Source organism: Callithrix jacchus, chromosome 8, assembly GCF_049354715.1.
Source record: "Callithrix jacchus isolate 240 chromosome 8, calJac240_pri, whole genome shotgun sequence".
Lineage (NCBI taxonomy): Eukaryota > Metazoa > Chordata > Mammalia > Primates > Cebidae > Callithrix > Callithrix jacchus.
In genome coordinates, this window is record NC_133509.1 from 82815500 (window position 1) to 82887588 (window position 72089).

Sequence of the window (72089 nt, forward strand, 5' to 3'; positions counted from 1 at the left end):
CTTTTTGTAGCAATTGTGAATGGCAGTTCGTTCTTGATTTGGCTTTCTTTAAGTCTGTTATTGGTGTAGACGAATGCTTGTGATTTTTGCACATTGATTTTATATCCTGAGACTTTGCTGAAGTTGCTTATCAGTTTCAGTAGTTTTTGGGCTGAGGTGATGGGGTCTTCTAGGTATACTATCATGTCGTCTGCAAATAGAGACAATTTGGCTTCCACCTTTCCTATTTGAATACCCTTTATTTCTTTTTCTTGCCTGATTGCTCTGGCTAGAACTTCCGGAACTATATTGAATAGGAGTGGTGAAAGAGGGCATCCTTGTCTAGTGCCAGATTTCAAAGGGAATGCTTCCAGTTTTTGCCCATTCAGTATGATATTGGCTGTTGGTTTGTCATAAATAGCTTTTATTACTTTGAGATATGTTCCATCGATACCGAGTTTATTGAGGGTTTTTAGCATAAAGGGCTGTTGAATTTTGTCAAATGCCTTCTCTGTGTCAATTGAGATAATCATGTGGTTTTTGTTTTTGGTTCTGTTTATGTGGTGAATTACGTTGATAGACTTGCATATGTTGAACCAGCCTTGCATCCCCGGGATGAATCCTACTTGATCATGGTGAATAAGTTTTTTGATTTGCTGTTGCATTCGGCTTGCCAATATTTTATTGAAGATTTTTGCATCTATGTTCATCATGGATATTGGCCTGAAGTTTTCTTTTCTTGTTGGGTCTCTGCCGGGTTTTGGTATCAGGATGATGTTGGTCTCGTAAAATGATTTGGGAAGTATTCCCTCTTTTTGGATTGTTTGAAATAGTTTTAGAAGGAATGGTACCAGTTCCTCTTTGTGTGTCTGGTAGAATTTGACTGTGAACCCGTCTGAACCTGGGCTTTTTTTGTGTGGTAGGCTCTTAATTGCTGACTCGACTTCTGATCTTGTTATTGGTCTATTCATAGTTTCAGCTTCCTCCTGGTTTAGGCTTGGGAGGACACAGGAGTCCAGGAATTTATCCATTTCTTCCAGGTTTACTAGTTTATGTGCATAGAGTTGTTTGTAATATTCTCTGATGATGGTTTGAATTTCTGTGGAATCTGTGGTGATTTCCCCTTTATCATTTTTAATTGCATCTATTTGGTTGTTCTCTCTTTTCTTTTTAATCAATCTGGCTAGTGGTCTGTCTATTTTGTTGATCTTTTCAAAAAACCAGATCTTGGATTTATTGATTTTTTTGAAGGGTTTTTCATATCTCAATCTCCTTCAGTTCAGCTCTGATCTTAGTTATTTCTTGTCTTCTGCTGGGTTTTGAGTTTTTTGATCTTGCTCCTCTAGCTCTTTCAATTTTGATGATAGGGTGTCAATTTTGGATCTCTCCATTCTCCTCATATTGGCACTTATTGCTATATACTTTCCTCTAGAGACTGCTTTAAATGTGTCCCAGAGGTTCTGGCATGTTGTGTCTTCGTTCTCATTGGTTTCGAAGAACTTCTTTATTTCTGTCTTCATTTCATTGTTTACCCAGTCAACATTCAAGAGCCAGTTGTTCAGTTTCCATGAAGCTGTGCGGTTCTGGGTTGGTTTCTGTATTCTGAGTTCTAACTTGATTGCACTATGGTCTGAGAGACTGTTATGATTTCAGTTGTTTTGCATTTGTTGAGCAGTGCTTTACTTCCAATTATGTGGTCAATTTTAGAGTAGGTGTGATGTGGTGCTGAGAAGAATGTGTATTCTGTGGATTTGGGGTGGAGAGTTCTGTAAATGTCTATCAGGTTTGCTTGCTCCAGGTCTGAGTTCAAGTCCTGGATATCCTTGTTGGTTTTCTGTCTGGTTGATCTGTCTAATATCGACAGTGGAGTGTTAAAGTCTCCCACTATTATTGTGTGGGAGTCTAAGTCTCCCTCTTGTTTTATCGATCCTTTTACCAGTATGTAATGGCCGACTTTGTCTCTTTTGATCTTTGTTGCTTTAAAGTCTATTTTATCAGAGATGAGAATTGCAACTCCTGCTTTTTTTTTGCTGTCCATTTGCTTGGTAAATCTTCCTCCATCCCTTTATTTTGAGCCTTTGTGTATCCTTGCATGTGAGATGGGTTTCCTGGATACAGCACACTGATGGGTTTTGGATTTTTATCCAATTTGCCAGTCTGTGTCTTTTGATTGGTGCATTTAGTCCATTTACATTTAGGGTTAATATTGTTATGTGTGAATTTGATACTGCCATTTTTATGCTAAGTGGCTGTTTTGCCTGTTAGTTGTTGTAGAATCTTCATTATGTTGATGCTCTTTAACTTTTAGTGTGATTTTGGAATGGCTGGTACTGGTTGATCCTTTCTATGTGTAGTGCCTCTTTTAGGAGCTCTTGTAAAGCAGGCCTGGTGGTGACAAAATCTCTGAGTACTTGCTTGTTCGCAAAGGATTTTATTTTTCCTTCACTTCTGAAGCTCAGTTTGGCTGGATATGAAATTCTGGGTTGAAAGTTCTTTTCTTTAAGAATGTTGAATATTGGCCCCCACTCTCTTCTGGCTTGTAGTGTTTCTGCCGAGAGATCTGCTGTGAGTCTGATGGGCTTCCCTTTGTGGGTAACTTGACCTTTCTCTCTGGCCGCCCTTAGTATTTTCTCCTTTATTTCAACCTTGTTGAATCTGACGATTATGTGCCTTGGGGTTGCTCTTCTTGCAGAATATCTTTGTGGTGTTCTCTGTATTTCCTTCATTTGAGTGTTGGCCTGTCTTGCTAGGTGGGGGAAGTTTTCCTGGATGATGTCCTGAAGAGTATTTTCCAGCTTGGATTCATTCTCTTCGTCCCCTTCTGGTACACCTATCGAACGTAGATTAGGTCTTTTCACATAGTCCCACATTTCTTGGAGACTTTGTTCATTCCTTTTTGCGCTTTTTTCTCTAATCTTGGTTTCTCATTTTATTTCATTGAGTTGTTCTTCGACTTCAGATATTCTTTCTTCTGCTTGGTCAATTCGGCTATTGAAACTTGTGCATGCTTCGCGAAGTTCTCGTATTGTGTTTTTCAGCTCCTTTAATTCATTCATATTCCTCTCTAAGTTATCCATTCTTGTTATCATTTCCTCATATCTTTTTTTTAAGTTCCTTAGTTTCTTTGCATTGATTTAATACATGTTCTTTTAGCTCACAGAAGTTTCTCATTATCCACCTTCTGAAGTGTAATTCCGTCATTTCGTCACAGTCATTCTCCGTCCAGCTTTGCTCCCTTGCTGGTGAGGAGTTTTGGTCCTTTCTAGGAGGTGAGGTGTTCTGGTTTCGGGTGTTTTCCTCCTTTTTTCGCTGGTTTCTTCCCATCTTTGTGGGTTTATCCGCTTGTTGTCTGCGTAGTTGCTGACTTTTCGATTGGGTCTCTGAGTGGACACCCAGATTGTTGATGATGAAGTATTTCTGTTACTTGGTTTTCCTTCTACCAGCCTAGCCCCTTCGCTGTACAACTGCTGAGGTCCACTCCAGGCCCTGTTGTCTGGGGTGCACCTCTAGCAGCTGTGGCACAGTGAGGGATGCTACCCGTTTCTTTTTCTGCTATGTTTGTCCCAGGATGATGCCTGCCAAATGTCAGTCTTTTGGATATAGAGGGGTCAGGGAGCTGCTTGAGGAGACAGTCTGTACTTTTTTGGAGCTCAATTGCTGAGCTGTGAGCTCTGTTGTTCATTCAGGGCTGTTAGGCTGCTATGTTTGATTCCGCTGCAACCGAGCTCATTAAAAAAAAACCTTTTTTTCTCAAATGCTCTGTGTTGGGGGGTTCGGGCTTTATTTTTCGATGTCCGATGAGGTGTCCTGCCCAGCTAGAAGGCAGACTAGCCACTGTTTGGCTGCCGAGGCTCCGCCCTGCTGTTGTGTGATTCACCCTGTTCCTGCAGGCTCTGCTGTGGTCTCCGCCATGCCCTGCGGTGGAGTCTCTTCATTGTAGTGTGTTGCCTCAGCAACGGCAGGCTGCGTCAGCAGTGGGCGTGTATCTCAGTAGGGACGGGTTGCCTCGGCAACGGCAGGCTGCGTCCGCAGTGGGCGTGTATCTCAGTTGGGGCGGGTTGCCTCGGTAGTGGTGGACACCCCTCCCCCACAGAGCGTCTCGGACCGTCTGCTCGGGATAGCTTGAAATCGCGGTTTTGTTCGTCCCACTGGGTGTCCCAAACGATCTGTCCCTGCAATCCCCTGGGCTGGCCTACTGTCCAAGTCTCGTTCAGTCTCAAGTTCAGCCCTCTCAAGTCTCAGGTTGCCGGTTCAACAGGGCACCCGGACAAGCGCGCCCTGTGGGGATTGCTGGGTAGGGCCGGCCACCGCCGCCCCAGCTGCCGGCTTCGCCAGGCAGACCTACTGCCTGGCGTCCCGTGTCTTTTTTATACTTGGGAGTTTCCCCGTTCTGTGGGCAACAAAGATCAGTCTGGAAATGCAGCTCCAACTCACCGTTTGCGGATTCAACGAGAGCTCCAATCCTGGGTTGTTCTCACAGCGCCATCTTGAGTCCTCCTCCCCACTTTTGATTTTTTAAGAATAAAGTGATGGCCGGGCGCGGTGGCTCAAGCCTGTAATCCCAGCACTTTGGGAGGCTGAGGCGGGTAGATCACGAGGTCATGAGATTGAGACCATCCTGGTCAACGTGGTGAAACCCCGTCTCTACTAAAGATACAAAAAAAATTAGCTGGGCATGGTGGTGCGTGCCTATAATCCCAGCTACTCGGGAGGCTGAGGCAGGAGAATTGCCTGAACCCAGGAGGCGGAGGCTGCAGTGAGCCGAGATCGTGCCATTACACTCCAGCCTGGGTAACAAGAGTGAAACTCCGTCTCTAAAAAAAAAAAAAAAGAATAAAGTGATAACTTTGCATTTTTCTCTTGATTTGGAAAGGAAAATTTTGAACATGATATGGCAACCATTGTCCTTAGCTATCCAGAAGTATTGCTAAATTCAATTTTCTTGTATTCTGTTAAGTACTTGCATTTATACTCCTAGCAGATATTATCCTAAATTTCATTTTCTAATAATGTTTTCATTAGATTGTCATGTTAAATTCTTCCTGATTTTACAAAGTTAAGGCAAGGTAGGCACAACATCATCTTGAAAACTTTGTTATTCCCGAAAGTAAGAAAATTATGCTAAAATAATAATAATGATAAAAGACGTACGGGCTTATTACAAGGACATAGGAGGCAGTTATGAGTGACACTTAACAGGCAAATCTAGGACAACTTGAACAACAAAGTAGAAATCCAACAGCATATAACAAGCATGAATAAATAAGCAGGCCAATGAATGGGGGAGAAGTGCTTCTTAAAGTACCATGCCCACTGCCAGTTAGCAAATGTGAAGCAATTGCAGAAGATGGAAAAATATAATTTTGTAATAATTATAGTTAAGATTGGTTCAGGCAAGAGTGATGAATGGTTGCTATAGCTAGAAATATATTTTTAATAGATAGAAGATATTTGGATGGTGTCAAAGGTGCCTTTCTACAGATTCCTTATTAGTTGCAATGAAAAAAAAATAGTAATACTAAGAGGACAAATAACACAACAACTTGATTGAGTTAAAAAAATAACATCAACAGTGAGGGGCAGATTGACATAATATGCCCTTCAATGTGGTACCCTTTGAAGGACACAGCGTTATTTAGGGAATTTTTAAAACCTGGACTGAAACGCCTGAATCTAATCATGACAAACAGCAGACAAATCCAAAGTGAGGTAGATCCATTTACAAAAAAAAAAGCAGATAATTCCAGGTCTGGAGCTGCATATTTATAATATGGTTCTAAAACATCTTGTCATAAAAAAGATCAAGAAAGCTACACAAGACCACTTGGCTCTTGTGAAGTTTTCAGGAGTCAACATATCTCAGTCTAGCAAAGATGGAACAATTGTAGCAGGATTAAGGAAAATAATTGTAATGGGTTAAACAGATCAGATATGATTAAATCTATGAGCACTCAACAATTCAAAAGTAATTGCCATTATTGGTGAATACTAATAAAGCAATATGTTATTTTAAAACTAGGAAATTTAAAAGAAAAAAATCAAGAATTATTTTATTTTCCTATAAAGACTACCATTGTAAAACCCAAAAGTTAATTGAAAATATTTCTTCCTACAGGTATATTCTACAAAAAAATCAAGAAAGAATGTAAGCATTTGCATATTTTATATGTTTGGCAAAATTAATGGATACAGAAATTGGAAATCAAAGGCTGATAATAAAAAACATGAGACTATCAGGTATTTGTGTGCTTGTGTATGAAAGAAAACACACTCATCACCTATAAAGTAGTTTTGCCAAACATTTTAATCTGCTTATCATGCTTATAAATCTGACAGATAAATGTTTAAAAATACACCTATGGAACTCACAACCAAAATCAGATAGTGGGGAACTCTATGGAACACATAACTTGTTTTTTTCAATAAATAAACTGAAAGAGGGGAGAAAACAGGATGAAAGCAGACCCTATATATCTAGAAAGACTTAAAGGCCATATCAAACAGTAGCAGTGTGTGGATTATACTTGGGTTCTGTTCAAATAAACAATGTGTACAGAATATTCCTTTAGGTTTAGTTTTGTTACATTTAAAAGAAAATTGAGCCAGGCATGGGGAAGCGTGCCTCATCCCAGCTACTAGGAAAGCTGAGGATGGAGGTTCATTTGAGTCCAGGAGTTCTAGGCCAGCCTGGGCAACACAGTGAGACTCCATCTTTTGTAAAACAGAGTACTATTCATGATAAATGTATGGATATTTAGGATATTAAGCTAAGTGAAATAAGCCAGCCACAGAAGTACAAATACTACATGATTTTTATGTGAGGTATATAAAATAGTTAAAGTCATTGAAACAAAGAATACAATAGTGGTTGCCTGTAGTTGGGCGGAGTGGAAATGGAGGGTTGCTATTCAACTGGTATAATGTTTCAGTTATGCAAAATGACTATGTTTTGGAGATCTGCTATACAACACTGTGCCAACAGTTGAAAATAATGTGTTCTACACACAATACATTTGTAAAGAAGGTTAAAAAAAGTTGCCTGTAGAAACTTCGATCCTGTGTGTGTGTGTGTGTGTGTGTGTATGTGTACATATATACTTAACAGAAATATATAAATGTGTTTACATCAACACTATGTATAATTTCCAAACACTGTGTGCAGATGTCATGTTCATTTACAGTAGACTGAGTTGAGACTAGAGTGAAGTAAGTGAAGCACTTGTTTCAGGAGAATGAATTAAGTGGCTATTAAAATAACTAATAATCAAGATGTAGTATTTAATACAACATTTTAAAATCAAAATTAATGCAAAAAAAGGATCCATATCACTGTTTCCTTTAGCCTCAGATTCCAATATGGCTCCACATGAATCTTATAATAGAATTTACAAATTAATTGGGATACAAAATGGAATGCTATACAGCAATAAGAATGAACTATAACTACCCATGCACAATAATACAGAGAATCTCATATACAAAATGTTCAGTAAAATAAACCAAATGTGAAAGTGTATATACTGTTGATTTCATTGACATCAAATTAAAAAACAGGCATAGCTAATCTAGATGGAAGTCAGAATAATGGTTTCCCTTGAAAGGGGGCAGGAGAAAAATTCTGTGACTCTAGGAATATTGCGTTTCTTGATCTGTATGTTTCATCAGTTTTATGCTTTAGGAGAATTCACCAAACTGGTTAGTTATTATTTGTGTACTTTTTATATGTGCTATACTTTAGTTTTTTAAAAGAAAAAATGATAATTGGAAATTTGAACACTATGTATTTGATGATATTAAGAGATAGTCAAATTTTAGGTGATATATGGTAATGTGATTTTGTAAAAATATAACTATAAAACAAACCATACATTTTATAAATAATTACTAAAATACATATGGATAAAATGGTATTAAACATGGAATTGGCTTCAAAATAACATGGGAACTGGAAAAGTAGGAGAAGGAATAAATGAAGTAAGATTGACCATGGGTTCTTATTTCTTGAAGTTTACTTTTATGTGCATGGGGATTCTTCTTTGTACATTTCCATATGCTTTGGATGCCTACAGTTTGTATAATAAAACAATTAGAAAAAAAAAAGCTCCTATGATCGTGACCAATACAATATTTTGTTAGACTATAGAAAGAAGAAGTATGTTCGAACCTAGGTTTGCACCTTGCTCACAGAAGGTGATCAATGGATATATATTGAAAGAAAGAATACATTGATTTTAAAACTAGAGAAAATCAGAATTGAAAACTATGTGTAAACTATCTCCCTAAATCTCATTCCGTCGCCAATTCTAGCCATTATAAATCAGACTTTGTAAGATATCATTATAGTCTTAGGTTTGTTTAAATATGATATAACCAAAATATTAAACATAAAATTTGTTTCACTGAAAGGCAGCTTATTCTTGGCTAGTCACATATTTTTAACAGAATTTTTTATCATTTTTATAATTTTAACACAATTTATTGTCACCTTTTAACACAATCATAATCCTTAATAGAGAAAGTCACGTGATTTATACTTTCTAGCCTTGCCTTCCACAAATATTATTTTCACCATTGAAGAACTTTGAAAGAAAAGAGGACTGTTTACCATTTCCTTTATGATGTCATGTTAAAAATAGTATTTCGAAGTTAAACACTGCATTTGTCTCTCTACAAAATGCTTAAACAAAGGTCCATATTTTATGTCAACTGTTTACTATCTGTCAAAAAACAATTTTATGTCATTAATAGCAATCATGTTACAATAGGTAACATTCAGTTAGATGTGGAGTGTATCGAGAAATCTTAAAGAAAAAAAGTATCTTTAATACAGTGAAATGTGATTTCCTAAAAGTGAGTGAGGCTTATGTTCTTAAATCTAAGAGTTGTGCTTTATCACAAAAGTATGGGCTGGGTGCAATGGCTCATGCCTGAAATCCCAGCACTTTGGGAAGCCAAGACAGGCAGATCAACAAGGTAAGAGATAAAGACCATGCTGGCCAATATGGTAAAATCCTGTCTCTACTAAAAATACAAAAATTAGCTGGGCATGGTGGCATGTGCCTGTAGCCCTAGCTACTCAGGACGCTGAGGCAGGAGAATCGCTTGAACCTGGAAGGAAGAGGTTGCAATGAGCCGAGATTGCTCCACTGCACTCCAGCCTGGTGACAGAGCAAGACTAGATCTCAAAAAAAAAAAAAAAAACAAAAAGAAAAGAAAAGAAAAAAAAAATGGAGCCAGGAGTTTATAGATTTTATTTGGAAAGATATTATGCCTAATTGGGATGGATCAGTCACTGCTGGTTTGACTGTTGGTTCTATTCCATGCACTACTCATATAGTGACCATGATCACCCCCTACAGCTAGCATTATTTTGCAGGATTCATTTAGATTTTTTCTTTTTTTTGTCAAAAAAATATCACTTTGGAAATCTGCCTTTTCTGTTTCTTGACAAGAATAGAAAGGTTATAACCTCATCAGCACCTAATTCAAGTTCAATTTTTAATTCCTCAGTATTACTATCATTTTTAGTGATAGATATGGACATTTCACTAATTGCAACACAGAAATTTGAATCAGACTTTGTTTCCTACCATTGGTTTCATAGAAATTGCTTTAAGGTTTCTGGAATTCTTGGCTTTTCCATTTACAAGACTGATAGAGCAGACAAACATGATAGTACTATCCAAAAACTGTACATATATATAATGAAAAAGGGAATATACTTTAAGCCTCCTGATCAAGACAGTTAAATATTTTATTTCCTGGTATTTAGATAAGATTATCTACTTTTTAGATAAGATTTTATATATATATATATAACTGATATATAATATATATCCCTTATAATATATGTATAAGTTATATATATATATATATATATAAAATCTTATCTATCTGTCTATCGGCTGCTGGTCCACCTTCCTAGGCAACATCTCTTAGGAGGTTAGTAAGTCTTAGCTGTCAAGTACCAAAAAGAAAGCAAGAAAGCATGAAGCAAGCAAGCAAGAAAGAAAGAACAGCTTCATGTGTCATATGGAATTAGTGTGGTCCTCTCCTTAAGACATGTAAGAGTGAAAATTTTGAGCTCTTAAAATAAGTTTTACCATGACCTAGCAGTACACTTTTTCCTGAAATATTTCTCAGAGATGTTTAGGTTCTCCCATTGTGATTCTTATCAGTACAAAATGTGCCTGATTTTCCATCAAATCTCCAATCTCTGTTTCATGTGCATAACTCACTATCAGACTTGTGGACTCTTCTTTTAACTGAGTTATCTGTTTTTGTTCAAGGACCTCATTTTAGCTTTAAGTATGCCCCATCTACGCTTTGCTAACTGATCACTGTCCCTGTTGTATGGCCTCTATTCCACTGGTATGCTCTCTCCTGTGTGTCTCTTACCAAATCCACATTCTCCATTGTATGTGATCTGTATGTGTCCAGTGCACTCCCAGGGATGTAATTTTTTTTTTTTTTTTGAGACAGAGTCTAACTCTTTCACCAGGCTGGAGTGTATTGGCATCATCTCAGCTCATTGCAACCTCCACCTCCCAGATTCAAGCGATTCTTCTGCCTCAGCCTCCCGAGTAGCTGGGACGACAGGGGCCCTGCCATTACACCTGGCTAATTTATGTATTTTTAGTAGAGACGGGGTTTTACCAAGTTGGCCGGGCTGGTCTTGAACTCTTGACCTCGTGATCTGCCTGCCTCAGCCTCCCAAATTGCTGGGATTACAGGCATGAGCCACCGCTCCTGCCTGATTTTAATCCACATACAACTCCAGTGTTTTTTGTCTTTGTTATCACCTACATTTCAGAGTGATGACTGTACAGGAAGGGCAGCATAGATTATAAAAAGTATTTACCTAAATCTTCTAGCTAAATTTCAGATGCTTGGTTGAGTGATATATTTGTATCTTGATGTACATGTAGATAATATTGTTTATTGGAATATTTGTCACCTTATAATTGATAACATTGGTAATTTACAGAATCTTTACTTATCTCTCCTTGTACTATTTAAGTTGCACCTTTCATGGTTTGACATAAAATTACTCCAAGGCACTTCTACATACAATTAGGATATTTTGAGGAAAGAGACTGTGTGTTCTTTTCACATCTAGCTTCATTTATTAATTTAACAAATAGATAATGTGCCCTTATGATGGGACAGGCACTGTGCTAGATATTAAGAATCTCTATACTCAAAAAGGCAGCCTTCAGGAATTATGTTTTCAACAAACACAATAATTTTTGAGTACCGTGTTAACATGTATCAGATTCATTAAACATAAAGGGCTCTCTATGAAAGCTTTGGATTGAGAATAATGTCAATAATAAAATTGGAATATTTAAAAAGTATCTATGCCTATATAAATGTGGACTCCTGAAAATCTTCACATACTCTGCGGTGAAACAGTATATCCAAAATTTAAAAGTCTTTTTACCCTTCTTTTATTCTTTCAATGTTCTTAAATTATGCATTAATATTAAAAAGAAAATACAATTATTCCAAAGACTGTTGATTACATAGACACAGTAGGAGACTATGTTGTCCTCTGAGCCTTTTAGCTTACAAGAACAGATTCTAAGTACAAATGCTACAACAACAAATATAAATAGGCAAGTAATGACTTTCTTTTGTTTTCCTTTATGAAGGAACTGCACACTAAGTACATAAAATTTTTAAAATATGGAAAATAAAATTGTAGTTCATTTATTCCTATAATAATTTTTAACCTTATGCCTATTATATGCTACTCCTTTTGCTCAACTTGTTGGACTTGCAGAGGTGAGTAAGTCAGATAAGGTTCCTGTTTCCATGAAAATTACTTTGTATGTGGTTGGGAGATGAATAAGAAACAAGTAAACAATTAAGTCAGATTTGATGACTACTATTAATAAAATTTTAGAAGGATAAATAGTATCAATACTATTGCTAAGTTGCATGGTTTTAAATATATGAGTCTGGTCTCAGATGACTCTTTGGTCCACTCCTCCATATGAGAACTGTTAGTACAAGTGATAAACCCACTTGTTCTATAAAAATAAGTAAATAAATAAATAAACCCACTTGTTCTGAATACACAACCATTGTTTGGTTATGATCTCTCTAACATGGTTCACACATCAAAACAAAACGCATTTTAAAGCCTTTTTCAATTAAATTAAATATTTGAGGCACTTTGAAAAATTCGCTTCTAAAAATAATCTATGCTTACTGACTTCCTTTCATCAAATGCCATGTTCTGACAAAAAGGTAATCAAGGTTATTCTTGCATGACTTCTCCTTTTAATATTCATGCCATCTTATTGGCTATGGCTCTGCCAGACTCTGGCTGCTTCTCTTCTATCATTTTGCATTCTATTAGTTGAAACAGAATTTTATACAGGTAAACATTAACACTGATATATAAGATAAGCCAGATTTTAGAATAAAGCTACCATTAAATAATTTAATGAGTGTATATTTTTACACAAGACATCGCATTAGGTTACAAAGCAAAGAATGAAGGAAAATAATCATAAATTCATTTTAATATGGTTCCAAACAGATGTCATGCTATGTTCTAATAAATAATTTTGTTTTGTTTGCACAATCAAAACCCAAGTCCTTTGTTTCAGCTGTTGGATAATTTCCCTTACCTCAGTGTCATTTTTTTAATGATCAGGGACTATCCTATAAACTCCAGCAGTCTATAAAGGCTTACTATGAGTCAGAATCAAAGAACCTGTCAGATAAAATTTCCAGTTACTGACGGAAAACAACACCAATGGAAAAGATGTGTACCATTGTTTTCCATTAAACTTATACATTTTAGGAATTCAGAAGGATCATCACTATGAATACAGTAGTCCCCCCTTATCTGTAGGAAGAATGTTCCAAAACCCCCAGTGGATTCCTGAAACCATGGATGGTGCTGATATATACCGTATTTTTTCCTACACCTGCCCAGGATAAAGTTTAATTTATAAATTAGGCACAGCCACAACATATCTTTGGCAAATATTTGGATTCTCTTTGGTATATCTGAATTGGCAGCATCACTAGTCTTGTGCTTTGAGGCACAAGTAAGTAAAATAAGGATGACTTGAACGCAAGCACTGCCATACCATGACAATCAAACTGACAACCTAAATGCCTATTAAGTGACTCATAGGTAGGTGGCATCTTCATACAGCATGTATACACTGGACAAAGGGATGATTCATGTCACAGGCGGAACAAATTAAGATGGCACAAGATTATATCACACTACTCAGAATGGCTTCGAATTCGAAACTTACGACATTTCTGGAATTTTCCATTGAATATTTCAGATTGCAGATGATCATGGGTAAATGCACCTACTGAAAGTGAAACTGCAGATATGGGGGGGACTACTGTACTATTGTAAAAGAGCTTCTTTGGTACTATTAAAAAACTGTACATCAGAGATGGGGACACCATTCAGGACTACGAGGTACAGGAATTAAAGCCAGAAAATATTTGTCATTCTGAATAGTATGTGTATTATACTAAATCCACACATGTAAACATTCATAATATATAATGTGTATAAAATATAAAATATGTGTAGATATATACATGTGTGTATTTACATCTACAAAGTTGTTCATTTCTGCCTTTTTAACATGTTGATGATTTCAAAGGAAAGTTGATATATCATATTTTTATGTGAACAGATCTAAAAATCTGGTCAAGATAATGGTCATAGTTAGTTCTAAGCCAGCCATACAATGCTAACCTTATAAAACTTCTACTCTGTTAATTGTATATGTTATTGCACACAAACTGAGTCTTAATTCCAGAATATAGCTATGTCATTAATTTAAAATGTGTAACTACAGACAAGTAGCAAGTAATACAATAGTTCAATTATAATTATATTAAATGATGTCTCCAATTTGCCATTTATTCTTTAGACAGTTTGATAAATTCAGTAGTATCTAGTGGAATTTTCTTTTTTTGAAATGAAGTAAAAATATATCAGGAATATCAACATAGCCTATCAGGACTGTCAACATATTAATGGCCTGAAGGTTTTGAGTTGCATATGATTCTGGGGTAAATATTTACATTTTGGCCCTCAAAATTATTGACAAAAATTGCTTACAGATATTTAGATGAAACCTATGATAGGCTGGAAATTAAAAGGCATACTATGTTCTTGGTCCAAGGCAAATAAATCACGGCTTTACATTAACAAGTGTGTCAGCATGGACTGCATAGCTGTAAATTAAAGGTGACATACGATATGGACTTTGTGTGCAAAGTACCCTTCTGTCAATTAATACTTTACCTGTTAAGTGTCAGTAAATGCTAATTTTAAATGATTTTAGGGTCTTGTACATTTGTATTGACAAATATGTCAAAGGGATGCAAGTTCTGGATAACTGTACCAACTTCATTGCACTACAAACAAAAGCTGGTAAGGAAAATGTATAAAGCAGATAAAATACCAGCTTTGCCTCAGAACCCCATCAGGAATGGATCTCTGGTTTGACCATGATTTATCTAAGGGTTTGTGATCCATGCCACAGCCTTTACTCTTATTTATGTATTTGATATGTCTGGTACATTGTAAATTTTTGAAATTATAAAAAGGATCAATATGTGGAAAGCAAACAAACAAATATTTCTCCCTGGTTGCCGTTTTGTTGTTGCAGCCGTTCTTGTTGTTTATTTTTTTTGCTTATAGAATAAAGGGGAATTATTCATTTTTTTCTGCACTCTGCTGTCATTACTGGGAAGTTATCTGCAGATGATGATGCATAAAAATATTTTTCATAACATAATAGACAGCATAATTATAAATATGTACCCAACACTAGTGAAAAGTTTACCTTAATAAACAGAACTCTTTTTTGTTATGACTATCAATTATTATGTAAAACTATTAACTTACTATATGATATGATTTTACCCATAGACTTTTTTTTCTATTAAATATGAAGTATTTGGTGTAAATTTTTTAAAAACTCAAATAATGAATTTAATCGCTGAATATTTAAAATGTAAAACTAAATTAGAATTGGGCCATCAAAATGTATATTGCTTTTCTAAGTCACTACCTGAAAGTCTACATCTGTTTATAATATTTTTAACACAGAAATCTTCACTTGAATATGATCCATTCTTCATTTGCCTCCCTTTCCAAATTAAAGCCAAAGTGATAATTTATAAACTCAGAAATGATCATGGCACTCCCCTATTTAAAATCACTTAATGGCCTTGAAAGCTGTTAGGTCAAAAGTTTAGCCGAAAGGTCAAAAGTTTGGCTGTATAGACGAAGGTCCTCCAGGGTCTCTCTACTTTCATGATGTCTTACTCCACCAACTTTGTATTTCAGCGACATTGGCCTTTCAGTTGAATTGACAGTCTTTTCTCACTCAGAAAACCACTGGCACTGTTCTGTCTGTTTAGACTCTTCCATTGACTAGCCCCAGTGCCATCCTCTAGCAAATCATATCTCACTCCTTCTTCAGATTTTAGATGTTAGTTCCTAAAGAAGCTCTTGCACATTATACCATCTACACATCCCCTCTTCTATCTAGATTAAATTTCTCTGACATATGCTCTTGTAATTTTCTCTTGGCACACAGTATAACATTTTTATTAAATATTTATTTGTATTTTTACTTCCACTTCCACCTCCAGCATCTACTATAGTGTTATACATAATCAGTATTAAATAAATGTGTTGTTTACTTAAATAAGTGGATTGAAATTATTCAAAGTAATATCCTATAAGCTCCGTTAAAGTTGACAAAGTTGTTATAAGTAGTTGACTTTTTCTATTATATCTTATTTTTACTCATCTAACTTGCTTTTATAATTTCTTTTTTCCACTGAAAATTGCATTTGATATGTTTAATGAAGATTAGATGAAGTGCTTTGATTCAAAGTAGAAGCAATCATAGATTTTTATGTAAAAGATAAAAGAAGAAATGACTAGCTCTTCATCCTATGCCACCTCGATTTCTATATGTTGTCAATTAAATATTTTCAGTTAATGCATGTATGGTTGTATTGGTGCTCTAGACTGATAATTCTAAAGTTGAAATTGTGTTGCCTTAGGAATGCCTCTTCCCCACTCAGCCTATGGCTAACTTTGTTTATTGATGAAAATCACTATTATTATGGTGGTAATGTTACTTTCACCCTTGCTGCCACAGCTGCTGCCTGTTCTGTTGCCTTGAAGTTTTCAAAGCATAGCAAATGGTAGCTACCCAGAAATTTGACTGAACTATTTACGGGAGTGAGCATTTAATTGAGGTTTCTTCTTCACTGAAATACATAAATTAAAGCAACATTTTAAAAAAAGATAATTTCTAAAAAACATCAGACAACTGTCAAGGAAATTTTATGCCAAAGTATATTCTCAGTGATTTTTCCATTTGCAGGTATCACCATACCACTTTCCTCCAAAAGAAAGAGAGACTTGAATCTATTTCCATTCTCTAAAAGTTATCATTTTCTCTATGATACAGTAACAATTATTTCTTAACATGGTGAATATAATTTAGATGACCATGCTTTAATAAGGTTTCTATCCCTTGATACCATCCATTTTTGCTAATGTCCTTAGCACATGAGATTTTTAGAGTTTTCACCAAGCTCTCATCTGTCAGTGATACATGATGAGATTTATATGTAAAAATTCCATTAATATTAATGAGATTAGCTCTCATAAATCTGATGTTATTGCTGATAGAGTAGATTCTGGAAACAGTAAAATTCTTTACATTCATTAGAGAGCAAATCAGGTTACTTTGTCAAGTATATAAATACAGAAAATAGTTAAGTAATGAAGTAATTTAATATGATTAATTAGTCAAAGTCATGAAAATTCTAATTATGATAATAAAGAATTTCAAACAATTACCATTTTTGTTCTAACTACTCTCTTTTTCTTCCAAGCAAACTGCCATATAGCTCACTTTTCACTAGAGAATCAGTATGGCCTGCCTGGATGTTGGGCAGAGGAGGACTGATTATTGCTGAAGAGTCTATTTGCAGGTTACTGCAAATAGATAGAGATGTTATTGCAACTACCATCTCCTGCTCAATCCTACTCAACCTTGGAGATCATTTTTCTGAGACAACCCTTTGAATTTTAGGCACATTCTTCCTGAGAAAATTTGCTCTGGCTGCTTCCAGATGTCATGGGCTACTATAAGCCTAGCAGTCATGGGTATAACAATTTGCCTGCTGTTTTTTCTCTTCATATGACATCTTCCTTGGCTGCGTGGCAGCATCAGTTCTGAGTTTTACATCTATATGTATTCTTGTTTGATGTTGATTTTTTTTTCTCTCTACACAATTTAAATAATTTTCTCTGGGATGATAACGAATATTCATCTGACCAACAACTATAATAGTTGTCATCCATTTATCATTGCTTATTTACTATTTTCAACAAACATTTATTGAGCACCTATTATTTATCAGCAAATGCCAGAGATGTAAAGATAAATTTCTCTCTGCCTTAAAGGAATTACAACTAGCAAGAAACATAGACATGCAAAGTAGCAGTGCACATATACAGTATTGATTATGTGCAATACATTGTAGAAACACAGAAAAGAGTAATTCTCTAAACTTTTGATGCAGGCAACATAAGCAATCTGGAGAAAGTGGCAATAGCTGAAAAATGAATCCTTATGTATTCCTGTATTCTTATTAACTGGTTTTTAGGGGAAGTAAGGATTTCAATATCCAGCTATGGTAATTAAAGTGGGTAAGAAATTAAAAGTTGATGCTGTTCTTTTAACTATATAATGCAACATTTTAATCATTAACCTTTGCATCAATAAGAGAAGTTGGACAGATGGAACACAGTAAAGCGGTAGAAAATTACTGGGTCTTCTTAAGAAAATATTAAAGACTAAAGGATGAATCTGGTGAGTTAGGTAGAAACCATACTCTTTTATTAGTCCTTTAGATGGCCTTTAAATATTCAGGATTATCCCCACTCTAAATCTTCAAAGCTGTCTCTCGCACTGCCTTTCTGTTAGTATTTTGATAAATGTATCTCCAACTCTGATGTGCAAGCAACCTCCACCTCACCCCCTACAACAAAACTCAAGCCACTTGCAAGGCCTACCAGGTCTTGAAATTGCAATCTCTGCCAATGCCTTCAGGCTTCATCACCCTCTAATTCCAGCTCCCTTTGAACTTCATCCAAGCCAAATTACTTAGTTCTCTGAATCAGCAGTTCTTTTTCATACTGACATTTGTGCAATGACAGCTGCTTTCCCCAACTCAGTTCCTCGTTTTCCTTGTGAATGCTCATTCTGCCCATTTTGCCTTCTAAAGCAAAGTCAAAGCCCAGTTTGCGATGTGTTAGTTTCCTTTTGCTGACATAACAAAGTACAACAAACTTAGCAGCTTAAAATGACAAAAATTATTAACTTACACTTCTGGAAGTTACAACTCTGAAATGAGTCTTAGTCTAAATCAAGGTCTTGGCCAGCCTGCATTCCATCTGATGGCTCTGGGAAATAATCATTTCCTTGATTTTTCCATTTTCTCAGTGCCAAGTGCCTTCCCTGGGGCATGGTTCCTTCTTCCATTCAAATTGAGCTCACCAAGATAATCCAGGTTATTCATTGCATCTCTGAATCTGTAACTTAATCACATCTACATAGACCCATTTTGCCTTGTAAGGTAATGTATTTACAAGTTTCAATGGGAAGGAATATTATTTTACATACCATAGTCAGCTTCTCTGTAAAGATTTATATCATCCCTATCCCCCAACCAGGGTTAAATTTTCCACTTCATGTATATTAGCTTGTGTTACCCTAACAAAATACCATAGATTGGGAGGCTGAAACAACAGAAATTAATATTCTTACACTTCTGGAGGCTAGAAGTCTGAGATCATGGTGCTAGTGAAGTCAAGTTGTGGTGAGGGATTTCTTACTGGTTTGCAGACAGCCACCTTCTTGCTGTGTTCTGACGTGGTGGAGAGTGAGCTCTGTTATCTCTTTCTCTTCCTATTAGGTCAAGTTCTATTGAGTTCTACTGAGGCAGGGCTCAACCCTTTTGACCTCATTTAACCTTACTCATCTCCTTAAAGACACTATCTCCAACACAGTCACATGGAGGGTTACAGCTTCAACACAAAAAATTTAGGGGGACACAATTCAATCTATAAGCACTGTTTCCCCACAATTATGTACATATAAATCTTCCCTGAGCCCTTGTGAGTTGTTTTCCTGTCTCCTTTAATTAGATTCTGAGATTATAAAAAATAAGGTACATGCCTTTTCAATTCTGTAAGTCTAGTGCCTCAAAAATAGCAAATATTTGTTTACCAAAAATTTTTGGTCGGATGTACAAAAATCATCTCAGCTATCCTGTAAGAAGATAAAGTAGGGGCCGGGCGCAGTGGCTCACGCCTGTAATCCCAGGACTTTGGGAGGCCGAGGCGGGTGGATCACGAGGTCAAGAGAGCGAGACCATCCTGGTCAACATGGTGAAACCCCGTCTCTACTAAAAATACAAAAAACCAGCTGGGCACGGTGGCGCATGCCTGTAATCCCAGCTACTCAGGAAACTGAGGCAGGAGAATTGCCTGAACCCGGGAGGCGGAGGTTGTGGTGAGCCGAGATCGCGCCATTGCACTCCAGCCTGGGTATCAAGAGTGAAACTCCATCTCCAAAAAAAAAAGAAGATAAAGTAAACCATATGTGAAACTAATTGTAACAGGAGAAATTGCCAACAAAGACTGTATAGCAGGCTATGGTCTACAAGAGACATGGTAGTTGAAAGACCTCCAGTAGTCCACGTATTTGATTAAAAAATACTTAAGCCCACTGGCCTCACACATCTCTGCTATTTCTACAAATCTCTTTAATTTGCCAAAATATACCAATGACAAAATAATGGAGAACTCCGCCATCAAAGAGCAGGAGTAAAAGTCTTATAATCCAAAATGAATAACCTTTTAATTTCCCTTGCAAATTACAGTAATTGCATTTATCAGAAATCATTTAGAATTATATCTTCACATCTTGACCTCAATTATGCTTTCCCCTCTAAGTGCATTTAAACTTTAGGATGTATGACAAATTAAACATCAAATATATTTCAGTGCCTTAATAAACAATAATGTAGTGAGTACTTTCAAGAATACATTAAAGTATTTTTACTTGATTTTACTAACCAATGTATAAATAGAAATAAATTGATAGCAATAAATTTCTATTAGTAATAATTACTTCTTATGTATATCTGCTAGTAGCCAGAAGTGTTTTATATCTCTCACTAACCTCTCTTAAGGGACTAAATTTAAATCAGAATCAGAATTAGAAATAATATTTTCTTTTATTTTTGTTTTTGTCCTATTCAGAACAAGAACTAGAAATAGTCATATAATTGGATAGATTTCCCATAAGAGATTTATAGAATAATACCATAGTCTTTTTTATTTGTGGTGTTTGAGAAAATAAAGTCACAAATTTTATTCTCACAAGTCATTATACATTATCCTATTTTATACAAGTTAAAATTTACATTAATATGGACATTGACACAACACATTATAGCGGCAGTCATAAGTACATTTGGGATGTTGTATGTATGAAACATATATTGCTTGTCTTAATATGTTGAATTAAGTATTATTGTCGCATAGAAGCTATAATTTAATAAATGTTGAAGTTACCAAAATATTTTAATAAGAGATTTTGTTTGTTTGTATTATGGAACAGATATTCACTCAAAGAAGGACCAAAAAAAGTGTAATTGAACAGCATTTCATACAACACAACACAATAGGAAGATATTTGGCTAAGCTTTATGGAAACTGTGTTAACTGTAGAACAGAATCCTCTTTGATTTAGTTATCTGTATCTTTTAAAATTAGGAGTTTTGAAAGAATTGTTGACTCTAGGAAGGCTAGATATGGGTTTACTCTCTGGCTAGTCATCTGGAGAAAGGGCAATAGGTTGCCAATAAGGCTGCTTATGCTCAAACTGGCAGTAGACACCATGGGTAGGTCAGGGAATCCCAGGGGCAAGTCAGTAGGAAGGAGACATTGATAAAGTATGATGTACAGAACACTGGCCAGAAACTTACAATTCAGGAGAAGTAACTATAAATCCCCATTATTTCATCCTTTCTAAAGATGTACTTGTGGGTATTTATTGATTACATTATATCTAAATGTGGCTTTTTCAGATGATAGTACAATTTTTATAGATGAGGATATTATGACTTATGGATTGTGTTACAGAACTTAAGAAATGGCTTTTAAATGGTGAGTCCAATAATAGAGGACACCATCACTCCTGTTAAACGGGGTGTATTCAGTGCTTGGCAAGAGTCTGAGACTCAGGTCCTAGTGACAATTTAACTCGTCCCAGTTTCCCATTTCCCCATTCTAAAATATCCAACATTACATGATTTCTGTTCAGTTCATAACAAAATTACACGACTTCTGATCAGTTCACTAACTTTAAGTTGTGGAAGAAAACTTAACTTTCATTCTTCCTAAAGATGAATTACAATGAGATGATTAATTGTTTCAGGCTACTGAAAACAAACAGCAAGAATGCCTTTTGACAAAATTATAAAATAGTTCTGCCCTTCCTTATTTTCTTCCAGGTGGTTAATCTGAATTTGAAGTTGTCTGTCTTTTTTTTTTTTTTTTTTTTTTTTGAGACCCAGACCACTCTGTCACCCAGACCCAGGCTGGAGTACCTTGGCGCAATCTTGGCTCACTGCAACCTCTGGCTCCTGGGTTCAAGCAGTTCTCTTGCCTCAGCCTCTCAAGTAGCTGAGGCTACAGATATGTGCCACCATGCCTGGCTAATTTTTGTATTTTTAGTAGAGATGGGGTTTCATCATGTTGGCCAGGCTGGTCTTGAACTCCTGGGCTCAGGTGATCCACCCGCTTCAGCTTCCCAAAGTGCTGGGATTACAGGCATGAGCCACTGTGCCTGGCCTGTAATAAAAGTTCTTTTTCTTATAGCACATTAACAAAGAGCTTTAAGAAATGGAAAAAAAAAAAGAAAAATTAAAAAAGAGCTTTAAAGAAAAATTGAAAAAATTAAAAAGAGCTTTAAGAAATAGAAAAAAATGTGCAACATTCTAGCATTTTATACACATGACTTGGAAGACAGACCCTCATTGGACATGTGGTCAGAGCCAGCAAAATGTCAGAGACATGCTAACTGCTTCACTGTTGCGTAACAGGCTCTTAATAACTCCTGCCCTGAAGTGCAATTATTCTCAATTTCCTTACACTACCTAGGCTCAGAGATTTCCGTATTTTTATTTTCAACAATTGTGATGTCATGGTGCTGCTTATGTATTTCCGTATGTATTAAGACCTGCAGTCTTAGAGAAACCCAACCAGAAGTAAATTAAATGGAAAGTGAAACCCTATAGAAATTCATCTACAAAACCTCTGACAAACTTCCTGCTTTCTCACAAAACATTCGGACACATCAGGAAACTTATTTTATGTCTATACTGCATCCTAACCTGCTGCCTCTTTTACCTTGGAATTATCCCTCTGTTGCTCTAATCCAGTATGGTTTTATTGCTCCTAGGATTTCTGTATAGCTGTTATATTGAAATTTTTTTCCTCTTAATATTAGAAATGCCTTTCTTTTCTTTCCCATATAAAAGCCTGAAAGCCTGTGACTTTCCCTGAATTCCATGATTTTCCTCTTTCATATTTTACTATGCCTTTCAATGGTACACAAAGTGTAGCTTTTTGAGTCCTTTCATGTCTGAAAACGTAATCAACTCAGTCTTCACTTTTAGCTTGTTGATAGACAATAAGTGAGTTTGATATATTTTTTCCTATGATCTTAAAGACATTTCTACATTGCTTTCTAACTTCTTTTGCTGATAATGATAAATCTAGTCTCATTGTAGAATGAGACTTTCTGATATTTTTTTCCTTATTTGCAAGCTTTAAGAATCGTTTCTTTATTCTCTCTATGCTTCAGTGTCAGGACAAAAGGCTTGCATGAGTGTATGTGTGTACTTCATTTCTTGTGCAGGACATTTCAGGGATATTTCTGTGTGGAAACTCAAAAACTTCAGTGGTGAAAATATTTTTTATCAATTTTTTGATACAAGGAAGATTCCTACTTTTCATCTTCTTATTTTCCTAAAGCAACTCTGAATACTCTAGATTGATATAAACTGATTTGAATTTTTCCTAATTTTTGTCTTTGTCTATTTGTTTCAATTTTGTGAGATTTCTCTTAACTTTATTTTTATTTTTCAGAATATCCACTACCATCTTTTTTATTCATAAGAGCTTTCTGTTTATATGACTGTTTCTTTTTATTGCCTTCTGTTATTTCATGGATACAATCTCCTTTTTTTATAAGTACTAAATTCCTTCATTTCTGAGTTACTTCTGCTCCTTGAAATATCTGCATTTATTTTCCAGAGTCCATTTTTATAATTGTATGTTTTTAGTTTTTTTCTGTAAATTTTTATATTTTTCCCAAACATCTGTCAATCTTTTGCACTCATAAGCATAGAGGAACCTCTGTGTATGGGTATGGCTTGATAACACAACACTTTACTATAAAATCCCTGAATATCAGTTAATGTGTATACATCTTATCATGTTTGGATTATTTTCAGGTTCCTCTGGAAGAACTGTCCAATATCTTTTCTAGGAGTATAAGTCTAGCTCTCTACATTCTTGAAAGACAGTAGAAAAAAGTCAGGTATATTTTCACAGGTACCTCTGTTTGCAATACACAGCCTCTCCAGTAGTCTCAGCATCTGTTGATACAGAATTTTGTTTTAAGTATCCAGTAGTTTCCCAGGTTGGAGAGGTATAGTCCTTGAAATAGGATGAGTGGGGGTACCTGTGAGTCCAGTTTCCCTTTATGAGAATTTTTAACCAAAACTCATTTCAGCTTCTTACCTTTAATTCCTGATAAATTAGGGGTTCATTAGCTTGAATTACCTTGCATCTAATTGACTCCTCACACTACCAGCTTAAGATGCAACTGTCCCAGCGTCCAAAGTCAGTTATTATTCTTTCATACACTTTAAATTTTCCACAATTTTGCTCTTATATCTATTCTCCTTTATCTGATGTAGGGTTTTCTTTTGTCTTTTTGTTCTATCATACTTAGGCTTTTTTTGTTCTATTCTCTTTTTAGTGTGACTTCTGGGGGAGAAATAAAAGTATATTTCCAATCTGCATTGTAAACTGATAGCCATTTGACTTTTAAAATGATGTTTGTATGGGCTGGGTACAGTGGCTCATGCCTGTAATCCTAGAACTTTGGGAGGCCAAGGCAAGCAGATCACTGAGGTCTGTAGTTTAAGACCAGCCAGAGCAACACAGTGAAACTCCATCTCTACCAAAAAATACAAAAAAGTTAGCTGGGTATGGTGGTGTGCACCTGTAATCCCAACTACTTGAGAGGCTGAGGCATGAGAATCACTTGAATCTAGGCATTCGAGGTTGCAGTGAGCCCTGTTGCACCACTGCTCTCCAGCCTGGGGGGCAGAGACCCTGCATCAAAAAAAATTATTAAAAAAACCATGCTCATGTATTAGTTTGATAAAAATAAATTGAAAAAGGAAAAATTTCCTCATTATAAAATAATCTTAGTATAGCAAGTAATAAAATATTATGAGAGCAAATATGCCTATGATATGAAATGTAGAAGCCAACCTTTACAAAAATTGTCACTGAATTTTCTATATTGATTTAAAACTATTATTTCTTCACAATATAAAAAGTCAGTCATCTACCTTAAATGGTAATCAACGTCAAAGACAAAAACTGCCAAAGTTTAATATCAGTTTTATAGATTGAAGAAAAAAAGCCATTCTCCCTTAGTCCATAGTTGAATATATTTTATTATTATAGAAGACAACTCTTTGCTTTTATTTTCTGTTTATTAAATGTTCTTCTTTCATCCTTCTCTTGAGAAACAGTACATACACACAAAATTCACTTTTAAAGTATCTAGAAGAGAACTTTTTTACCAAAATTCCTTTTTTCTGAAAATATTTACAGAACCACTCTCGTGATTCCAAATTAATTAAACCATATAAGAAAAGTAATCTTATTGCTTAGTAGTCACATTACCCTAATTTTTGGTTAATCAACTTTGCCTTTTGGTTTTTAAACACTCCTCCTTAGTAGGTTGAATTGTTGTTTCCAAAAAGAGAAGTCTATGTCCTATCACAGGAAGCTGACTGTTATCTTAGAGTAAGAAATGCTCTTGGATTATTAGGTGGCCCCTAAATCCAATGACAAAATTTTTTTCTTTTTTGAGACGGAGTTTCGCTCGTGTTACCCAGGCTGGAGTGCAATGGCGCGATCTCAGCTCACCACAACCTCCGCCTCCTGGGTTCAGGCAATTCTCCTGCCTCAGCCTCCTGAGTAGCTGGGATTACAGGCACACGCCACCATGCCCAGCTAATTTTTTGTATTTTTAGTAGAGACAGGGTTTCACCATGTTGACCAGGATGGTCTCGATCTCTTGACCTCATGATCCACCTGCCTTGGCCTCCCAACAAATATTTTTATATGAGAAAGATTAAGGAAGAATTGAGACAGACAGAAGAAAAGACATGGTCACCTACAGGAAAAAGCAATGTGAAGATGGAGGCAGAGACTGGAGGATTACTGATACAAGCCAGTAATCCTGTCACCAAGAATTGCCATTAGCCAACAGAAGCCAGGAGAGGCATAGAATGAATTCTTCCCAAGAGTTTCTACAAGGAACCAACTTGTTGATAACTTGATTTCAGACTTCTGGCTTCCAGAACTGTGAAGGAACACATCTCTGCTGTTTTAAGACAATATGAAGACTTGTAAATGCCTATGTAATAAAAGGGTTGCCTCTGACTTCACTGTGAACACAAATGGCTCTTGTAAATGTTTTGAGGAATTGAAATTATCAGTTCAAGTGAGTGCCAGAGGCTTGGGCATGAGCGTGCATGGAACAAGCAGAAGTGTGGCAAATGTCCTGGGGCACAATTGAAACTTGGAATGAAATCTGTGTTTTATACATTTGTTGAAATAATCTTTAGAATTTACATGAATTTTTAGATTTTGTTCTAGGACTTAATTATAGTAATTCTGCACAAACTAGTTTTCCAGAGGTAATTTCACTTTCCTTGAGCTTGTGTTCATACACTAAATGTGGGATTTCAAATCAGAAGAAACACTTTTTCTTTAAAATAATCTCATTCTAATTTTCAGATAAATTTTAAACATAAAATAAATTACTTTTACCATAAAAGTATTAAGTTGATTGATAAAAGTACATGTATAAAGTTTATCAGTTTTATTTAATTACTGTCATAGAGATTCATTAGTAAGTTGTCTGCATTTTAATTGCTTTCAGTTTATTCATTCTTTTTCATTTGTGAGGAAAAGTGATTCAAACATATGGATTTTGATGGCACTAACAAAATCAAGTGTAGATTTGACTCTTCTTACTCAGTGATACAGTTGTACTATAATTCAGTACCATTGATTCCATGACCAGTCTTACGTGTTCATTTCTAATATTGATTAACAACTTATGGACCAAGTACAGTGGCTCACACCTGTAATTCCAGTGCTTTGGGAAGTTGAGGCAGGAGGATTGAGACGATTGCTTTAGTCCAGGAGTTCGAGGCTGCAGTGAGGTATTGATTGTGCCACTGCACTCCAGTCTGGGAGACAAAAAACAAAAACACTCAATGTGTATTGTCCAAATTGAGATGGGTAATAGGTGTAAAATGCGCAGCAATATGTACCATTTAGTATGGAAAAGAAACATAAAAAATACCTCAAGAATTTTAAATTGATTTTATGTTGAAATTATAATACTTTACATAAAATTAAAATATAACATTGAATTAATTTCATCCACATTTTAACATTTTAAAAATATTTGCCTATAGAAAATGTGAAATTAAATGCATTCATATTCATAGCTAACATTTGTAGGTCATGGGTTTTCTGTTGCATGGTGCTGGTTAATTTTATATAATTAATAAAGTTACTGTAAACTACAAACTAACTTAGAAGGAAAGACGTTACAGGAAAGGGAGGAGAACAGCATTTACAAAATGGTTATTTTATATAGGCCTTTATCCTATTTCTTTTATATATGATCAATCTTCAGCATATCTTCTGAGAATTATGTTATTATCTCCATTTTATTGTCAAGATTTTCAAAGTATACCTGGTTGACTTGCCTTTTATATAGGACAAGTTAAAAGTAATATCAAGAAGCCAAAGCATTTATCTGCTGTTTGCAAAGTTCTTAGGCTAAAAAAAACTTAATTTCTAGAAAAAAAAATGATATCAGAGATTATTGTTTCAATATTCATTTTCCCCATTTATAAAGTAGTAATAGCCTAATTTTAGTTGGAGCCAGCATTCTCAACCCACTTTCAATTATGTATATCATAAGATCTGACTAAAGAGATGTGAACAGATGGAAATCTTCCTCAAAAAAAAGCCAGTATGTATGTCCTTTGCATCCTTGAATCTGAGTGTGCTTTCTGGAGTTGAAACAACAATTCAGAATATTAGACAGCCTTTAGGATAGAAACTACTCCTAAAACAAGATAAAAATAACGAGATAGAATAACCTGAATTCCCAGAGATTTCATGGAGAAATATTATCATGAAATCAACTGGGTAGTTTACCCCAAGACTTTTACATGTGAGGAAAATAAAAGCAGATATTATTTAAGCCACTGATATACTTGATCTTTTTTTTTTTTTTGATAAATCTAGCCTTACGTGATCAATAGTAATGAAATAGCAGATTACACCACTGCACTCCAGCCTGGCGACAGAGTGAGACTCCATCTCAATAAATAAATAAATAAAATAACGTTTTTAATAGGTTTCAGACTTTTAGATGAATGGTAACTGAAAAGCCTCAAGTATAACCTGGCAGCAAGAAATAGGAATATTTCAATCAAGGGATTTGGAGGGCTTTCTGGCTATGGTAAGAACTGGAAGAAGTAGAACTCAACAAACTTTAAATGACGAACGGGAAGATATAAGGTGACATAGTTTCTTTTTAACTGCACAAAACCTCTCTCCCTGTATTTCAGGGATACCTTTCACTCATATCTTATAACTAGTGTCGTTTGGTGCTCAGATCTGTTTCCCAACACCACCCTGAGATCAGAGATGGCATAAATATGCCTTGAAGTGGTAAATATAGGCTATAAATAGAAACATGATCAGTACTTGAAACTTTCTCTATTAACCTAAAGTCATCAGAAGGAGAAAATAAGCAGATAGAAATTCCCATTTCTGCTCTGTCTCAATCACGAAATCACAGACAATGCACAAGATACGCAAGAGAAGACTCACATTATACAGCACTGTTATCCAAGCGTATAGTGCTGGAACCAATACAAAAATGCCATCAATGACAGATGCTGCCAAATGCAAAGTGAACAGCTAGAACCAAATGGGAAAGCTATTTATTTTATTTTGCTACATACTCACTGCTTGATTTCCATTTTCCCACTTTCAGATTGTCATTTTGCCTATGAAGTTTTTCATTAAACTTTCAGCTGACAGGCAAGTGATAGTCTTCAAATCTGGAATTAGTTCAGTAATAAGAATCCTCGCTTGAGGCTGTCTGCTTTTCGGAGACATAGTAGTGTCAAGGAAGAGCTCCGCCAGAGGGAATTTTTAGAGGAGGGAGCAGATTATAGATCAAGAACTCTCTCCTGGTACTTTCCCTCCACCCAAGCCCTTCCATTCACTCTTAGTGCACTTACTTAAGTAGTCTTGTCCTCTTGGAATTCAGACTGAGGAAAAGCAGGCAAGCACTGAAACTGACACCAGGAACAGCATACCCTCCATAACTTCATTAAAATAACAAATCAGTTTTAAGACCCAATAGCTATATATTTTTAAAAATTTACCAAATCTGTTTATTGCACTAAATTTGTAAGTTACTTAGAAACCCTCTAAGTGGACTGACCACATTATTTTTCTTCCTTTGATTTTATTTAAGTGTGGTAATGGTATCATTTCATTTATATGCATTATGTACTAAAATAAAAAGTTCCCTTTAAAAAAATTTTTGGAAACTAAAAGCAGACAAAATGCAAATTTACATGGATTATTTTTCTTCACAAAATAATGGATTTAGGACCAACATGTTTAAGAAATGGAAAAATTGCTTTAAAAAATAGAGTAAGAAAAATCCAAGCAAGGTGTGAACTTGTTACTTAGGCAAAACTAGGTTGAAGCTTTAAAACTAAGGAACAAGCAAAATAAATGCAATCATTTAGAAAACATTCTATTTCTTTTCTCTTTATTAACATAATTGAAGACATTCCCTCTAGGCAGAAGGTGCCACCGAAACAATTAGTCTGCTTAGGGATTTAAAATCATTGTCAAATTTGAGTATTCCTGGGATATAACTAAATTTCTCAGAGAATCCATGAATATTCTCAGATGAGTTTAAATATATGCTGTGACTCTAAACTAATGAAAATCAAATGGTGGCTGGAGCTCCTCAAAGCCTAATGTTTAGAATTTTAATCTACCATACTCAGTCAGCCCTAATTAAAGGACTTCAGCACTATGCAGACATCTATCACCACGATATGACTCTGGGGAGGCATGTGTGTGTCATTAATCACCATGAATACCTGCCATTCTCTTTTCCCTTGTGGAGATTAGAAGGGAGAGAGAGAGGGCTAGAGTCACCACATTTGTGTAAACAACTCTGAATCCTGTGAGTTCAATTATTTTACTTTCTTAGAAGAGCCTTGTTTTAAAAAGTCACTAATGTCCATTTAGTCGTTGTTTTTAATATATACTTTCATGGGCATTTTTATCTCCTCACCTGAAAGCAGCAGAGCTCCTTCATTGGGAGGAGGGGAAGAACTTTACTGTTTTATGAAGACTGTCTTTTTTGCTCACAAAGGACAGAGTTCCTCCATGTGAATCCCCAGTGCCTATCCGTGAAACACCTGGCTTTTCTTTGGAGATTTCCATGGAAAGTACTGAGAGAGTCTGACCTTTCATAACTCACAGATAATGACAAGGCTGCCAAACACGTTGTCTCATAATTGCTTTTACAGATCTGTGCATGAGCTATGATTAAAGACAAGGAGAAAGGTCATTAGAAGATAAAAGAAAGAAAATGCCTTATTTCTGAAAATCGTTTAGAATTGTGTAGCGCACCTATAGTGTAAAGTACAAATACAGTGAGAAAGTAAGCATTAACGAACTTTAGAAGAATATTTTTCTGCTGAGCCATCAAAAATTTGCAACAGGTACCTTTTGCATATTAAATACCGAGATTTATATTCTGTAGGGTGGTAGTGAGAAAAGGAATAGGAATTGTTCTAAAATGGCAAAGACTAATAGAATAAAGGGACTCTTCAGTTCACCAAGGGAATTGTATGTTCTGAGTTATCACAAATGTGTGTCTCATTTACAATCTCAACTTCAGCATTTTTTTAGTCACATCAGAGTAGGCATAAAGAGCACAAGTCACTGAGCCCAAGTCTCAAAAACCACTGGAAGTATCAGTGAACCATAAAAATGATCATACTGAAGCAAGACTGGCCTTGAAACAAAATTGGCTTTCATGGTAATTATTGTTTATCGATAAAGCAATGTACCCTAAAGATATAATATTTAAGTTTTTATACATTTAGTTCAAAGACAAGTCAAGGGGTTCTGATATCTCTGAGGAGCAGCTGGTTAAAGAGAAAGTGTGTATCTGAGAACAGAAACAAAAAGACCTCTAATTAAAAAGCCCTACAGTGAATGTAGCCAAAGGAAATGTAGGTCAGAAATGGTTCAAAGTTGAAAGTGATGGTAGCAGAAACAGAATACTGGGAACATGAGCTGTGCATTAGAATTTTGACTTAAATCAACAAAGAGATAATTGAATGAGTCGTCCCATGCAAAGAAAGGCAAACACAAAATTTTAGACAAGAATTTAAAATTCACAGAGATTAGGACAAGTCTTATGATCCAACCTATCTGAAGCAAGGTTAATTCCTAAATTTCTCAGTTCGAATATAGATGTTACCCAGACTCTTGACATTGTAATTTCGTCAATTTAGGATCCAAGGGACAAATTTGAGAAGAAAAAGTAACCCAGCTCATACAACCTTGAAAATTTTTATTTAATTCCTGATTCTGACAGTTATCAGGGAAGCAGATTGTGACTCATTCAAAGTTTGCCTCAGGCAGAACAGTATTTGAGAAGATGCATAAATTTGTATAGATTTTAAATATTTTATTCTATTTTCTTTAATCAACTCCTCTTATTTCAGTCTTTCCACAACTCATATTACATAATGATCAGGAAAAAATATAGTAAAAAAATTTGTATTTGGGGAGACTTTATCTTCATTTTTTTGGGTTATAATATTTCTGAAATTGCTCCAGATACTTGAGGGTTTCTAATTCTCTTCCATATTACCTATCAAATGTTTCATTATAGATATTTTTTTCTAATAACCAATAATACAAGATCCTAGTTTCTTACCAAGTGAAAGAAAATGCAGTTTAATCATGAGACATAGCAAAAGACCAAAGGAGAACTACTGTGTTAAGAAGAAAAGAAACAAAACAAAACCCCCAAAATTGTTTATTAAACTCAGTTAAATATATTAAATTAGTCATTATGCCTTTTTTGTAAAAGTTCCAAATGAAGAAAACCCACCTTTACATGGTTAAAAACCTTAGCCGTAGATGAAAATTACGTTATGATTGATAGTAAAGCTATTTGTTAATATAGTCATCATTTGTACAAGATTGTCTCTGATATGGATATTTCCAAATAATTTATTTTACAGTAGGTTGTCTTTTTCCTAATCTATCTTGCACTAGAGAACCGGCAAGAAGTAACATTTTCCTCATGTTAGTGCTGTAAATGAGGATGTGCTCCTTTGGAGCAGGTCAGTAAGTTACATCAAGCAATGAGCACATTAGTTCTAGCCCCGAGTTTATTCTCTCTTATTATAATTTGAATAGAATACTTTCAGTTTACATTAGCAAGAAATGATCGGAGAGTATATCAGAAGTTTGCTTTTTAAAATTTGACTAATCTGATTGCAGGTGTATGTCAAGTATCTAGCAGAAGAAGGGATGATCAAATTTGTGCAAACCATTAAAATGAAGACATGTCCCAACATTTTGTGATCTATCTTTCAAAGCAAATTTCTCATTTGAATTTCCAGAAAGGATTTAGAAGGACTTAATTCCAAAAAGGTGTGCTTTATGGGGTAAAAAAAAATTAACAAAGAAACAAAGGAATTAAGTGATTATGAGAAATAATATGACCTGAGTTGAAAAAACATTAGATGAAAATTCTGTTATAAATAAAGTACCTGATAAAATATTATACAATTATTATTTTTTTCCTTTGAAACAACAGAAAGCTAGAATCAACTCTATTCTTTGTAGAAAATTAATGCATTTATTATCTCTAAGTAAAGGCAGCAGCAGAAGAAGAAAATGGAAATAGCAAGAATGTATCAGCAGTGCTAAGGTAGCATTTTGTGAAATGAGGCAGAGCAAAGACAGTGCCTGACTGCCTGCTCCTTAAAGACAAAAACATTGAAAAGGATCATGAATGAGCATGGCTGAAAGCAACGTATTTATTTATTTTTTGTGGAGTACTGCTGTTTTGGGTTGCTCTTTCATCCAGCAGTGCTGATTCATCAGCTTGAAGAAATGATTAAATTCAATGTCAGGTGTAGTGTCATGCTCTTTGTGGGAGTTCAGTAGACAATCAAGGGAGATGAGAATTCACAAAGCAGAAAAATAGTATTACCCCAACACTTGTGACACACAGTAGAAATTGTAGTAGCTTTGGCATTTAAACTATGGGCTAAAATATTTAATAAAGTATTTGGCTGTCTTTCTTACTTCAGCAACCTTGTTTCTAGGGCAAGTTGTCTCCTTTGACAAGTGGATAATTCTCTCTTGAATTTCTAATAATTTTACCTTGTAAAGTTTTCTTAAGAAAAAATAAATCAGAAGAAACTAAAGTATCAATAGTTGTCTATCTTATTTATTGTTAAATGTGTTTGACATATTTTTAATAATAAAAATATTAGTAACTATCATTATAAAAGTTGCCATTATTGAATATAAAAATTTAACATTTCCACAGTTATGCATTTCATAAATTTAGTAAATAAATATTGATGCTTACTATGAGCTAGGTTATCAAAAAACAGTGAATACTCCTGTTAATTATTATTAAAATTATTGTTACTTACTTGGTGCTGCAGTTTGCATACACTTGCGCAATTAATTTGGTAGTGGAGTGGGAAAGAGGGGTGGAGAAGGCACAACTCCCGTAAGAGAATGGAAATAAAGGAAAATAACATTCAGAAACTTCTTGGATATTTTTCTACACTTCATTTCATTTACTCTTCAAGTTTCACATCACCCTTCCAAGGCTTTTTTCCTGACTGAAAAACATTTGGCCTAAAATTATGTAATTCTCTTAGCTGTTATGTAGCTAGTATTTGAAGTTATGACTATTTTGCTTCTAATTTTATGGTTTGAACCATATTGCCTCAGGATCTAGGGGGAATACTTCTGCTGTCATATTCCTATTGAGCAGTGGTATATGATTCCTAGCTATAAGACAGACTAATGATTCCAAGAACCCATAACACCATTTTGAACTAATAGCTCACTTTGTTCAATGATGCAATCAGTACAAATCCTATTATTTTCCATTGTTCATTCTGGGAAATAGTTATCATTTCTAGAACCAAGCATCTCAGTTTATGAATAATTGCCTGAACTCTAATTTGCTTACTATCTTGGACATGCCCTAATCTGATTTTATCTTTCATCTTTCATCCCATTAGTGAAGGCCCAGACTGCAATGTATGGCCCTTGGTAGTATCTCTGAATCAGATGATATATGGAATTAAAAATGCATATATCATCCATGATTTTCTTCTATGCACCTCCTGATGTTAACAAAAATTTCATTCTCTGTAAAGGATAATGCTCTGCCTGCATCTCTCAAATCTAGGTAGCAGCAAGATATACACCACTTTCAAAAGCTTTATTTTAAACACTTCACTTTCCTACCACCATTTCTTATTGGTTCAATTGATGTATCAATATTTTTTATTCATCAAGACCCTCTTGAGTGTACTTCCATCTTCATTCAATTTGGATTTATTTACCTATCATTAATTGTATTGACTTCATTGAAAACATTCACGATTCTTTTGCCCACTTAACCTCCATCATCCTGAACACAGGCTATTCCATCTCTGCATGTGCCAATAAGCTGTTGGTTGTAGCTGGGAGAAAATATCACAAGCATAATGATCAATTTCACTATTAGTTCACAATTACAAATACAACTAAACAAAGCACACTGTCAAGGAACTCTATTTTTCTTTTCTCTTTTTTTTTTCCTTTTTGAAATGGAGTCTCCCTCTGTCACCCAGGCTGGAGTACAGTAGCTTGATCTCAGCTCACTGCAACCTCTCCCTTCTGGGTTCAAGTGATTCTTGTGCCTCAGCCACCCATGTAGTTGCGACTATAGGCACGAGCCATGACGCCCCACTAATTTCTTTGTATTTTTAGTAGAGAAGGGGTTTCACTGTGTTGGTTAGGCTAGGCTCAAACTGCTGACCTCAAATAATCCACCCTCTTCTACTGTATTTTCATCAGTATATTTTCCTTTATCTTCCAAGTTCTCACCACCTCCTTTTCCAAACACCCTTGACTCTGAGATAATGATTTCACTTCATATTTCTTTGAAAAAATTCAAACACAGAACAAAAACTATTTCATCCACCAGTCTGTCTATAAACCAATAAAAATTTGTATCCTTCATATGTCTATTATCTTATCCTCTTAATCTTATCAAAATCTCCTCTTGTCTTTGCTTCTGAATATTCTTTTGACTTTACTCAAAATTTTCTTCATTATTCATCTCTTTGTTCTGATAATGAAATTTTGTTGATCCACTGGATTATAAGTAGTAGCTGATCTAGTGCCTCCCACCAGAATAATTATAACTGTATTTTCTAAAAACCAAATCAAAACAATAATACGTTTCTACTACTTTCAGGGATATTTTCTATTCCACTTCATAGAAAAATATTCAAAGCATGTTCTACAATTTAATTTGTATCTCCATTGTCTCACCTTCTATTTACTTGTCTACCAAAATTATGATATTTTGGCTACTATAATTTCTCTGAATAATCAACTCTCCTTGGTGTATAACAAGGAGTCTGTATAACATTCAGGAAATGATGGTAGTCTAAATTGTTTTTTTGTGAGTAGGTTAAAATCTTAGACCCTTCACAGCTCTTGACAGTTAACAGTATTTATCTAGTTGTCTATGGACTAACCAATGCTTTTTGTTTCCCATATCTATCTCCAGTTAACTGCTATCATATCATTAAGACATTTTTTGTATTGTATAGATAAGTCACATTAAAAGGAAATTTTGTAGTACTATGTAAATATCTATCACTAATTTATTTATTTATTCATTTATTATGGAGAAGTCAGTAATTGAATCAGGCACATGATGGGCTTGTTATTTTAGGCCTTCAGATCAGCAAATAGAGTCTTATTTGCCCATAAATACATACATGTTCCTTTATGTATAACTTCTTCTATAGATGAACTACATGCTGTGGCATACATAATTAATTGAATAAAACATATGTTGGAAGTCATTGAACTTAAACAATAAAAAACTGCTGTAAGTATATACATTCAAATAAATATTTTCTGTTCTGGAATATAAGCGCTTCAGAAGAAGGTACATTGGAATGACAGAAGTGACTACCCTAGAAATTCAAAATATATGATTGTCCTGAAAGTTAACTGGGAAATTTACATACAATAAACTTAACAATATGTGGGAGTGAACAATTAGATCCTGTATGTGTAGGAGGACTCAGAACTCAAATCACAGTAATCTTAAAGGAGTTAAATCAGGGAAGCCAGATTTACACTTAATAAATCAAAATTTGTTCAAGCATATGTCATGCCAAACTTAGAGACAAAGGCTTATTTGTCATTTGCAACATACAAACAATATTTACCCAATGCTTACTGTGTCAAGCATTGTGTATAAAATAATGAGTAAAAAAGTAAGATCCTTGACTTTCTGAAGCTCACAGTTCAACAGACACTAACTAATCATTTAAATTGATTTACAATCACAGTATTGACAAGTGCTATGAAGACAATACTCCAGTGTTATCAAACAGACATAATTTAGTATCACATTAAGGAAGACCTCCATAGGACCTGTTAGATACATGAAGGTTGGACATAAGTAGAAAGCAAGCATAGCAGTGAGAATGGTTTTGGAGAAGGGACTTTCAGCTACACAGAACCCAGCATTTGGGTTCTTTTATTAGGTTTCCCAAAGTAGCTAGCTAGCTAAAAGATACTTCTTAATGTCCAGTAAATACCTTTTTGGTGATTGAAGTACTTGCCCTCAGTAAGGAAAAACAAATTTTCCATTTGTTGTTTATTTTATGAAATGTTATTTGGATTATAATTTGACTTTGTAAGTTACTAAGCTTCAGGAAGAAAACGCACTAACCAACATTCTTATTGCATTGCATTTTTATTATAAATTAGCATAGTCACATATAGGTTTTTTATGTGTTCTGGATGAGATTAGTTAATGCATGTTCCACTCTGAGATATACATACCTTTAAAATATGCCCTCCAGATGAGTCTATTATATCTGTCTTTACTAGATTCTTAAGAGAGGTGAATTCATTAAGGTAAATGCTACCATGTAGGGTGCAGGGACCAAGTTGCATGGACAGAAGGATCTTTACAGTTTGCACTCTCTTGTCTTAGTTAGAGAAGAACAATTTATTTCTTAAGGACTGATCTATAAACAGCAATAGAACGTTGGGCTATTCATGCCTGTAAGTAAAACAGTAATTGAATCAGAGTTATATTAGATAATGTAACTCCCTATTCGATATCTAATATTACGTGTTTACCCTCTCTAATGGAGATATTATGCATCTAGTTACAGCATTATGAAATGAATGTAAATTAGAAAATAAGTAGAAAAATAGATCCTGTAGTTATTTTTCATGTTTGCAAATGACAATTATTAAATATAATAATGGCATACTAAGTGATATAAAAATAAAATTATTTTAGAAAGTTATTAATAATGATAGTAAATATAAAGACAAACCAAACATAACTGTAATAAATAAGTACAAAAGTGAATGTATAGACAAGAATCCCTTCAGCAAATATTCTAGTGCCTTTGCCTGTTGACTCTTGGGAAGACATTTAGACTGAACATTCTTTGATGCTGTTAGATTAGTGTATGTGTATATATGCACGTTTGTGGTTTTTTATTAAACTAGTATAACCTTTACCACATGAACTGTATTTTTCATATTACAAGTAAGTTAGTTATATATTAATATTTCCATTATTGCTCTATTCATAGCACTGTATTCTTAAACAAAAAACAATCATTAAAAGTGGAAATGAGCTAAGCCACAAATTGACAACCAATTAATTTAACTCAAGTAAAATCCTTAAAACTCCTAAAGCTCTTTAGATTATGAATATTGGAGGGTTTTTCTGACAAAGCCAAATGTGGTAGTGATGCAGGATTATTCCTTGACTCCTTCACAGGACTTCCAACATGGGTGCCTTATGTACTCAGCCCACTCCATGCAAACCCTTGCAGGGAGGAGCACACAGGTGAGTGAGTGCAGGAACCAGAGTGCGCAAGTGAGGGATCTGGCTGGCTGCTTTTGGGCAGCAGCAGGAGCAAACTCTGTGTGGGCCTCGTGGCAGCATCCAGGTGAGGGTGCCTGCAACTCTCAAAGCCCCAGAGGGCATGTTACACTGCTCTTTTAGCTCTGCCATCTGTGGATGGCTTCAGTGTTAACAGCTTAAGTGTTAAGGCCCTTTGCCTTGTTGCATGGAGTGGCTGCCTCTGCCAGTGAGTGAAAAGAGCCAGTGTGACAGCCTTCTTTGGGCACCCGCACCTGGTACATCCTGAATTCTTGTCTGGTGCCCAAAAGGAATGAGGTCACAGGGACGAATTGAAAGATGATGAATGTAGAGAATTTTATTGAGTGATGAAAGTGGCTATCAGCAAAGAGGAAAGCTGGAAAGGGGATGGGAAGGGAAGGTCACTCTCCCCTGAAGTCAAGATGTCTCTCTGCCTCTCTCTTCTGAAGTCAAGTTGGCTCTCTCCAGTTGCCATCTCTAAAGTCAAAGTCACCTCTCTCCCTTGCCCAGCTGTTTCTTCTGTCTGTGGGCTTAGTCTGGGGTCTTTACAGGCACAGGATGTGGAGCAGGGAAGACCATGGGTAGTTTAGGAAAAAGCAACATTCAAGCAGGAAAACAGGAATAGAAGTTCTCACTTTGGACCACGGGTTTCAGGCTTTTCAGCTTGAAGGTGGGGTTTTGCCAAAGACCCACCACTGTCTGCCTAGAATTTCTCTGTCTCATCCCTCTATCATTGTATCAGTAGTTACCCTTTCTTGCTAGAATAAATATTGGTAATAAGGTTATTAACTGAGAAATTAAATCAAAGTTATTTAGCATTCATACAAATGTCCCTATAATAAGCAATGATTACTTAAGCTTAAATATTATTTTGGTGTTAAAGATACAGACATTTTATCCTTAATATTCTAAAATGATGTAAAACATTATATAAAATTATTGTACATAATTCAATGTGAACTACCTTGTAGAAGTTAGTCAGATATCCTTCAATCCCAGCACTTCGGGAGGCCAAGGCGGGCAGATCACCTGAGGTCAGGAGTTTGAGATCAGTCTGGTTAACATGCTGAAACCCCATCTCTACTAAAAATATAAAAATTAGCTGAGTGTGGTGGTGCATGCCTGTATTCCAAGCTACTTGGGTGGCTGGGGTAGGAGAATCATTTGAACCTGGGAGGCGGAGGTTGCAGTGAGTTGAGATCACTCCATTGCTCTCCAGCCCAGGAAACAAGAGTGAAACTCTGTCTGAAAAAAAAAAAAGATGCTAGTCAGATATAAGGAGAAAAATATCCTATAAGGAATAGCTTACATATACAAATAAAAAATTCTTCTCTTTATGTTTACACATTTAATACACATGATTAAAATATTAAAAATTTGTTATTTCTATCATATAATGTTTTTAGATAGTATGGCTATATAGGAAGATTATTGATTATCCCGGTGAATCAAAATCAACATCATTTCTTCAAATTTCTAATAATGGCTTTGTGCTTATTTTCCCCCAAGTTTATGATTTCCAAGTTCACACATTCATTCCTTTTATGATATAATTTCTTAGGTACATCTCCTGTATTATAAGTTGGATAAAGATTTTCCTTCTAATTAGATGAAAGCTTCACTGCACTCAAAACCAGGTAAAAATTATCTCTGACATGAAACATGAAGCTGTTGAAATAGTGGCATGACTAGGACTTTCACCTACAGATAAAAAAGTAATAGAATATTTTCATTGAATTTTGAATACTACCCCTGGTAAAGGCAAACAATCACTTACTCCCTTTTATTAGTCATAGCTATTTTTGTTACAAATGACCATACAACTCAATCTAGCCTCAGCACAAAAATAACTTACTGACTCAAAAGATGGCACTATCTTCAGGCCTGGCTGGATCCAGGAATTCAAAGAGTTGTAAGCACTCGATTTTTCTATCCATATTTTGATTCTGATTCACTCTCAGATAGATGCTGTCCAATACAGCAGCAAGTTTCCCAGGCAACTACCAACTTATGTGTTCCTTGGAGACTGGCAGGCAAGAAACATGAAAGTATGTATTTTTCCAAATGGTTTCAGTGCAAGACCCAGCACAGATTCTTACTAATTTAGTTTGGATCATACAATGATTTATGGAATAATTAGTTGTCTGTGGAATGGAGAACTCTGACTGGTCTGATATGTATGTACACATGACTGCCATGGGGCCTTGGAAAATGTGTTGAGTCATACCAGAACCAGTTAATGATCAAAATAATGGTAAATACATCTCTGAAATGCAGGACACTGAGCAGACCAGAAATAAATACCCCCGATCTTCCTGAGCCTGAATCTTCATGTTAACTATTTTAAGAAAATTTAAGTTATATGTTTCTATAAATTCATATTAAAATATATATTTAAATAAAACTTCAGAAGTTTCTCATGTTTCTCAAAATACCTAATTCATTTTAATTTATGTAACATATTACTTTATATGTTAAGTAGCATGGCATCCCAAGTAATTGCAATAATTATGAATTGAGGAGTAATTCTAAATCAGTGTTAAAATAATCCCCTCAATATTAAGGCACATAACTGAGTTTGTGGCTATTCACATCTCCCATTTTTTTTTCTTTTTTAGTCTCCTGCTATACAGTGCTAGATTCTATATTTCTACTAATTTTGTTATATACTGAGGTACAGAGTAAAGCAGCTGAGAAAATGAGCTTTGAGATCAATGTGAATGCAAGCAAATTTGCCATTTCTACTAGTTGTTTCCTTAAATTTCTCAGCTTCTCTCAGTAATATTTTGGAGCAGATACAGCTAGAACCCATCACCAATCTGTTTAGCCACATTCTTGCCAATTATACCGCTTCCTTTGTCTTCCTGTCCCAACATCAACCCAACCCTCAGACTTTTCTGAATCTGAACCTAAGAACAATTACAAAGAAAACTACACAATCATGCAGGCAGATGTCACTCTATGTGTAGACTTCCATGTGTACAAGACCTTCAGCACTTCCTGGATTTGTTAGGTTACAGTTCCAGGGGTTAGAAGTCTTAAATGGATCTCACTGGGCTAAAATCAAGATGTCAGCAGAGCTGTGTTCCTTCTGGAGGCTTTAAAGGAGAAGATATTTCCTTGCCTTTTCCAAATTCTAGAGACTTCCCTGGATTTCTGCCCATGACTCCCATTAGTAATCATATGATTCCAATCTCCGATTCTCTGCTTCTGTCTTCATATCTCCTCTGATTTTGACACTCCTCTTATAAAAATCATTGTGATTAACGTTGAGCCCACACAGCTAATCCAAGGTAACCTTCCTATTTCAAGACACTGAAGTTTATCACATCTGCAAAGTCAAATCTTCTGTGCAAGGTGACATATTGACAGGTTTGAGGATTAGAACATAGACATCTTTGGGAGACCATTATTCAGTCACCTATCAGCATGTTGATATGTTAATTGCTTTCTTATTCTTACTCATTAACCTCACCTTAAATCAACTAATTTTTTTAACCCTTTAGAACCAATCTTCTTAAGCTGGCTAAAGAAATTTATTTTTCCTCATCACTCTATATACACATACACAGATAGTGCAGAAACCACTTCCACCAAGACCACTGTGACTATTTTTAAATTACAAAAACCTCTTCAGTTCTTACTTTACTTGACTCTTCAATTGCATGTGCACTGTTGACAACACATTGCTTTTTTTTTTTAATTGTATTTAGGCTCTAGGATACATGTACACATCCTGCATCCTGCAGGATTGTTGCATAGGTACATACATGCCATGGTGGTTTGCCGTCTCCATCCTCCCCCCTCCCCACCCCATCGCCTATGTCAGGCATTTCTCCCAGTGTTATCCTTCCTCATCCCTCACGCCCCACCCCCACTATCCCTCCCTTCCCCTCCCCTCCATTCCCACCTAGCCCTGTGAGTGTTGTTCCCTTCCCTGTGCCCAAGTGTTCTCATTGTTCTTAACACACATACATAAGCATTTATGACACCCGCTTTTCTGGTTTTCTGCTTGTGTCTCTTGTTCTTTTAGTTTACTTTCAGGTTTTTTCTTTCTCCGTCTATTATCTTTATGTTACTTCTTCTCTGGGTTCTTAGTCTCTACTCGCTGCACAAGTCTCTTTAGTTTGTCTCAAAAACACTATCATTGCAATTCTTTAAAAATACCAAAAACTTTGTAGTTTCTAGTTTTGGAGTAGATCTCTTCTTTATTTCATACTATATATATAACTGATTACTGTAATATTAATTTGATAGAGATAGCACTCTAATCCTACTCCTCCATTTCTTATGCTCAAATCAAAATCTTCAATCTCATTGAATTTTCCTCTGTATCCGCACCATCCAATTTGTCATAATTCTTCTGTATTATTTACTTTAAATACATCCTGTAATGCGTTACTTTACTTCATTTTATGGTCATGACCATGGTTCATGAAAAGATTATCTATCATCTGAAATATATCTGAATTATTTTTATCACTTTCAGGCAAGTTTCTCTGCTTCAAATATGGCTTCCTTTCTAAGCTATATTCTGAGATAAAGCCAGAGGGATTTTTCTAAAATGCCAATTACCTCTTCCCATTCTCATGCTTAAAACCTTTCATAGTTATCCATTGCTCCTAAATAGGATCAGCTTCATGGGCATGGGACATGTGCAGCTGCACAGGACCCTACTCTGAGAAGGGTTGTATACTTGGTTTACTGCTCTGCTCTACCATCTTAAAATTCTTAATACTTTTTGAACATGAAGCCCCTTATTTTAATTTTACACAGGGCCTCACAAATTATAGATACAGCCCCTTTTAGAATATTTGCATATCTTATTTATAGATCTGGCCCTGTGCTAACATTTAATTACTTGGCCTCTGTCCTTTGTCGCTTTAGCTACTCTAGTTGCTCTTTCTGTCCAAATGCACACAGACATACACATGCACATACACGTGCACACTTATTTATACTCCATCCATTTATACTCCATCTCCAATCCTTTACTGAGCTACTATCCACTCTGTAGATCTCTGTTTCAATATTAATTTCTGGAGGAAGGCTTTACACCACTATTTCATAGTCAGTGGCAAGTGAAGGGCATCTCTGCCTCTGTCTTGTGACACTCATTTAACTCTGTGGTAACTAGTTATCTGGTTTTCTGTATCTGCCAATGGATGCTAAGGTACATGCAACTGTTAACTATTTTACCCATAGTATATTATATGTTTATACTGTTACTAAGGATATTTATACACACTTAGTTTCTGAATGGTTAACAAATGTAATTTTCTTTTTTCAATAGAAAAAAACATGTAGATGTTAAGACCATCTGCTTATTATGGATCTGTGGCAGCAAACATAATATAATCATTATGTTTCTATTGATAAGATTTGTACATCTGCTGAAATTCAGAGAGGCACTAGCATCCTGGGTTATACTTGTGCAAATACTGCAAGAAAGGGAATATTTTTCACAGCTCATATTTTAAATCATATTATTTACTACTGACTACTCTTTTAGTTGACTTTTATAGAGATGGTCTTTTATAGTCATGCAAATATTATTATTATTCTGATAAAGTAACCCTATTGTTAGCTAAAATCTGTGATGGATACCAAAATAAATGAAAAATGAGAGGTCAATTTTCCTGTCTTACTATGACTGTCAAAACAACCTCTTGTTTATACCATGTAAATAAAAGACAATAGAGAAAATGATACAAGATAAAAATATACTGGAGGAGATATACTAAGACCTTTGTATAAATTAAATAACAATATGGCACACAATGCTATAAAGGCACTGAAAAGTGAGCTTCTGCAAATGTCTAAATTGAATAAAGGTGGGAAATTCTTCCCCACCACAAAATTTTGTCAGAATGCCTATTATCAGAATTTTCTTCAAAGATATTATACAGTAGGATAGAACTGATCTGGCTACAGATTTGCTCAGTTCTCTGAACTTTATTATCTACATTCACCAAGTAACAGCCTCAACATGATCATCATCATCATCATCATCATTCTCATGAAACAATATTTACTAAGAATCTTCCATGATCAAGATGTTAAGTAAACAGCAGTAGGATAAGAATCAATGCAGTCTTTCAACTCTATTAATTTATACTTTTAACAATTATGCTAAGTGAAATGAACTAGACATGCAGGAACATACTGCATGATCTCACTTACATACAGAATATTTTTAAAAGTCAAGTAAATTAAGACAAAGAATAGAACAGTGGCTACCAGAGGCAGGAAGAGGGAGGAAATGAGAAATAGGTCAAAGAATACAAATTTGTAGTTAGGTAGGATGACTAAATCTATAGATCTATGACATAGCATGATAATTATAGTTAATAATATTGTATCCTGAACAGTTGTTAAGATAATGGATTTTAGGTGCTCTTATCACAAGAAGGGAAAGATAACTATAGAGGTGATGAATGTACACATTTGACTCTAGTATTCATTAGTTATCATTTCATTATATATATGTATAATAAATCTGAACATCATGTTGTACATCCTAAATATATACTATGAAAATAATTTCTTTTAAGATGAGCTATCAAGCCACAAAAGACATGGTGGATGCTTAAGTACATACAATTAAGTGAAAGAAGCCAGTGTACAGACTGCACATGGTCTTAGTCCAACTACATGGCATTTTGGAAAAATTAAAACTAGAAAGAGATAGTAAAAAGAGCAGTGCTTTCCAGGGATTTGTAGGGATCAGGAGAGATGTACACGTGAAACTCGGGGGATTTTTAGCCAGTGAATCTATTCTATATAATGTAATGGTGGATACATAATATTTAGTATTTGTCAAAACCCACAGATCTGTACAACACAAAGTGTAGACCCTAATATAAACTGCAAGCTTTAGTCAATAATAATACATCAATATTTGTTCATCAACTATAGCAAAAGTACCTGATGCAAGGTATTAGTAACAGGGATATCTATGAGGGAGAAGGAAAAAAGAGTGTATGAGAACTCTGTACTACTTGCTTGATTTTCTGTAAACCCAATACTGCTATAAAAATAAAATCTATTAATTTAAAAAATACCCTAAATTGTATTCAAGGAGAGCTAAGTACCCTATTCAATATAGCATGCACATATGCACTTTGCTTTCTTATGACTCTTCTCATTTATCTTTCTGCACAGTGAATTTGACATATGTTCATCTGCTGCATTAATGTAAGAACATCTCTCATATATTTACAGGGAGAAGAAATATTTTTAGATAAAATATTACAGATACTATGAACCTTAATGAAACTAATGAAAAATAAAACATAAAACCAGTTGCAAAATAATGCAGATAGAAGGCCAATAAAATTATGCAATCATAAGACTGGTACCCAGGAAGAAAGACTGTGTGCTGTAAACAGATACAGCACCAGCACACAAGACAGATGCTCTTCATAGCACTTTTTTATAAACTTATTTGGGTAGAGCTGGGAGGGGCGTTGCCAGTCACATCCAGATAGTACTCATTAGAGAAGCTGTGAGAACTTTCCCTCCCAAGAACTATCTGCTAAAGTGGAGTTGTCATTCAGCCTTTGGGAATCTTTCCCCATGTGCAGATGTTTCTATTCTCTGGGTGAATAATCAGATCTGTCATTAGCACTTCCAGTCTTTTTTATTTGGGCAGAGAAGAGAGTGTTTCCCACTTATGAGAGAATCTGTGTTTGCTATGCCATAGTCAAAAATAAAATGGAATTTCCTTCCAGGATCTCATTTAGGCTTTATACTATCTATTGTAAAAATGTAGGTTCCTTCTCAATGTTATGACAAATTTTTCAATTTGTCTGAATATATACATACCTTAAGAAATAGAAGCCTAATTAGCCAGGAAATAGCCTTTTCTCACTCTGTAGGCACTTTTACCATGAATATGCAATGCTGTTTTACCCTTGACTAACTATAAAGGCTATCTTGCTGAATGTTTCCCTTCAAATTTTTTTTAAAGAAAAGAAAAAAAATCATCTCAAAGATCAACTGATTATTTTTTAAGCATGTTGTGGTTTGCAAGTTAGAGATGGATTGGTTAATTAAAGTTTGCAGGGTGGATTTCCTCTTCTCAAGTGCAGGGATAACATGTTACACTTATTAGAAATAAGTAGTATTAAAATTGTTAGATATGGAATAGGTACTCAGGATACACAAAATCTAAAATCTACGTAACCAGGGAATATCTTGACATAAACTTGACACAGCTTGTACTCCTTCGGAGACAACTGGGATGTTCATGAATGCCTACTTCTTTTCCCACTGGACCACACTGTAAAATGGCCCTTCTTTATTCCTTTTGAGTTATGCATGTCCAGGTGACTATCTTTGGTTGAAGAAATGTGGTCAAAGGTGATGTGTTATCTTTTGAGTGGAGTGTGAAGAACCTGTGCATTGTTTCTTATACCTACTTTCTTTTCAACCGCTGTGGTAATCATGAAAGAGTGAGAAGGGGCCTCTGCCAATCCCGAGGGTCTAAAATTAGTAATCTCCTAGCAGATGATGTCAAACCTATGGTGTGGGTGAAAAAAAATTGACTTTTAGCCACTGGGATTTGGGAAATATTCATTGCCACATTGTAACATAACTAGTCTGACTTACATTAAGTGAGATCAAAACTGATTATAAAAGGACAAACAGGAGTTAATTAGAGGAATGAAAGGTGAGGACTATTCTAGAAAGAAAAAAAGGATTTACCAAGCAAAAATCCAGACAAATTTCAAAGCCTATCACTGGGATAGAAAGCATGCACAATTAATGACTCAGATTTGGTAAAATCAGCACAGAAATCAGCACTGAAAATAGTAGTTTTTTAGCCATGATCTAGTCTGTTCTTACACTGCTGTAAAGAACTGCCCAAGACTGGGTGATTTATAAAAAAGAGGTTTAATCAACTCACAGTTCCATATGACTGGGGAAGCCTCAGGAAACATACAGTCATGGTAGAAGGCAACTCTTCACAGGGTAGGAGGCGAGAGAAGAAATGAGCAAGAGAGAAACTACCAAACACATATAAAACCACAGGTCTCATAAAAACTCACTTACTATCACAAAACAGCATGGGGGGAACTGCCTCCAAGATCCAGTCGCCTCCTACCAAGTCTCTCCCTCAACAGTCAGGAATTACAATTCAAGATGAGATTTGGCTGGAGACACAAAGTCTAACCATATTAAGCCACATAGTAAATACAAGGAGCAGGATTGCTTGAGATTTTGAGGAAAAAAAAAGATGAGGAAATGTTAACTATGTATTTTAAGAAATCAGCTTCTCATCTTTCTAGAGAGAGTATATTCCCTGGAAGCCTCTTTGCTGCCTTCCTATTTCTTCCCATAGCCTGTGGACACTACAATCTGTGAGGACTCCTCAAAGCAAGCTTTTGACCTCTTAGAAAACATGCAGATTTTGGTTTTTATGTCTTTTATAGCCCCTGTGTATTTTACAAAGTGGACAGAAACTTTAAACCAGATATAAACTTACAGATGCTAAAAGCTTTAGTGACATGAATGGTTCTTTCCCAATTGCAAAATAATGCCAATAAGGTTAAAATGCTTTTTTAACATATTATATGTGAGTAGTATTTATTGTATAGGTAAGTTTTCACAAATTAGAATGTGTGGACACATATTGCATCTGTTGAAATTTTAAAGTTGTAACCAAAACATTATCTGACAGACCTTTTATGATTTATTTTTATATATAGCCTATATATTTCCCCCAATAATTCTATATTATCTCAGCAGTGATTAACTTGTGCCTTTAATTGCTGAATCTTGGTCATTAAAAAAGTGCTGATTACTTTGAAATTCACTGAAGTTGTTTGATATTAATCCTCTTCCTGAATAACTTCTATTGATTTCTTAGCATTACTCATATCCAATTATCTTTCATTAGACTTTAAAAATTAATAATTTTATTGAAATAAAAACTGAATTCAAACAAAATATGCAAATTAGTTTGCTTGCCAATCTTTAAAATAACAGTCAAATTGCATTGGCTCTGGTTTTTCTATAGTTAGTGTAGAAATGAATAGACTATAAATAATCAGGCTTGCAGAATATAAATCTAAACTTGTCAGGCTTAGCTAGTTAGAAACTGCTTTTTTGTATTTCCATTAGTCATGAAAGATATGCAGAATTGCTTCTATGTCTCTTTTAAGTAGCTGAACATTTCTATGTATGTGTATTCCCTGGGGATATTGAATATAGAAATTTCAAAAAAATTAAGTACTAGATTGTCTAGGAGCATAAACACAAGGGGTAAAATTTTACCTTTAGCTATGTTAATGCAAATGTGGTCATAGTCATGAATATATTATTTTTATTCTTCTGAATCAGAGATTGCCTATATCAGAAATGGAATTTTAGCCCATTTATCCTGTGGATATAATGCATTACATATGTTCCAGTGAGCACATCTTTTTTTGATTCACTTTTTTTTCAGGTATTACAAAATATAACTGGTAGCTCATTCTCTTATAAAGTCTGAGAACTCCCTCCCACTAGAAAATGGTTATATCAACAAAAGAGCATTATTCCAGTGTAAACCATAGCAGTGCTTAAAGCTACTGATCCTGGCAGTCTCCTTATACAGGGTTATCAGAGCAAGCAAATGGACTGAACTGATCAGTGAGCTCTGTGAACCGGGTCACTTCCATGAGACAAACCTATTTCCCAGGAAATTAAGTTGTTTTTTAGTCTTGATCAAATTAAAGAGTTATGTTGTTATTCTACAGAAAACGTTCAAATTTACCAGACCTCAATTAGGACTCTTTTTACATGGCCATATTTTCTGTAGATGTGTATGTATGAATGTATGTGTGTGTGAAAGGTAGGTGGGAGTTTGCAATACTTAAATATGATGTACTATATGGCATTATTATGTTTTCTTATTCTTATCCACTCAAAAGGCAAAAACAATATATAACTAGCATGATGTAAGACAAGAAAATGTAATGTCTTTACCTTTCCCTTTAAAATGGAGGCACACCCAGAGAATTTGAAACTGTCTTTCTTAATGCTTTAGCTCATATTCACATTGCTGATGTGCATATCAAAATTATTATTTTTTCCTATCATTTATTTTACTTGTTTGCATTGACTCCATAGCATAATTGTAGATGGGCCTGCTGGAATGGTGAGATGGCCAGTATATACACACTGGATCATATATAAATGAAAATGATACTTAACTATTTTACAATTTGTCTCTTAAATGAAAAACTTTTATCTTTTAATCTAAAAGAGGTATGAATCAGAATAATCAAAGTTCTGGGTCCAAATATATAAAGATAGCTAACATGGGCCAGGCACAATCCAAGTGCTTCACTTGAACTATCTCAGTTATCCTCTCAACAGTCCTGTGAGAGTAGTTAATGGGCCAGGCACAATCCAAGAGCCTCACTTGAACCTAGCCCATTTAGTCTTCTCAACAGTCCTATGAGGTATTCACTGCTACTGTCTATCATTTGCACATGAGAAAAGTCAGTCTTGGAGAAGTCATTACTTTCAACTTTGTAACTTGTATTTCTAAGCAGATGCTAAAACAATGTAACACTTCTCAATGTGAAAGTTTCTTGAATTGCAAGAACAGGTTTATGTAATTACCAGTGTTAAATTCGAATTAAGGCTTTTATCCTCCCTTTAACACTCACCACACATAAAATTAAACATGGGACATCACAATGTTGTTACCAGTGCATATCTGGCTGTTAACACTCATGGGATGAATATATTGCAGTGACCAAAAGGAGAAAAGGTAGTGCTGTGGACGATACTGAAAGACAACTAACAGCATTTTGAAGGTTCATCACATGATGTGTACCTGCAACATTGGATACCTGAGTGTTTAAGAATTAATAGGTCATTTGATTTATTTACATAACATACTCTTTTCAGATATAAATTAGTCCAATGATATTAAATATCATGTGCTGCGTGTAGAGTTGGGTAATGATCTCCATCAAATAATGACTGCAGAGGGTACACTTCACTCCAAGTGCCTTCTGTTACAGCTGTTTCTACTCATCTTAATTTTCCTAATTAGGTTACAATTAGACTCTGAATGAGACATTAACATGGGAATTGGAGCTTTTCAACAAAAGGGTTTACTTCTTTTATTGTTTTGTGGTTTTTAAATTTCAGAGGCCTGTTTCTTGCTACCTGTTAATTAAAACAAAAATTGAGGCCAGACTTGGTGGCTCATGCCTGTAATCCCAGCACTTTGGAGTCTGAGGAGAGCAGATCACCCAAGGTCAGGATTTCGAAACCAGTGTGGCCAAAATGGTGAAACCCTGTCTCTACTAAAAATACAAAAATTAGCCAGGCATGATGATAGGTCTGTAATCCTAGCTACTCTGGAGGCTGAGGCAAGAGAATCACTTGAATCCAGGAGGTGGAGGTTGCAGTGAGCCAAGATCATGCATTGTACTGCAGGCTGGGCGTCACAGTGACACTGACTCAAAAAAAAAAATTACAAAGTGTTTAAGACAAGTTTATGGCATACAAATAGTAGCCTATTTACGTCTCCACAGAACTAACACTTTGGCTGCAAGTGAAGCAATATGTGGGAAAAATTCTTCAGTTTTTTTTTTAAGGTATGATAAAATGTTTATTCAAAATCCATTATAATATCTCACATTTGTTTCTGGCCTTTTCTTCAGTTCTGACTTCACTGAGAAATTTGAAAACCATCAACTAACCAAGGGTTGAATTCAAATGAATAAAAGTGAAGTCTCTGTCCTGGAACTAAGTCTTTGCTATTCAAAGTATAACCTTTGGATCAGCAATATCATCATCACATGGAAGCTTGTTAGAAAGTCAGACTCTCAGGCCCTATTTCAACCATATTCAATCAGAATCTGTTCTTTAATAACATCCCTCAAGTAATTTTTATGCATATTAAAGTTTGAGAAGTCCAGAAAAATCTAATTGTTGCAATAAAGCAAAGGAAATTCGAAATTCATAAAAAGTCATTTTTAAATTCTGTGTCTCATCATGCATTCTGATTATGTATCAATAAAAATATGAAATTCCATCTGGGTTAAATGCTAACTAAATTTTTAAAATATTATCACTACTTTATATTTTTTGAAAAGAATAAAATGCTTTAAAAAGTATTATGTAAGTAAAGCACGTGGTCAGAGTTGAGTTGGGAAGTGTTATCCTGGTTCTTTAGGCTGTTGTTCTCTAAGGAAACTAGACAACTCAATCTTCTTATCCTCTTTGGGTGAGTGGTGCTGTAAGTTAAAAGACTAGTATAAGGGTCTAGAGTCAGTAGAAAGTTTTTTATTCCATACCTAATTTTTTCACTATGTTTTGTTATTTATTTTATTAATTACAGTCCTTTTATGTAGTATTTAAATTCATTTTACCAAATAAGGTATAGTTTACCATTACAAAAATTCTAATCAATAGCATATGATATGGTTCAGGTTTGTGTACAATGCCAAATCAAGTTAAATGGTAATTCTCAATGTTGTAGGACAAGCCTGGTGGGAGATACTTGGATGGTAAATGATAATTCTCAGTCTGCTGAGAATGATGGCTTTCAACATCATCCATGTCCCTGCAAAGGACATGATCTCATTCTTTTTTATGTCTGTGTAGTATTCCACAGTGTATATGTGCCACATTTTCTTTATCCAGTCTATCATTGATGGGCATTTGGTTTAGTTCCAAGCATTTGTTATTGTAAACAGTGCTGCAATAAACATACGCATGCATGTGCCTTTAAAAAAAAAAAAAAGGTAATTCTCAATGTTGTAGGACGAGTCTGGTGGGAGATAATTGAATGGTAAATGGTAACTCTCAATGTTGTAGGACGAGCCTGGTGGGAGATAATTGGATTATGGGGAAGGCTTTCCCGCTTGCAGTTCTCCTGACAGTGAGTGAGTTCTTACAAGATCTAGTTGTTTGAAAATGTGTAGCACTTCCCCCTTCACCCTATTTCTTTCCTGCCAGTCATGCAAATATGTACTTGCTTTACCTTCACCTTCCACCATGATTATGTTTCTTGATGCCTCCCCAGAAGCAGAACCCTGTATAGCCTTTAGAACTGTGAGCTGATTAAATCTCTTTTCTTTATAAATTACTGAGTCTCCGATATGTCTTTATAGTAGTGTAAGAGTAAACCAATACATAAAATTGTACCAAAAAATGGGGCATTGCTATAAAAATACCTGAAAATGTGGAAGAAGCTTTGGAAATGGGGAAGAGGCAGAAGTTGGAACAGTTTGGAGGGAACAGAAGAAGACAAGTTAGGGTATCTGGTGGAAGAAATTTCTTAGCAGTAAAGCATTCAAGATACTATCTGGCTGCTTCTAAAAGCATATGCTTATATTCATAAGCAAAGAGATGAACTAAAACTGGAACTTATATTTAAAATGGAATCAGAGCATAACCATTTGGAAAATTTGCAGCCTGGCCAAGTCGTAGAAAAGAAAATCCAATTTTCTGTGTGGGAATTCAAGTCAGCTGCAGAAATTTGAATAAGAGGAGCCAAATATTAATAGCCAAAACAATGAGGAAAATGCCTGGAAGGCATTTCGGAGACCTTCACAACAGCCACTCCCATGTTAGTCTCAGAGGCCCAGGAGGGAAGAAGAATGGTTTCATGGGCCAGGCCCAGGATCCTACTGCCTTGTGCAACCTTGGGTCACTGCTTCCTGTGTCCCAGCTGCTCCAGCTCTAGCTCCAGCTGTGTCTGAAAAGGCCCCCAGATATATCGCAGGACACTGCTTCAGAGGGTGCAAGTCACAAACTTTGGTGGCTTCCAGGAGGTGTTAAGCCTGCAGGTACACAGAGGGCAAGAGGTGAGGCTTAGGAGCCTCTGCCTAGATTTCAGAGGATGTATGGAAACACCTGGCTGTCCAGGCAGATGTAGGCTGCAAGGGTGGAGCTCTCATGAAGAACCCTACTAGCACAGTGCAGAAGGGAAATGTGCGGTTGGAGCCCCCACACAGAATCCCCACCGGGGCACTGCCTAGTGGAGCTGTGAGAAGAGGCCCACCATCTTCCGGACTCCAGAATGGAAGATCCACCAACAGCTTGCATCACCCACTTGGAAAAGCCACAAGCGCTCAATGCCAGCCTGTGAAAGCAACCAAGGGGGCTGGATATTACAGAGTCACAGGATTGGAGATGCCCAAGGCCTTGGGATCCCACCACTTGGATCAATGTCACCTGGATGTGAGACATGGAGTCAAAGAAGATTATTTTGAAGCTTTAAGATTTGTGAATGCCCTGCTGAGTTTTGGACTTGCATGGGGTTTGTAGCCCCTTTGTTTTGCTGATTTATCCCTCTTGGAACAGGTTATGCTTACCCAATGCCTGTACTCCCATTGTATCTTGGAAGTAATTAAGTTGCTTTTAATTTTACAAGCTCAACGGCTGAAGGTACTTGCCTTGTCTCAGATGAGATTTTGGATTATGAAATTTTGAGTTAATGCTGGAATGAGTTAAGACTTTGGGAGACTGTTGAAGGCATGATTGTGTTTTGAAATGTGAGAAGGACAAGAGATTTTGGAGGAGCCAGGGTGGAGTGATACGGTTTGGGTCTGTGACCCCACCCAAATATCATGTTGAATTGTAATTCTCAATTTTGGAGGAGGGGCCTGGTGGGAGGTGACTGGATCATGGGGGCTGAATTCCCCCTTACTGTTCTCATGATAGTGAGTAAGTTCTTGTGAGTTCTGGTTGTTTGAAAGTGTGTAGCACTTCCCCCTACAGTCTCTCTCCTGCAGGCCATGTAAATATATGCTAGCACCCTCTTCACTTTCCACTGTGATTGTAGCTTTCCTGAGGCCTCCCCAGAAGCAGAAGCCTGTACAGACCACAGAATAGTAAGCCAATTAAATTTCGTTATAAATTACCCAGTCTCAGATATGTCTTTATAGGAGTGTAAGAACTGACTAATACAAATTATTTTCAGAAATCTTGTTCCAAAAGAGCAGAGTCTTGAAGAACATTGTGCAGGTATTCATGTATCATCTGTTGCCAACCACTGTTGTCAAAACGACTTAGCTGGGATTTTGCAGTTGTCCTATGAGAAAGAGGACACACTTGCAAAGAATCTGAACCTGTTAGTGGTCACTTTATCCCTCTTCACCTGTCTCTTCACAGTCATGAGATTTGAAAATGTTATCTATAAGTTTTTTCTGTACTCTAATTATTAGATTACCCAGTTCCTGGCTGATGAGAGGTTTTATAATTACTGTATCTGGTTTGGTATCCAGGAATGATATGATTTGGAACAAGTCATTGTACAATTACCCAGGTTTAATGATCACATCTGTTGTAAATTCCCATGAACTTCATTTTATCCACATTGTAATCAACATTCAAAATGGCTATGTGTCCCTGCTCTTTCTATTCTCCTACTTCACAGTCATCATTGAATACCACCTCTTTAAAAGGCTCATGGATGCAGCATCTGGGCTCCTTGCTGCTTCCATAATTACAATGATACCTGCCTGTTCATCCTGACCTGTGGCTCTATACTGTGATAACAAAGAGATTGCCATCTTTTTTATTTGGCTCACCTATAATACATGTGGATTAAGGCAGTAAATACTGGCTCCATCTAGTGGTGGCCAAGTAAATTCTTTCTTGTTTTTACATGGGCTCTTCTTTGGGATTTTCTGTGTTCCTGATCAAACCAATTAATTTCTCATGCAGATGCTCATAAGATATTTTTGTCACTGGATCTCTGTTGCTTACTGTACTTTTTATTCATATGCACCATTTTTTGGGGGGAGTGGGGATCTCTGTTGTGTGTTTGAAGCTCACTCTACAGAGAACATGGCAGCCTTCCTGGTCTTTGCTCCTTTGCTAGATCTATTATTTTGTGGGTCACAGCAAACTAGACACTTAGCAATTTGAAGTCCTTTTCTAGAATGTCCTCTATCTAGTAATCTTTCTACATCTCACTGTGGGCCCTGTTTGTATGCTGATAGAAAAAGTGTCTTCCTAGATGGGGTGTGTCTACTTGCTGATGGATAGATCTTTTGTATACTAAGAACTATATTGCCATAGTTGCTTCTTGCTCCTAGCATCAGTCCATGATATGGTCTTTGTATCATTTTCTGTTAACTGATAACAATAAATCATAAATAACCCAGGTACAAAAATGTCCTTATTGATTCTATGATGTGTTACTACTGCCTTAAAATAATTTTGGACAACATAAGGTTTATTAAATCTAGATGGTAAGTATATAGATGTTTGTCATACTCTCTTTACTTTACTGAAGATTTGAATTATTTCACAATAATAATAATTTTTAAATATAACTATGTTTTGTTCAAATAATTTTATGAATTAACGAAGGGGAATATGCAAAACCTTGTATAAAGTTTGGCTCTGTGTCACCATCCAAATCTCATCTTGAGTTGTTATAATCCCCACATGTCATGGGAGGGACCTGGTGAAAGGTGATTGAATCATGGGGTTGGATCTTTTTGTGCCATTCTCATGATAATGAATAAGTATCATCATATCTGATGGTTATATAAATGAGAGTTTCCCTGCACATGCCCTCTTGCCTGCTGCCATGTAAGACATGACTTTGCTCCTGATCTGCCTTCCACCATGATTGTGAGGCCTCCCCTGCAATGCTGAACTGGGAGTCAATTAGACCTCTTACCTTTATAAATTACCCAGTCTCAGGTATATCTTTATTAGCAGTGTAAGAGCAGATTAATATACCTCGGTGAACAACTTTGTCAAGCTTCTATAAGCTTGACAACTTGTTATTGCTGACATAGGCTGAGCAAAAATGCCAAGACAATTTGAGATTTGTGCCAAGCAAAGCTGTCATTGTGGTTTTCTTTGTTTGAATGCATTTCTCTCCAAGACTCCATAAATCTTGGTTACTTACTGATTTTAGAGGTCAAATATAACCTCAATGCCTTTTCTGCCTAATAACTAATAATGATTCCCTCCCAATTATCCCTACCTTCTTCTGAACTTCACTTTTTGCACAATAATTATCACCATTTTAATTTATTATTCATTTTTAAATTGAATGTCTCCAACCACTAGAGTGTAAGTTCCATGAGGACATTGCTTATCTGGTACCTAGAACAGTGTCTAACACATACTTAGCACTAAATACTTAATACATTAAGTTAATATCAGATAATATGCCATTTCTCCCTTAGGATGTTCTGGTGTATGAGAGTTGGGAATAATATTTATTGGCAGTTAGTATCTTGAATGTTCTATTTCTTGATATCTTCCTCCTCTGATACTCTGCAGCCTCTTGATGTCTGTATTCAGATGGTGGAAACTGTGGCTAGGACAAATTACACAGAGTGTCTATTAAGACTTACTACCAACAGGAATAGAAATTGTGAATTACTATAGTGAATCTAACTCTAGATATAACATATGTCATGTAAATAGAGATTTTATTCTTACAGTTCTTGAAGTCCTATAGCTACTCTATTGTGAGTTAGCTGAAATAAATAGGATTCTTTCTTCAGGTTCTACTCAACACTCAGGAAAATGGTTAAAAAAAAGTTATTTTCACACTGTGGTCAGTGGGGGTGGGGGCTAGGGGAGGGACAGCGGGGCGGGGAGGGATAATGAGGGGAGAAATAACCAGATATAGGTGATGGGGGATGAAGGCAGCAAAACACCTTGCCATGTACATACCTATGCAACAATCCTGCATGATCTCCACATGTACCCCAGAACCTAAATTACAAAATTACAAAACCTAAATTTTTGTAAAAAGTCATCTTTATTCTCTTCAGCAATAAAAACTATTACCAGAAACTGGAAAAAGAAGAACTGTAAGCACTCAGAAAAGTTTCAAAGGAGGTACTACACTGAACTGCAGGTTCCAGCTTGAGAAGGCATACACCAGAGTAAGGGGAAAAGCACTATGATAAATAACTACTTTACAATTCCACATTTCTGATTCCTTTTGTTTTATTTTATTACTTGAATGCATCTTTTCAACAGGGATTTTAGGAAGATTTCATCTACGTGAGTGGTCAGAAAGCCCTCTCTGCTCTCTACTGAAGTGCCTTCAATTAAAAGTGGTACTTCACACCAGTTATTCCAACTTCTGCTAAAATGTGAAGATAAGAAGCATGTTGGATTGTGCCATGATTCAGAGCAAATGTAAATGACTACACCACTGCAATACCATCATGCAACAATATACATTTCTTTAAATAAGGAGGATGTTTTAATTCAACTAACAAGCAAAAGTGGGAACGTGGATTACAACTTTTCATATTATCAGCTATATTTTTCCCAATCTTAGAGTAAAAATATATTTTTTCTTTTCAGTTTCTCTGCAAGGAACACTGTGAATTCATAAAGCCTGCCAAAGTAAATGCATTGCTTTTTCTGTGAAGCAGAGGTGAAGAACAAATAAGGCCTACAGTTTTCAAATGGCTTTATGCTGAATGCACATGGTGTTACTTAGCCTAGGCAATGGAAAATGAAGTGAGACCAAGGACACAGTCTGGAAAGATATATTCTTTGCTTGGCTTAAATAACTTCTACAGTAAATAATTACTATTAGTAAATATATTTTTTCTTTGATATCATTTTTGTCTGTAGCTTGTCTTTCTTTTCTTTTTAGTAAAATTAAGAATCTAAGTCAAGAGCTGTAATATGTACAGATCCCCTCACTGGAGTTATCTATTTATTAAGTACCTAGGTAGACACTATACTCTCTTAGACCATCAACACCACACAGGCAAATTTGAATGCTCTTGTAAGCTGAGATTGACACAATTGTTTCCCCACCCCATAAAAAAATCCTCATCGTTTTATGGTAACTCATAGTCTGTGATTAGCAAATCACTCCTGGATTTATGATATTACCCCATTCTGACATGAATACACTTAGGGAAGTTCCAAAAGGCAATACTTTTTTTAGGCATTTACAAATTTATTGTAAATTCAATGATTTTTCTTCTCTACCTCCTCCTGCTCCTCCTCTTCTGTGACTGCCTGACATTGCTTCATGAAAACTTTAATAATTGAAACTTAAAATAAATATCACTTACTTAAAGGCAGGCAAATCGTTTATAGGTATTTTATAATCACGGCTGTTAAAATATTTTAAAATAATTCTTTATTTAAAATAATTATTTTATTTTATTATTTTCTATGGTGTCCAAAGGATTTATTTTTATCAATCCCTACCATGTTTCCATAAAAGTCATAATTATCCTTCAAGGACGCTTGTTAGCACCTGAAAGCCTCAATAATATTTGTAAAACTGAATACAAATTTTATATTTAGGATTATATTAAATAAAAAGAACATTCTAACTTCCCTGCCAATTGTCAAAAGTCACTTTAGTAAAAAATTGATGCATGTGTGTGATTTGTTATACTATGAATACACACAACATGTGTGCATGTGCATATACACACTAGGTTTTTAATGTTATGCTTTCAAACTGGACAGCCAAGGAACAAAGCAAAATACACTAAAGAAGACAGTTCGCTTCTTTGCACTCTTCTGTGTTTTTTTTCTTTCTGTTCAAGATTGGATTTATTTGGGATTTATATTTATGGAAGAAATAATACTTAATTTACCAAAAACTTTTTTTAATTGTCCTTTAAAATTTTCTTTAAAATTTTTATTTATTTATTTTTTAATTTTACTTTAAGTTCTGGGATACATGTGCAGATCTTGCATGATTGTTACAGAGATATACACATGCCATGATGGTTTGCTGCATCCATCCCCCCATCACCTACATTATGTATTTCTCCTAATGTTATCCCTCCGCAATTTTCCCCCATCTCCTGTTCCTCCTCTGACCCCACACCCCCCCCAACAGACCCCGGTGTGTGATGCTCCCCTCCCTGTGTCCATGTGTTCTCATTGTTCACCACCCACTTAGGAGTGAGAACATGCAGTGTTTGGTTTTCTGTTCTTGTGTCAGTTTGCTGAGAATGATGGTTTCCAGATTCATTCATGTCCCTGCAAAGGACATGAAATCATCTTTTTTTATGGCTGCATAGTATTCCATGGTGTGTGTGTGTATATATATATATATGCCACATTTTCTTTATCCAGTCTATCATTTATGGGCATTTGGGTTTGTTCCAAGTCTTTGCTATTGTAAACAGTACCACAATGAACATATGTGTGCATGTGTTTTTATAATAGAATTATTTATAATTTTTTGGGTACATACCCAGTAATGGGATTGCTGGGTTAAATGGTATTTTTATTTCTAGATCCTTGAGGAATCACCACTGGTTGAATTAATCTTCCACAATGGTTGAACTAATTTACACTCTCACCAACAGCATAAAAGAGTTCTTATTTCTCCATAACCTCTGCAGCATCTGTTGTCTCTTGATTTTTTCATGATAGCCATTCTAACTGGCATGAGATGGTATCTCAATGTGGTTTTGATTTGCATTTTCTAATGACCAGTAGTGATGAGCACTTTTTCATTTGTTTGTTGGACTCATAAATGTCTTCTTTTGAAAAGTGTCTATTTATATTTTTTGCCCACTTTTTGATGGGGTTATTCATTTTTTTGTGTATATTGGTATAAGTTCTTTGTAGATTCTGGATATTAGCCCTTTGTCAGATGGATAGATTGCAAAATTTTTTCCCTATCCTGTTGGTTGCTTGTTCATTCTAATGATAGTTCCTTTTGCTGTGCAGGAGCTCTTAAGTTAAATTAGATCCCATTTGTATATTTTGGCTTTTGTTGCTATTGCTTTTGGTGTTTTAGTGATGAAGTACTCGCCTATGCCTATGTCGTGAATGGTATTGCCTAGGTTTTCTTCTAGGGATTTTATGGTGTTAGGTCTTATGTTTACATCTTTAATCCATCTAGAGTTAATTTTTGTATAAGGTGTAAGGAAGGGGTCCAGTTTCAGCTTTCTGCACATGGGTAGCCAGTTTTCCCAATACCATTTATTAAATAGGAATCCTTTCCCCATTTCTGGTTTTTGTCAGATTTGTCAAAGATCGGGTGGTTGTAGGTATGTGGCATTACTTCTGAGACCTCTGTTCTGTTCCATTGCTGTATATCTCTGTTTTGGCATAGCACTATGGATTCCACAGAAATACAAACTACCATTAGAGATTACTACAAACAACTCTATGCACATAAAACAGTAAATCTTCTGTGTTTTTTAAATTACAATTATGAATCTCTTTTTTTAAATCTATATTATATATATAGACATTAAAGCTGAATAATCATTTTATATAGTAGACAGACATCTCTAGCTTCCAGGCTTCAGGACACAGAAGAGGTTTTAACATATGTTTTTCCAGTTTCCACTTTTGTCTTGCCCCATCTCAATTTTCTGATCCCTTATTGAGATTGCTTAAATAGAAATACTTGTATTTTTTTCTTTTGAATCAACATTGTTATATTCTATGTTCTGAGAAAATACTGCTGCAATTTCAAAGTTACATTCAACCTGATTCCCTCATCACTCCACTTTCACTATGTGTGAAGAGAGTTGAATCTTCTTTTACCTTTAAAATTAACCTCCAAGAAAATTGAGGCACAGGGAAATTCAGCAGTGACAACTCAGTTTCTGTTAATAAATAACTATTTTTTACTTCTGTAAATGAACATCTTAGTTTTAGTTTAATTAGAATTAATAGTCTAAATAAAAGAACAATTTTTCTAGTTCTTATCATCCTTAGATTATATTTTTATTAGGCTTGGATGCTGAATACTAAGTCCATTCAATAAAGACAAGATTGATTTATCATATTCATTTGAAAGTGGTGATATCTAATGAGAATACAAGCAGATGTTTTGCATTTAAAATACATGGAGGAAATTTCATTATACTCAATCTTTAGATACTCAAAGTAAACTTGCTGGCACTGGTAGGAAAGATCAGACGTTAGAAACCATAACTTGAGGACCAAAGGACAACAGTATCTTTCTTACCTAATCAGAAGAGAACAAAGAAAGGCAATGTTTCAGGTAGTTGTGAAATTTTATTATGAAAAACAAACAGAGCAAAACAACAATCTAGTATTTCTCATTTATAACCATACATAGACTTAAACTAAAAGGGTGTATGTCATAGCACAAATATCTGAGGTCTCTAATATGCTGACAAAAGAAGAATTATATAAATTTTAATGGATTATTCAATATTTTATTAAACTTTAGCTGGGTATGGATTTGATGACTTTCAAAATCTTCACAGCTCCTCAAATTGCTGAGTCTATCAATGTGTAACCTTTCATTGTTTGACATGATTGTGACAACAAAACATCTTCCCATCACGCACAATATAAACAGGCTTCAAGAAACCTGATGAAGGTCTGAATGTTTTACCTAGTTTCATTTTAGAAGTAGAGGGAAAAAAATCTAAGATTTTGCAGTGTTTTGGTTTCTCTTTTTTTTTCTCCGTATAAAAGTAATTTCATTTTTAAAATAAAAACTGTCATTAGATAACTTTTTACATCTCAAGGATTTTGTGTGGCTTTAAGCAATGTATAATATGTTCTCTTTCCTTGAGGTTGTCTCATATAAGTGAATTTGTCATGGTATAAATATATTAAAAGGAACCATTGTTTCACTCTTTGAAAATTGCTAACATTAACACTTTCCCATAAGAAGAAGCAAACAAAAGAGAAATTTTATCTTTATAGTACTTGTAAATTGTTTTCTTTACACAAATAAATGCACTCCAAAATATACAGGCTCATTGTCATAGTAGTCTTATTTCACAAAAATATAATGCAGAAACAGTTGATAATAATTGGTAAATCTTAAGTGACTGATGCATGTATATGTGTGTGTGTATATATATATATATATATATGTAGAATTAGAAAAACTCAGTATATGCTTGAAAGGAAAGAACATGCCTTTAAGATTAACTAATTTACTAATATTCTCAGTTTTTAAATTGATAAATCATAATTATATATATTTATGGGATATAAGTGATATTTTGATACATGAATACAATGTGCTATGATTAAGTCAGGGTAGTTGGGATATCCATCAACTAAAACTAGTTCTGTTGTGAGAACATTCCAATTCTTCTCTTCTAGCTATCTTGAAATATACAATAAATTATTGATAAGTGTAGACACCATACTGTGCTTTCAAACACAAGAATGTATTTCTTCTAACTGTATTTTTTTAACCCACTAACTTCTCTTCATCTCCCTTCCCTTTACCTTTCCCAGCCTCTGGTAACCACCTTTGTACTCTATCTCTTTGAGGTCAACTTTTTAGGTCCTACATGTGAAAGAGTACATGTGACATTTTTCTTTCTGTGCCTGCCTTATTTCATTCATGTAATGTTCTCTAGGCTCTTCCATGTTACTGTAAATGATTGACTTTCATTCTTTTTTATAGCTGAATAATGTTGTCTATATATTTGCTAATTTTTCTTTATCAATGGATCCACTGATGGACACTTAGTTTTAACTATATTGTGGTGTAAATAGCGCTAGAATAAACATGGGAGTGTAGATTCCTTTTCAATATACTGATTTTCTTTCTTTAGATACATACCCAGCAGTTGGATTTCTGGATCCTATGGCAGTTCTACTTTTAGTTTTGTGAGTACCCTCCATACTGTTTTCCATAGTGCCTGTACTAATTTACATGCAATGTAGGACAGTTCCCCTTTACCCATATCCTCTCCAACATACATTATTGCTTGTCTTTTGGATAAAAGCCATGTTAAATACAGTGAGATGGTATCTCACATAGTCAGGTTTTAATTTGCATTGCTGTTATGATGAATGAGGTTTAGCATTTTTTTCCTACATACTCATTGGCCTTTTGTGTATCTTGTTTTGAGAAATGTCTAATCAGATCCTTTGTCCAGTTTTTAATCAGTTTTTTTCCTATTGAGTTGCTTGAGTCTTTTACATATTCTAGTTATTAATCCCTTGCCAGATAAGTAGTTTGCAAATATTTTCTCCCATTTTGTGAGTTGTATCCTCACTTTGTTGATTATTTCCTTTGGTCTGCAAAAGTTTTTTGCTTAAAGTGGTTCTATTTGTCAGCTTTTATTTTGGTTGCCTGTGCTTTGGAGATCTTACCCAAAAAATCTTTGTCCAGACCACTGTCTTGAAGTACTTTCCTAATAATGTTTTCTTCTAATAGATAACAAGAGTTTCAGGTCTTACATGTAAGTATTTTCATTTTGATTTGATTTTTTCCAATATGGTGATACATGGATCTAGTTTCCTTCTTATACATGTGATATCTGGTTTTTCTAGCACCATTTACTGCAGAGACTGTCCTTTGTCCTTTCCCAGATATATATTTTTGAAACTTTGTTGAAATGAGTAGACTGTCAATATGTGGATTTATATTTTGGTTCTTTATTGCATTGGTTAGTTACACTGCTATAAAGAACTGCATGAGACTGGGGGTAAGTTATAAAAAATAGAGGTTTAATTAACTTGCAGTTCTGCATGGCTGGGGATGCCTGAGGGAACATACAACCATAGTGTAAGCTGAATCAAACACATTCTTCTTCACATGGTGGCAGGAAGGGGAAGTGCTGAACAAAGGGGGACTAGATCATTATAGAACTGTCAGATCTCGTGAGAACTCACTATCACAAGAACAGTATGAGGATAACTGCCCCCATGATTCAATTACCTCTCAGAAGATCCCTCCCACAACACATGGGGATTATAGGAACTACAATTCAAGATGAGATTTCAGTGGGGACACAGCCAAACCATATCATTCTGCCCCTGGTCCCTCTAAAATCTCATGTCCTCACGTTTAAAACACAATCATGCCTTCCCAACAGATCCCAATGTCTTAACTCATTCCAGTATTAACTCAAAAGTCTAAGTCCAAAGTCTCATCTGAGACAAGGCAAGTCCCTTCCACCTACAAGCCTGTATGATCAAAAGAAAGTCAGTTACTTCCTAGATACGATATGGGTACAGGCACTGGATCAATACACCCATTCCAAATGAAAGAAATTGGCTAAATTAAAGGGGCTACCAGCTCCATGGAAGTCTCAAATTCAATAGGGCATTCATAAACCTTAAAGTTCCAAAATGATCTTTTCTGACTCCATGTCTCACATCCAGGGCATTCTGATGCAAGAGGTGGGCTCTCATGGCCTCGGCAGTTCTTCCCATGTGGCTTTACAGAGTACAGCCCCACTCCTGACTGCTTGCATGGACGAGTGTTGAGTCTGAAGCTTTTCCAAGCAAAGGGTGCAAGCTGTCAGTGGATCTACCATTTGGAAGTCTGGAGGATGGTGGCCCTCTTCTCACAGCTCTAGCAGGCAGTGCCTCAGTGAGGACTCTGTGTGAGGACTCTGATCCCACATTTCCTTTCCACACTGCCCAAGCAAGAGGTTCTCCATAAGGGCTCTGCCCCTGCAGCAAACTTCTGCCTAGACAATCAGATGTTCCTATACATCCTCTGAATTCTAGGTGGAGGTTCCCAAGCCTCAATTCTTGACTTCTGTGCACGTACAGGCCCAATACCATGTGTAAGCCACCAAGGCTTGGGGCTTACACTCTCAGAAGCAATAGCTTGAGCTCTACATTGGTTTCTCTTAGCCATGGCTGGAGATGAAGCAGCTGGGATGCAGGGCACCACGTGGCCTGCATCAAGGCTTGGGACTTGCACTCTCTGAAGCAATGGTCTGATCTCTAATTGGTTCCTCTTAGCCTTGGCTGGAGATGAAGCAGCCGGGATGCAGGGCACCATGTGGCCTGCATCAAAGCTTGGGGCTTGCACTCTCTGAAGCAATGGTCTAAGCTCTAGTTGGCTTCTCTTAGCCATGGATGGAGATGAAGCAGCTGGGATGCAGGGCACCATGTCCCAAGACTGCATAGAGACGGGCAGGGGGGTCCCTGGGCGAGGCCCACAAAATCATATTTTTTTCTTAGGCTGCCAGACCTGTGATGGGGGCTGGGGCTGCTGCAAGGGTCTCTGATATGCCCTGGAGACATTTTCCCCATTGTCTTAGTGATTAAGTTCAGCAGCTTGTTACTTATGCAAATTTATGCAGCCAGCTTGCATTTCTCCCCAGGAAACGGGCTTTACTTTCTTTCGCATGATCAGGCTGCAAATTTTCTAAAGTTTTTTGCTCTTCTTCCTCTTGCATGCTTTGCTGCTCAGAAATTTCTTCTGCCAGATACCCTAAATCAGCTCTCTCAAGTTCAAAGTTCCACAGATCTCTAGGAAAGAGGTCTTTCCTAGAAAGATCTCTCTCTAGGAAAGAGGTCTTTCCTAGAAAGATCTCTCTCTAGGAAAGAGGTCTTTCCTAGAAAGATCTCTGACAGTTTCTTTGTATAGCAAGAGTGACCTTATTCCATTTCCCAACAAGTTCCTCATCTCCATCTGAGACCACTTCAGCCTGGACTTCTTCGTTCATATCACTGTCAGCATTCTGGTCAAAGCAATTCAGTGAGTCTCTAGGAAATTCCAAACTTTCCCATATCTTCCTGTTTTATGAGACCTCTGAGTCTCTAGAAAGTTCTAAATGTTCTCACATTTTCCTTTTTTTTTCTGAGCCCTCCAAACAGTTCCATCCTCTGCCTGTTATGCAGTTGCAAAGTCGCTGCCACATTTTTGGGTATCTTTACAGTAGCACCCCACTCCCAGTATCAGTTTACTATATAATTTTGTTCTCATGCTGCTACAAAGACCTGCCTACGTCTGGGTAATTTATAAATAAGGGAAGTGTAGTTAATTCACAGTTCCATATAGCTGGCAAGGCCTCAGGAAACTTACAATCATGGAAAAAGGGAAGGAGACACATTATTCTTCACATGGCACAAGGAGAGAGAAGTGCTGAGAAAGGTGGAAAAGCCCCTTATAAAACCATCAGATTGGCTAGGTGTGGTGACTCATGCTTGTAATTCCAGCCAAGAAAGGTGAATCACCTGAGCTCATAAGTTTGGGACCAGCCTGGTCAACATGGTGAAACCCTGTCTCTACTAAAAATACAAAAATTAGCTGGGTGTGGTGGCAGGCACCTATAATCCCAGCTACTCAGGAGGCTGAGGCAGGACAATTCCTTGAACCCAGGAGGCAGATGTTGCAGTGAGCTGACATCATGCCACTGCACTCCAGCCTGGGCAATGAAAGAAAAACAAACTTAGTCTCGAAAAAATAAAAATAAAACTAGAACATTAGATCTTGTGAGGATTCACTCTCAATCAGGAGAACAGCACAAGGGTAACAACTCCCATAATTCAATTACCTCCCACCCTCCCACAACATGTGTAATATATGGAAACTACAATTCAAGATGAGATTTGGGTGGCACACAGCCAAATCATATCATCTATTTTTTCCCATTGGTTTATGCATCTGTGTTTATAGCAAGCTTTTTTGGTTGCTATAACTTTGTAGTATATTTTGAAGCCATGTAGTTACTTCAACTTTGTTATTTTTGCTGAGGATATTGGGGACTTTTGTGGTTCTATACCGATTTTAGGATTGTGTTTTCCATTTCTGTGAAAAATGTAGTTGGTGTTTTATAGAGTTGGCACTGAATCTATAGATTGCTTTAGGTAACAAGACATTTGGACAATATTGATACTTCCAAACAATAAACGTGGACTATGGATTTTTTTGGTGTCCTCTTTAATTTCCTTTTATCAGCATTTTGTAGTTTTTATTGAAGAGATCATTCTCTTACTTGGGTAAATGTATTTTTTCAATTTTTCCTGTAAATCTTTTTTTTTTTTTTTGAGACGGAGTTTCGCTCTTGTTACCCAGGCTGGAGTGCAATGGCGCGATCTTGGCTCACCGCAACCTCCGCCTCCTGGGTTCAGGCAATTCTCCTGCCTCAGCTTCCTGAGTAGCTGGGATTACAGGCACGCGCCACCATGCCCAGCTAATTTTTTGTATTTTTAGTAGAGACAGGGTTTCACCATGTTGACCAGGATGGTCTCAATCTCTCGACCTCGTGATCCACCCGTCTCAGCCTCCCAAAGTGCTGGGATTACAGGCTTGAGCCACCGAAATCTTAATTATTATTGTGAAATGTAAGTACTAAAATATTCATAATATGTACAGAGTTCTAAGAAAATTACCGATAATGGTCCAAATGGATCTTTATAGTTCTTTGAGGTTTTAAACATGTAATATAGATACTGAAATATCTTTTCACTTTTACATGAACTTTATTGAAATATCAATATTGACATTTCATAAAATTCACTCTTTTGAAGTGTGCAATTTAGTCGAAGACTATCTTATTTATTTTGACATCCTCTATATTAGTGGTTCTCATTCTTTGTTGTATATGGGAATAACCTGAAGAATTTTCTTTAATTGACAAAAATTATTCATGTTCTTGTGGTGCATAGTGATGTTTTGACACATGTAAGGTATAGTAATCAGATCAGGGTAATTAGCAGGATGGGTGGGCTGGTTCTGGGCTCCTGGTGGGACACGTGGGTCATAGGGATCTCACTGCTTGAGGTGGGCAGTGGCCTCAGGCAACCTGCTGTCAGGCTCTGGGAAGCTAACACTTAAGCACCCTGTGTTCTGGGGGCAGCCTCCTTGATGTGCTGGACCACCTATTCCTGGGGTGTGGAGAGTTAGCTGCACGAGCATGGGTTCCAGTGATATCCACATCACTGGGTCTAGCAACTATCATGATACTGCAGCTCTTTGTGCGGATGTTGAGGGATATTGTTGGAGGCCTAGGGATGTGGAAATGCAGCAGCTGTTGGACCCCAGGGCAGGCTGTGGTTCAGTCGTGGCTTTATTGTCAAAATGGTGGAGTGCTGCAGTGATTTGTAGCCCAGAGGTGGGGCCTGAGGAAAATGTTCCTCCTGGAAAAATGCAGCTGCATAAATTCCAGGGAGCTCCCTATAGTTGGCTCTGTGCCTCTGACGGCCAATGGGCTTTCCTGTAGTTAGAATGCAGGCATCTGTGTTGGGAATGACGACTACTAAGGCTCTCTCCCTTAACTTTTACCCATAATGAGGAATCACTCTTAGCTTCAAACTGATCTGGTTAGCTGCTTCACTTTCCTCTGAATACTGCCATCTTAAGCTTCTATGCCTCAGAGGGTTTTCCTGCTGGATTCCGTGAGTCTTCTTAGATATGCTTTTCTATGTGTAGTTATCTAATTGCTGTTTGGTCCATCCTTGTGAAGGTGGCAGGAGCTGGGTGGCTCTCGTCAGCCATCATGAGCTAATTATCATTGAAATACCCAGAAGTGGTTTAAAAAATTATCAAGTTTTTTATTTTTATTTCTGATGTACAAAATTCATGTTGAAGATGTTATTAGTGAGTCAAAGCATGTATATCGCCAGCCATAGAAGAGGGATGCCTAAGATGCCTTCACCGATGGAAAGACAATTGCAAGATGCCTCTTAATAAATCTTCTTCTGTCAATCCATTTAAATAATCAAGGGCTAAAAACACTTCATACCAGCTCTTTGACATATAATATTAAAGACAAAAGAAATATGCTGGCTATATGAGATATCATACAAAAACTGAGGTAGATGCTATAATGCTATCTCTTGAATGATAATAGCACAAATAGCAAATAAAAATAAGTAAACAATAATAGGAAAGATATGCATTAGATTTACTCTGTGCCCTGTACTGTTGATTATAGTATTATCTGTATTTATTCACTCCAATTTTTGAGGTACAATTATTACTTCATCCATTATTAAGATGAGAAAGTTGAGCCACAGATATTAAGCAACTTGCTACGATTACCCACCTAGAATGTGGTGGAGCTGGGGCTTAAAACCATGCAGATTACTTCTGGAAACCTTTTCAATGATTTTGCTGTACTCTCTCTCTCTAGAAATAATGTCTTTAAATACATAAACATGATTTCTGATAATTTTACAATTCATTTCTCCTTAGTAGTACACTGATAGTCATTGAATACTTATTTCATTATGTTAGTTTCCTATTGAAGCTTGACAAATTACCAAAAACTTAGTGGCTTAACATAAAACAAAGTTATTATTTCCAGAGCTCAGAAATATGAAATGGTCTCTCTGAGCTTAAATCAAGGTATGGGTATGGCTACTTTCCTTTAAGCAGATGATATAATTTGGATGTGTGTCCCCAACCAAATCTCATATTGAAATGTAATCCCCAATGATTTGGTTTGGCTGTGTCTGCACCCAAATCTTATCTTGAATTGTAGCTCCCGTAATTCCCATGTGTCGTGGGAGGGAGCTGTTGGAAGGTAATTGAATCTTGGGGGCAGGTCTTTGCCATGTGGTTCTTATGATACTGAATAAGTCTCCAGAGATCTGATGGTTTTATGAAGGGGAGTTCCCCTACACATGCTCTCTTGCCCACTGCCATGACATGACTTTGCTCCTCCTTTGCCTTCCTACCTGATTGTGAGGCCTGCCAATCCATGTAGAACTGTGAGTCAATTAAACCTCTTTTCCTTATAAATTACCCAGTCTTGGGCCTGCCATGGTGGCTCACACCTGTAATCCCAGCACTTTGGGAAGCCGAGGCAGTTGAATCATGAGGTCAGGGTTTCAAGACAAGCCTGGCCAACATGGTGAAACCCTCTCTCTACTAAAAAATAAATAAATAAGTAACCTCTTTTCTTTATAAATTACACAGTCTTGGGTATGTCTTTATTAGCAGTGGGAGAACAGACAAATATGCCTAGTGTTGGTGGTGGGACCTGGTGGGAGGTGATTGGATGATTGGATCATGGGGATGAATACATCATGAATGATTTGGTACCATCCCTCTTGGTAATGTCCTCAAGGTAGTGAGTACTCATGAGATCTCATCATTTCAAAGTATGTAGCACCACTGCCCTCACTCTGTCTTGCCCCTGCTCTGGCCAGGTAACATGCCTCTTTCCTTTTTGCCTTCTGCCATGATTAAAAGTTTTCTGGGGCCTTCCCAGAAGCCTAGCAGATGCCAGCATCATGCTTCCTGTACAGCCTGCAGAACCAGAGCCATGAGCCAATTAAACCTCTTCTGATTTTCTAAATCACACAATCTCTGGTATTCCTTTATGCAATGTGGGAGTGAAATAATATAGCAGACTCTAGGGTAGAATCTATTTTCTTACTCTTTCCAGTTCGTTAGCAGGTTCCCTCAGTCCTTGGTTTGTGGTGCTTTTTTATCTTCAAAGTCAGCAATGGCCAAGTGATTCTTTTTCAGGATGCCATCTCTTAATTTCTGACTTTTTTGCCTCCCTCTTTCTTATATATAGACACTTGTGTTTACTTTTGGCCTCTGGCTAATCCAGAATAATCTCTTTATTTTAAGGTCAGTTAATTAGCAACTTCAGTTTCATCTGAAATCTTTATTTCCTTTTGCCTTGTAATATACCATATTCACATGTTCAGAAAATGAGGAAAATATACGTTTGTGCTACTATTCTATTACACTCATTTTGTATTTGTCTTGTGTATTTTGTACCTATAATGAGTGTGTATGTGTATGTGTGTATAATATAATCAGAATCACAATATAATGAAAAATCAAATTAATTATCTATTTAATTAACTGTACCTTAAACATTTTATTCATCTGAGGCTTAAAACAGATTACCTATATTAAGCCCTGATGAACTGGTTCATTTTGGAAATTATCATTTGGTTAGTAAACTGCAACAAGGCCCTGTGAGTGCTATAATGGGGCTTCCAGCACAGGTGAAAAAGTAATAGTTGGGATGGGCATTTGATAGTTGTCATACTTTGCAACTCGTAATGGCTTGTCCAGTCTATCCCAAGCTCTTGGAATAATAACTTTGCTATGCGAGTATTTAATTCGTTTCTATGGTTTAAAGTATACAGTTTTCAGGAGTAGAATCTGTGTAAGTCTTTCTAAAAACTGGCTACATTTTGATGACAAGTCTGTTATTATTCTGAGTCACTTGCTATATAGGCTTTGCTTTTGTTTTTCTTTGCTTTATATTGCTTAATTAACAGGAAAGGGACATTTAGACCATGTTCTGCAATAAAATAATATAAACCAAAAATATCTGCTTAATTTTTTTCAAAATCTTGAATTCAAAGATGACAAAAAACAGCATTCTCTGTCCTTTTATAATTTTTGTCTAATATTTAAAAGTGGAAGAAATTGACCCTCAATATTTATTGAGGTAATAACTCAAATCATGCTCAATCTTTTGTTCTATCTTTGAATCATACCTAAAAAATCAGATAATCTGTCCTGAAGGACAGAAGCAATGTCTACATGCAAGCAAACACTGGATGGAAACTAATCACCCTGCCTATATATATGACCCACATAATGATTATATGACATGAACGGAAAAAGGGTTTAAAAGAGTTGTAAAAATGATTTTGCCAGGGCCCAAAACATGAGTCACATGAACACAGAGAGCAGTATTTCTCAACTTTTAAAAAAATTATAACCACCTAAAGAGTACTGGACATACTTTTTCTAATCACCTCCTTCCTTCCATAGAATTTTAATACCACAGATTTCTTGTATATGAGTTTATGCATGGTGGCCTTTTGTGGGGCCACAAACTATTGTAATGTCTAAGATCCCATCTCCTAAGGAAAGAACATTCTTGGGGCAATATAACCCCCACTGGATCCATAACACAAGTGACAGTAGTGGAAGGAAGCTTAATAGGCTATTATTCAGAAGTCTTCATTCTACTAACAAGGAATCTGGGATGCAGAGAACAATACTGATTTGCCTAAAAGGATACATACTTAACAGGCATTATGAAGAAAACAAAAGAAATTTAAGGCATAGGATATGGTGAATTTGTTTTTACATATAACTAACATTGAACAAGCTACCTTTCCCACAGAAAAATTTTTCATTCCTACTGAAGCACTGTGGGTAAGGAAGAAACCCCATGATACCTCCATGATGACTAGTGATAATGAAACTATCAGGACATTCAAGGTATTACAATTTAGTCTGATACTGTCATACAGACAAAATGTAATATTACTTGATAATTTATAAAGTAAGTATTATATTTATGATAATATATAGTAGAAAAATAATCCTTTGGCGAATTCAGCCACAGAGATTTTAAATTCCAATAGAAGGCAAGGCTTGTTTAAAGGTCAATCACTCGAATACTCTTGGTATTTTCCCAGAGTTAGAGATTGTTCGACAAAGTAAAGAGTTCACAACTGTCAGATGCTGGCATTTCGAAGGGTAAAAGACATCTTTATGAAATAGAACAAATATCTTTTCATGTAAAACAGTGTGTTAAATACTATCTAGAAAAGAGTATTAAATTTTTTCTTTTATGTTATTTATGAAAAGTGTGTCCTACATTTGAGTAATAAAAATAAATAAGAGAATAGTCACAACCAAAAAGTAAAACTGCAGTTTGAAATTAATGTCTTCATTTTCCTGATATAAATGACTGCAAAATATTTAGCAGAAGATTGTTGCCAAGATCAGAGCAG